Source organism: Microtus oregoni, unplaced genomic scaffold (genome assembly GCF_018167655.1).
Source record: "Microtus oregoni isolate MIOR12 unplaced genomic scaffold, Mior012 000003F_ref0000135, whole genome shotgun sequence".
Taxonomy (NCBI): Eukaryota; Metazoa; Chordata; class Mammalia; order Rodentia; family Cricetidae; genus Microtus; species Microtus oregoni.
In genome coordinates this window covers 60,574,028-60,646,116 of record NW_024543062.1, presented here as the reverse complement: position 1 = coordinate 60,646,116, position 72,089 = coordinate 60,574,028, and the positions used below count along the sequence as shown (strand labels likewise).

The window sequence follows — 72,089 nt, the reverse complement described above, 5'->3', positions numbered from 1 at the left end:
AATAAACAGGGCTTACATCCTAGTGGGCTAAGGCCTTGGCTGCTCCTTTTGGGGGACTTTTAGGGATCAGTGTCATCTCATTGTGAGAAAGTGGTAGATAAGAATCAACAGTGTTTGTAAAGGAGAACGCCGATGTTTATCTATTTTAACTGAAACACTATGGACATTATTGGTTTTAGTGGAATGGTGACCGGAATCACGTGACTTCTTCCATTACACACCCAGCTCACCATCATTTCTAAAGGAAGTTTCACTTATGCCAAATCCTCCTGTAGAGGGATCTTGAGTCTCATGAGTTTAAGGCTCTACTTGAGCATTTTATTTCTCTTATTGCAAGGTCAGGACTCAAAACAACTTATATTAAATATCTCTATTAAATCAAAAATTTTTCTATGAGGTCCTCTTATTAACCACATCTCCTTTATTTACCTCACTACTTTTTGTTCCATATTATTTATGCAATTACTAAAGAAGAGCAGGAGACAAATGGACTATACCTCTTCTCCTGGGGAGCAGCTATTTTGAAACAGGAGCTGTATTTCTACAACACTGGACACAGTTCTTTGTATAAAGTATTTCGTACATGGTGGTGGCTTAGTTTATTTGAAAATATTTTGTGGAGATTCCTCACATAATTTAAATATTAAGCTTCTAATAAAAAATGAGTGAGGTAAATTCTTATCCAATAAACCATCATCAGAATGTTATGGGGAACTCAGGGGAAAGTCCCAATTGTATTAATCATAGATCAGCAAAATATATACGATGCTTGGATATAAAATCAAGGATATGGTAAAACAGACTTTCCATCAGAATTGAGAGCTGGTATAGTTATTTTTGGAAAACAATAAGGGTATTTTATCAACATACTTTGTTGTAATATTATTGGTATTTGGGTTACCAACATGTAGAAGAATGAAAATAGATCCATATCTATTGTCATACACAAAACTCAAGTCCAAATGGATCAAAGACCTCAACACAGAACCAACCACACTGAAGAAGAGAAGCACCTCATAGAAGAGAAGCACAAAGTACACTTGAACGCACTTCCTAAATATAACGCCAGTACCACAGACACTGAAGGCAACAATTACTAAATGGAACATCCTGAAACTGAGAAGCTTCTGTAAAGCCAAGGACATGGTAAACAATACAAAACTGCAGCCTACAGAATGGGAAGAGATCTTCACTAACCCCACATCAGGCAGAGATCTGATCTCCAAAATATACAAAGAAGTCAAGAAATTGGTCATCAAAAGAACAAATAATCCAATAAAAAAATGGAGTACAGACCTAAACAAAGGAATAAACTAAGATGGCTGAAAGACACTTAAGGAAATGCTCAACATCCTTAGCTATCAGAGAAATGCAAATCCAAACAACTCTGAAACCAGGCGACCATGTTGCTTGCCTTTAATCTCAGCACTCAGACGTAGAAGCAGGCCAATCTCTGTGAGTTCAAGGCCAGCCTGGTCTACAAGAGCTAGTTCCAGGACAGGCACCAAAGCTACGGGGAAACCCTGTCTTGAAAAAAAACAAAGAAATAAAAGATAAATAAATAAAATTAAAAAAACAACTCTGAATTTCCATCTTACACCACCTATAAGAATGGTCAAGATCAAAAGCACTGATGACATCTTATGCTGGAGAGGATGTAGGATAAAGAGAATACTTCTGCATTACTGGTGGGAATGCAAGCTGGTACAACCCCTTTGGATGTCAGTGTGGCAATTTCTCAGGGTGTAGAATGTGGTGATTTGAATACAAATGACCCCCACAGACTCCTCTGTGTGAATAGTTATTTACCAGGAAGTGACACTATTTGAGAAAGATTAGGTGGTGTGGCCTTGTTGGAAGAGTGTCATGGGGGTGGGGTGAGCTTCGAGGTTTCAAAAGCTCCTGCTAAGGCCTAGTCTTCTCTCTCTCTCTCTCTCTCTCTCTCTCCCTCTCCCTACAGATCAGGATACAACTCACAGCTACTTCTCCAGTGCCATACCTGCCCCCATGCTGATAATGAACCAAACCTCTGAAACTGTAAACAAGCTCCAATTAATGCTTTCTTTTATAAGAGATGCTTTGCTCATGGACTCTCTTGACAGCAATAAAACAGTAAAAGATCATTTCCTTTGCTAATTTTTAGCTGCAATATTGAAAGAGCCAGGCAAATATCATCATAGGCCCCTAATAACTCAATTAAAAAAATGCCTCAGTTCCTGCAAGTACTAGTCCTGGGCCAAACACCATCCCCCCAATATGTGATAACCATATAGGACAAAGCCTGGGACTTGACGAGACTTGCGCAGGAATGGAAAAACTATAGCCTTAGCCCACCCTGCTAGCCCTATCTAATTAGAAATGTACTAATATGATTGTATAAGCCAATCCTAAATAGAATGGTTACACTGCTTTTAAAAATTCCTATAGTTAGCTGGGCGCTGGTGGTGCATGCCTTTAATCCCAGTCTTCGGGAGGCAGAAGCAGGCGGATCTCTGTGAATTGGAGGCCAGCCTGGTCTACAAAGCAAGTTTCAGTATAAACTCTGTTATGCCCAAATCCATGTAGTTCCCACAAAAGCCAACAAGTAGACTGAGTTCTGTACATAAAAGCAAAGAGCCTTTATTTTAAGCAAGTTTGCAAACTCAGTCTCTCCATATGTCCAAAGTATTGGAATACACAGAGAGCCCCGAGTTCAATTAGAATAGGGGTGAGGGGTTTCTGAGGTTTTAGGACCCCTGACATTTGTCTAGGGGTGTCCTGGTGAGTGTGTTCCAGACGGTGGTCCTATCTATAGCGGTTGGAATGTTAGGCATTTCCTTGAATGGTCTGTTCTTGGGTGGAGGTTGGGTAATCTCAGCTTGTGGTTCTTCCTGCAACCAGATATTGGTTCAAGGTCAACTACTGAGACTCAGGCCTTCATTTAAATTCATGAATGGCCTGAGTCCTACCCTGGTAGGTGATAATGGTTGGAAGTAAAGAACTTCCTTTGGGTGTCCTGCCCCTACATAGCTTATTATCATGGCTAGCTCCCACAACTCCACAGCTACAAAGAAACCTTGTCACACACACACACACACACACACACACACACACACACACACACACACACAAATCCTGTAGCTGTGCTTAAAAGCAGCTCACAGGTCCCTCCTCAGGGTTGTCACCATTTTGTACAGGTGTGTGACCCCACGTGCATGTGGTCTAATAAATACTCTTGCTGACTGCATCATGACTGGTGGTCTTTTGGGGACTTCTTACAGATGCTAAAAATTATTACTCCATGTTGTGCTCAGTTTACGACCTCCAGAGAGAGATCACCAGAGAGGCCCAAACTGTAATAAGCAAGGTTTAATCAGCATAATATAAACATGTTTGGAACTCATCTCTGACCCCGCAGCAGTGATGTATAGAGGAGTTGTATCTTCTCTGTGGGGTAAGCTTTTAAAGGCATAACTACAAAGAGACTCTTTGAAGCTGCTTTGGCATGGGTGCAAGAACTTTTGTTCCCTCCCATTTTGCCAAGTCAGTTTTTTCCTTGTTCTTTTTAGAGAAAGGCCACTGGTTTTGAGTTAGGCCATCTTTATCAGCCTGTACCAGGTGGCTGGCTGGGCTGAGCTAAGTGACCTTGTGCTCAGAATCTCCTGGGTGGGAGAGAGGAAGGCCACTATCTTCCTGAAGAAACATTCTGCTAGGAAATTTCTTCTAGCCCCTTTGAGAATAAGGGGTGAGGGTCTTATACTCCATGGTTTTGTTTTGCCACATGGATCTTGGGAGTTCCTTCTAGATTTTGGATATGAACATGTCATTAAATAAATGTTTTGCAAATATTAGTTTTCATTTTTTATCTGTCTTTCATTTTTAATGTGCAGATTTTAAGCTTTGGAAGTCTTCCCTGTCCATTCTCTTCTGTTTCTTGTGCTTTTGAAATCATGTCCGAGAAATCATGGTGAAGACCAATGTTGTGGACCTCTCCTCAATGCTCTCTGTTAGGAGCTCTAATGTCTCAGCACTTACTCTCACGCCTACAATCCATTGTGCTGATTTTTTCTCATATATGAGGTAAAATAGGGATCGCACAATTAAATAATTCAAATATTGCAGAAGTGCATCTGACAAGTGTCCCTTCCTCATTTACATTGACAAGCTAGAAATAACCCGACTGCCCAACAAGAGGAGGAGGAATATAAGCTGACCAGTGAGAAATAGACAGTTTCATGACTACGAGTTTTTGTTATAGTCATAGTACAATATTAAGTAAAAATAAAAGGACAAAATGTTGGGAGAAAAGACAACAGAACATTGAATATCAATTAGAAATAACTTTTTTTAAAAAAAATCCCCTATCCATTACATTTTTCAAATTCATTTAATACCAGTAGTATGACATCCAGGTAATTATATAATACATAATTTTGAGTTTCCCCCTACATTTAGATGTCATTCTCATAGAGAATTAGGACAGCATTCAAACTTCTGGAATGCCGAGCACTTGAAGATTACATTTGGTTTTATTTATTTTTATATTCAAGCATCTTGGTTTTGATGACTTGGCTGAAAGAGCAGCACTTTTGGGGCCGCACGAGTAAAAACTCAGTCAGGGGTGAATTCCAAATGGAAGAGTGCAGAAAAGATTTCACAAGATCACATCTTAGCTTTATTAAACATTAATCCCAGCACTCGGGAGGCAAAGGCAGGCGGATCTCTGTGAGTTCGAGACCACCTTGGTCTACAAGAGCTAGTTCCAGGACAGGCTCCAAAGCCAAAGAGAAACCCTGTCTCGAAAAACCAAAAAAAAAAAAAAAAAAGGTTTGTAAAGGAATAATTGCCTACATTCAGGGAATTAGGGGTACTATAAAAGTTAGGACTAGGCTATTAATCAGTTTATATCATGATGGAAACTGTAAGTCATATTTTTTCATATTGAGCTATGAGAAAATGGATCATTTCTCTGCCCAGAAGATATAAAAAGTGGGGGTGGAGAGATGGCTCAGAGGGTAAGAGCACTGGCTGCTCTTCCAGAGGTCCCGAATTCAATTCCCAGCAAGCACATGGTGGCTCACATCCATCTGTAATGTAATGAGACATGGTGCCTTCCTTGCCAGCAGGAATAAACAAACAAACAAACAGATGTAAAATGTGGTCAGTATTTGTGCTGGAGAAAAAGAAAAAAACATCATATAGTAGGAAATGGGGCCTGGGGAGCCCAGATGCAGCGCTGTGTGTGATATGGGGGTCTGGGGTACTCCAGATGCAGTGCAGTGTGTTATGTGGGGTCTGGGGGGCCCAGATGCAGTGATGTGTGATGTGGGAGTCTGGGGGAGTCAGATGCAGTGATTTGTGTGATGTGGGGATCTGAGGGAGCCCACATGCAGTGTTGTGTATGATGTGGTAGAGTTTTGGGATGTCTAGACACGATGCTGTATATGATGCGGTAGAGTCTGGGGGAGCCTATGTGCAGTGCTGTGTATGATGGAGCAGAATTTGGAAAAGCCCAGATGCAGTATACTGTCTGTAATGTGGTAGATTAGTGTTCAGATGCAATGAGGTGTATGAGTCCCCAACACTAACAGTCCATTTGGATCCTGAATGGGCATGAGTACACACTACATTGAACAGAGAACTCTGTGTAGAACAGACAATCACCGGCACCAAACAGCTTAAGGCTCAGGAGGCTCTTGTCCACCAACTCAGAATGTCTGTTCTTTAGGTGTCATTTCTCTCACCCACCAGCTCAGAATGTCTGTTCTTTAAAATGCCATTTCCGGCTGACTCTGCCTTTCCGAACAAGCTGCAGTGTAAAGAAGAGTGGCTCAAAAGGAGTTAAAAATTATAGAAAAACTCGAGAAAGGTATAAACAGTCTTTTCCTAGAGGATTTGACATTTAAAACTGCAGCCACTTCTAATGCCAGGTATCCTTGGTGGCCAGCAACTATGAACTTAGAAGCTGCAGAGAGCTCCCTTCAGGTGCTCCCCAAGGGCAGGGCTTGTAGCTTTCCATTCATTAAGGAATCAAGTCTTGGGAACTGGTCCCCTGCCTGCATTGCCAAGGGAGGGAAGGAAAGAGGGGGGGAGGGGTTGAGGGGAATGGGGGTGGGGGGAGGACACAAGAATGGCTAAGAGGATTTGGAGATATTTGGACAATTTATTGCATCTAAAGCATCTAAGGGACCTAACTTAGAACAGAACAACTTGCCTCTTTGGGGTATCAGCGAGGAGCCAGAGAACATAATTAAGATCAGTAACTAGGGTTGGGAAAGGAACAGAAGATAAAGATGAAATGAAATTTTCTTGTGCTGCACCCTTACAGTGTTAAACACCGTTTCCAGTTTTCTGGGCTTTTTCTGCCATCCCTTCTCTGGCTCTTCCTGTACCCATCTCTGGGGTCTCTTGGGTAAAATTCAGAGGTTACTATTATGAAAAGTATTTCAAAATGACTTCTAACTTAAAGCACATTTCCATGGGAAACAAGAGTTTGGATGCCAGAGAAATGCAAACAGGGTCTCTACTCCATTATTTGCTTCGTGTTTGGACATCTGCTTAACCTCGGGATGAACTCCTGAGGATGCTGAGCATGAGAGCTGATCAGCTGGTATAGAGCAGCCAATACAGCATTTTAGTTATCGCGTACTCAATAAATACGTATGCTTCAGGCTTCCTATTTGCTACTTAGTACAGAACCTTATATACAGCACTGTAATTCAGGAAATAAAGGAAGGAAGACACTCTGTCTCCCTCATCCCATTCCCATCATTGTGTTTGCACACAAAACAAAATTAATTTATTTTGAAATAATTGAAAAATAATATTTTCTTAAATAAATCATTTTTAGAAGAAAGAGTTGTAGTCCAATGAGAAAGTTAAAAAGATCATTGCAGTTTGAGCAGGCATTAAGTTCATGCCAGTGGCTACAGCAAATGAAATCTGGAAGCTAGCTTGCAATATGAATGAGTTCCCAGACAGAGGGCAATCTAGCTTAGAGTCTGTTACATGTATATACAACATATTATTCTTAAGGCTCCAGACCTAATGTCACAAAACAAAGCTTAATACAGAAGGGTAAAAAAAGAGTTTATGCCTATTTTCTGTATTCTGTCTACATTCTCCTATGAATAAATCATTTGCTGTGCCACAGCTCTATGAGTTGCTGTTTCTGATTCCAGTCTCTCCAGTGCACAGATGTGTGCATTACCTGCCCCCCCTGGCAGGACACTCTCAGGCCTCTATTGGCAACTCATTTGATTCTTTGTAATCAAATTTCTCATTATGATAGTTTGGTCTTGCCTTTACTAACAAAAGTTTCCTATTTCCTCCAAACTAGCATGTCTGTTTGTCTTAAGATAAGAAAGTAGCTGGTCTTCTACTTCCATGGGTTTTGAGGAAGAAATGAACATATATGTTTATGAATAAACAATGAGTGGTAAGCTGGGCATGGACTCACACCTGAAATCACAGCACACAGAAATGGCCATGAGGTTGCACCACCTGTAGCTACCTAATGAATTCTAGGCCAGCTTGAGGGGGGTGTGAATGACAAAAGACTGAAGTTGGTTACTAGTGACCCCACTGAAACAGGGCAGGCAGAACCAAGAAGTCAGACGGGATTGGGTTCAAACTGGTTTTGTTCCTCTCTAGCTGTCCAGATGAGCAGCTGTTCTCACTGGTGCAAGAATCGCCAGAAGTAAGAAGGTGATGCCCTCTGCCTTGTGCTGGACACTGAGTCCCCACGGAACTGATACCGGCTTTGCTGGTAGTGATTGATGGTGGCAAAGGGGAGGGCGGAGATGTCAGGAGGGGGCAGCTCTGCACCTCTGCGCTCATCAGCTGAGCACAGGCTATTCCAGATGTGATGATGGAGCAGGGAAGCGATGTGTGTGCATCCAATACGTTTATAACACAGATGATAAATCTCAATCAGAATGTGAGGTTCGTGAACGTTAATCATGGAGAGAAAGATTTGGTGAGAATAACGTTCATATTGGGCATTAAAGCTCTAGCTATATTTTAATTACAGCAGTGACAGGAATCAATTTGAAAAATGTTTTTGCAAGAAGCTTTACCTGCACAGTTTTTTAAAGTTTTGCATTTGTCAAAGTGACTGTCCATTTGTTTTTTTCCTTCCCAGAGTAATCACTGGGTTCTGGACAGAGGATGGAATGCAGCAATCTACGGGATGGAGAAGGGGTGAAAATGCTTTGAGCTACACCGGACACAATCATTGTTGTCCATGTACTGTTGTTATGAACAGAGGTTGAAATAAACTAATTATTCAATGTTAACTGCCCACAGGCACGTTTTTACAATTTGCATCAGTGCCTGCCTGCCGCATCCATAGCAGTATGCGGTGCATTTTCAGAAAGTCTACAGCTGGTCAGATGGTTCAGTAGGGCCGTGCAAGATTCCAGGACCTGATTTTGAGCACAGAATCGGCTCCTAAAATTTGCCTTCTGACCATCGCACATGGTCTGCGACATGCTCACGTGCACGCGCATGCTTTCTCTCTCTCTCTCTCTCTCTCTCTCTCTCTCTCTCTCTCTCTCTCTCACACACACACACACACACACACACACACACACACACACGACATGCAAACGTAATACTCATAGTAAAACAAAAAGAGAATTCTAATGTTTCTGAAACACACCAATCAAACTGTTCACAAATTTCAGGTGAAAAATTGAAAAGAAGGGGTATTTTTAAAAATGATAAGCCAGAAGCAGTGCAGTTGAGTGCTAATGTAAATTACGGGGCACCCTGAGAAGCAATCGGTCCCCATCATCTCTCCAGCTCCCCTTCTCTCCGCCCTCAGCAGAGGAGGTACTGGTATCTTATAAACTCTGGAGGAGTCAGAGTGCAAAGCCAGGCTGAAATGGTGGGCAGCGCCTTCTCTGAAAGCCTGAAGCTTGCAAGTGTGTGCTTCCTTAGTTTTCTAATTTGATTGTGTCTCTTGGAGGGCGTCTCTGAACTCTAGCCCTGCACAGCTGGGACTCCGGATACTGGGCGTGGGCATTTGAGACGCATCTTTGCCAGCTGTGTCTTCATCATCCTGGTGGGCCCAGGGCCCGAAGTATCCGATCGAATCCTCCCACAGGACTCGCAGGTTGGTACTGGCAGATGCTCTTGTGCTGAGCAGTGAGCAGTTTCTCTCTGCCTAGATAGGCACCGCCTAGGTAGGTGCTAGGTTCAGTGAATCTTATGACGTCATCTAGGTTCCATGTGTGAATCTGGTGATGAAATTTAGGTTCAGTATTTGAATCCTGTGATATCCAGGTTCTGTGTGTGAATCTGGAAATACCAGAGATGGCATAAACATGGGTGAGGAACAAGAGAAGCAGACACCCACTTACCTGCAGCCAGGGAACAAGAGAGCAGGCAGGGCTGTGCTGCAGCCTGCAAGACAATGAAGAATGAAGACTGAGGCTGTCCCAGATGCGCTCAGCAAGCTGGCGGGGGCTGCACCCTAGCTGTACACCACAGGCGAAGAGGAGCTGTGCAGTGGTGGCAAGGGTGCCACCAGGGAGAGGCGGTACAGCAGAGATCTATCTTGATCGACTCAGCTGAGGAATTGGGAGGAGACAGAACAGGAGATGGTGCCGAGAGTGTTGGGATCCTGTTTACAGTATGACAAAGTTCAGCTTACACTCCAAGAGAATGGAAAACCATGCAGAATATGTAAAGACTGACTACATGCTCCTGAAATCCCAAGAGCAAATGCTTCACATCTGGCTGATAAATATGAATACCGATTAACCGGGAAGTCCCTAGACCTTATACTACTAACCAGCATCCCCACCCAACACATTCACGTGAATGAGCGTTTAGTGATGTTCAGGGAGGCTTGTGGGAAGATAGTCTGCACGACAAAGTGACAGCATGCAAGCCCGTCCCACCCTGAAGAGTGCAGGGACTGCACTCCCAGCCCATCCAGGGAGTGTGTTCCACAGGCTTTGGACTCTGCCTGCCTCTTGGCTCCAAACCACCTTCCCAGCTGCCAAAAGCAGACCTTGATATGATTTTTATGGTGCACACAGGACCACATAACCGAAGCAAATTCGTCCTGGAGAGTCCTGCAGACACACTGATTTCCAGCAGGGAGTGTTTCGTAGAATCGCATCTTACCAGGAGAATGACATGAACCCCTGGAGGCAGCCCGAATTCTACACCTCAGTACTTGGATGACGAGTGACAGGACCAGAGCTGAAAGAAATCTCTGAGGATGTTCACCGCAAGGTGCAGGAGAGCCTGGCTCAAGGGTTCAGGCACCAGAAGCTCAACAGTCACGGAAAGTCCACCTGAGGCAGTGAAGTCTGAGAATTAAAAGATGGGGACACCCCCTCAGGAAGTGAAGTGAAACAGTCTTTATTAGGGAATATTCCAGTCCAGTGAGGAATGCGGGAAAAGGAGGGGCATGCCCAGAATTTACAGATTTGACACAGAAATCCAGCAGTAGAGTCGCACACAGGGTTCCAAGGGGCTGCCTCCGGGCCCTTGCGAGTGGCTGGCTGTTCATGAGAACTGTGTTTTCCACAGACCAAAGACTGATACCATTTCTCTGGGTTTGGTTAATCCTCCAAGCGCATCTTAGGCCCCACCAGTTGGGGATCCCATCCTCTGTGATCTTCCCCTAGCGCAGTCGGGGAGATGATTACAAACTGCTCTCATGGGCACTCCCACTTAGGGAACTGAGTGATGGGCCTCTCGCCCATGTTGAGATCTGATTGGTCAGCAGTGACTGACCCTGGCTGTTGGCTGTTAGCTCCGCCTGCAGCATTGTGACTCACTGTCCTTTGATGTGTGACTGGTCCAGGACCTTTGCTAGTGTCTTGTTGGCTGTTAATCACATTGTGTTCCGTTTGTTCTTTGTTTATGTACCCAGACCATAGTTTGTTTTATTTATTTATTTATTTATTTTACCGTATTTCACTTTATCGCTGCGCACACCTAGGTCCATCTAGAGGCACAGTTGGAAGCCTTTTAGAACTGAAATTCTCTTCTTCATTGTCCTGCATCTTTAATGAGGGACTCATAAGTCATGGTAAGACCAAAAATATCCGTTAGATGTACTTTAGTCTAGAGTCCCCATTATTAAGCTTTTCATGGCTGTAACATATTTTCTGAATACAATTCATTCAAGACAATAGTTGACAAACATTCCAAAGGTGAAGATATGAATACAATAATATGACTACCTTACATAATATATGTTGTAATAAAACAAAAATCATAAAACAATAATAGAGACAAGATGCAGGCTAAATTATGAACTATGCGTGTATCTGCATCAGGCATGTGAATAGAATGGTGATAGGGGATGTTTGGCCACTGAAGACCCAGCTTTAGGGGTTCAGAGAAATTCCAGCCCCTTGAGGGCCTTCCCTTTTCATTGTCTCCAGGCTACAATTTCTTCCTCCTTTAAAAGGGAAAGATAGTAAAAGAGGAAAGAAGGAAACGCGAAAAAGCGCAGGAATATTATTATTATTATTATTATTTAATAGAAAGGGTTTAGCTGGAATAAAGTCTCAGTCCCAAGACAACAGAGGAAAAAGTCGGTACGGTCCCATAGCGCCATCTACCGGCCATGGGGTAATTCAGGAACGACAATTCCTGATCCCTTTGAGGCTGAATTAGCAGTAAAAGACCATCCTGGTGATGATCTATAAGTGTGCAACCTTGCGTTACAGTTGGGATCTGTGTCGGGGGTGGATGAGCACCCACTGAAGTTTCCAGGTCACTGTGTCCAGATGAAATAATTGTCCCCGAGACACAAATGACAGTTTGTTTGTTTGGTTTGGTTTTCGAGTCAGGGTTTCTCTGTAGCTTTGGAGTAAACGACAGTTTACTAAGAAAGGGGTGGGCTCGTCATTTACACAGCAGCTTCGCTTTTCTTGTGCTCACAAATCGCAGGCTTTCCCAGAACACGCTCTACCTGTTACACGTAATCTGTCAATCATCTTCTTTTACATGGTCACCTGATGTCTCTTCCTCCTCTCCACATCCCTACCCTCCTGCCATGCCCTCCACTTCCACCTGTGACCCCGGAAAGATTTAAGGAGCAGAAATGTGATAATTAATCTTCTGAATCTTCTCCCATGCTAATTAGGGGTACAAGCCCACCTGAGAGGTTCCCCCAAACTCACTCTATTTGGATAGATTGACTGCAGTAGAAGGCTAGATGCCTTTTCCATTAGGAGTTTATTTGGAAACACTGGATACCTTAGAAAACACAATTTTACCAGATTAGAATACAGGGTATAAGAGAGAGTAACATGATTACGCCAACCAATAACTCTAGAGCCGTTGTTGTATCTTGCTCTCCAGGATGTGTCATAGGATTGTTAAGAAACAGTGATGATTATACATTAATTAATATATTAATCTATTAGTTATTATATTAATGATGTAGAAAAACAATTGTAAGGAGGAATCCAATGGAGGAAGAAATGAAAAACAAAACAATACAAGGTTGTAACCATTGAGTACCAGCGATGTTGGGAAAAAATTAGAGAAACAAAAATATGAGCAGGAGACACCCACAGAGAGACCTGGGCAAATCTCTCTGCATTCTTTATGCCGTGGTTGATGACTGTGAGTCTCCTGCCTGCCTTTCCAGCAAGCTATGCTCATGCCTGAATAATGCATTGCTCCTCTTAAAGCCTCGTTCACTTTCTCCTTTCACACTGTTGCTGTTTTCTTTGGGGCTCTACTTTCCTGAGGGTGTTTAAGATGAAGCAGGTGGCCAAAAATAGCCAAGTTCTGTATCATGCTAAAGTCAGTTAGAGAATTTTCTTAGGGACTGAGGAAAAATCCCAGAGGCTCCTTTGTCACTTGTGCTATCTGGTGGGATGGGTCAGGGTGTGGCTGCCACGTGGTTTCCCTCAGAATCACTGTGGGCATTGTTTGTCGAGTTGACGCTGCTCCTCTGTGTTGGTGGGAGCTGAGCAGATCAAGGCTTTCTCAGAAGCACTGATGAAAGGACAAAGAGAACATTAGTTCCCTTGTCCAGGGGAAAACTTGGCAAGGTCTGGCCTGGGGCTGGGGCCAGGACCTCCAAGGTTAGGGTTTGGGTCCTGAAGAGAACTTGGATTCCTTAGCTTTCCCCTAAAGAGGCTGGAGTCGTCAAGCCCAGGATTGCTGTGTGTCTGCCTGTGATGGACTCGAGATATCCTGTTCCCTTTGTGCAGCATGCTTAATTAGCTTACTGCTGACTTTCTCCCATTGGGTGATAGTTTCCTGCTCCCTCTGTCCCATTTTCCCCCTCGAACTATATCTAAGATGCTGTACTTCTCAATGAGCTTGCTCAGCATAAGACAACTTGCCCAAGACCTCCTGCTCACAAACTTTCCCATCTTCTTTATTTTCTGATCCCTGGGTTTCCCCTCTGGATTCTGTCACTGAAGAAGAAACTGCTATGTTAGTCCTGGTCACTCTATAGCAAGTACATTGGTTAGAGTCTAACCTCTGGTGTCTCCCATGTGACCAGAGAGTGCAGAGGTTCCTCCATCTTGTATTTTTGCTGAGACTATTTCAGGTTTAACTAGAATCTGATCTCCTTTGATGGAGCATCCCATGGAAAATTGCCCGACTCTATTCTAGGAACCAAAGGTCAGGCTGTCCCAGCTAACTTTTATCTAAGCCTTTGTCAAAACTGCCTGTGCGGGCAGAACCTCCCCCAGCTTCCAGCTTATCTTAGCTTCTGTTAAAACTGCTTGCTTCAAACTGCTCACTCTGTGAGGTGACCCCTCCCCCTTGCAGCTGCTGAGCAAGATGCCTGGATGAGGTCTCTGCCCTTAAAAACTGCGTTCTGGACACTTGGGGCCACGTTTAGATCCCTGACCTTGGGTGTGGTTCCAACCACTTGGAATAAATAAATAGTTAGTTTCAACTGACTGTACACGGAGTCTGGGAGGTGATCTCTGGTGAGCTCCCAATAACACTCTGGCCTCTTCCAGCAAGAGATCTATTAGAGCCATGCAAAATAGCTCAGGAAAACTATAGGAGGCAGCTAAAAGCAATGGTGGAATCTTGCATTGTTTGGGGCATCTCTTAGAATCCCCCCCTCCCCCAAATAACAACCTGAAAGGCAGTACCCATGCCCAGCACTGAGTGTCTTGTTTAGTCTGCAGGGAACATTGCCCCCAGATTTAGGGTAATTATTTTTTTTAAGTTATGATCTCTTCTTTTTATTTTTTAAAACAATCTTTTCTCATTTTACATGCCAATCCCATTTCCCCTCTCCCTCCACTCCTCCCACTTTCCCCACCTCCCACCCTCCCCACCCTTATCCACTCCTCAGAAAGGGTAAAGCTTCCCATGGAAAGTCAACTAAGTCTAGTGTATCACTTTGAGGCAGGACCAAGGCCCTCCCCTCTATATCTAAGCTGATAAAGGCATTGCTCCAAAGAGAATGGGCTCCAAAAAGCCAGTTCAAACACTAGAGATAAATCCTGTTCCCCACAAACTGCCACAGCCACACAACTGTCACCCACATTCAGAGGTCCTAGTTTGGACCTATGCAGGTTCCCCCCCTGTCGGTCCAGAGTCAGTGAGCTCCCACTAACTTGGGTCAACTATTCTGTGGGTATCCTCATTATTATCTTGACCCCTTTGCTTTTACTATCGCTCCTCCCTTTCTTCAACTGGACTCTGGGAGCTCAACCAGTGCTAGCTGTGGGTCTCTGTGTCTGCTTTGTCAGTTGCCAGATGAAGTTTCTATGATGATAATTAAGGTGGCCATCAATCTGATTACAGGGGAAGGCCAGTTCAGGTACCCTCTCCACTATTAGGGTCTTAGCTGGGGTCATCCTTGTGGATTCCCAGGAATTTCTCTAGTGCCAGGTTTCTTGGTAGCCCCATAATGGCTCCCTCAATCAAGATATCTCTTTCCTTGCTCTCCCTCTCTGTCCTTCTTTCTTCTTAAGTATCCCATTGTAGTGGCATTTCATTTTCACTTTAATAAATAAAGATTTCCTGTAGATAGAAAAGCAAAATAGCCACACTGTTATAGACCAGTGTTATAGACCAGTGTTATAGACCAGTGTTACAGACCAGGCAGCTATGACACACACCTTTAAGCCCAGTAGCCACACTAACTTGCCATAGAAACCAGGCAGGGTTGGGCGGTGGTGGCATGTGCCTTTAACCCCTCGAGAGGCAGAGGCAGGTGGATCTCTGTGAGTTCAAGGCCAGCCTGGTTTACAAGAGCTAGTTCCAGGATAGGCTCCAAAGCAACACAGAGAAACCTTGTCTCAAAAAAAAAAAAAAAAAAAAAGAAAAGAAAAAAATAAAGAAAAAGAAACCAGGCGGTATTCCCAGAACTAGAGAGGATTATAAAACAGGAGGAGACAGCTCTCAGTCACAGTTTCATTCTGAGGTTTCCTAGAGGCAAGATCACCATTTTCAGACTGAGGTTAAGGTAAGAGCCAGTGCCTGGCTGTTTTGCTTTTCTGACCTTCAGGTTGAACCCCAATTTCTATCTCTGAGTTTATTAACCGTACCTCATCCCGTTCCCTCATGTTTTCCTCTCATTTCCCTTCTCCTTTCCACCTCCCCTTCTGCCTTCCCTCTTCACCAACTACCAATTTTCTCAGTAGTTTTTGTCTATTTCCCCTTCCCAGGGGATCTGTGTATGTCTCTCTTAGGGTTCTCCTTGTTACCTAACTTCTCTGCAATTGTGGACTGGTTATTATTTATTTTATGTCTAATACCCACTTATGAGTGAGTACATACCATGTTTGTCTTTCTGTATCTGGACTACCTCACTCAAGATGTTTTTTCTAGTTCCATCCATTTGCTTGCAAATTTCAAGATGTCGGGGTTTTTTTGTTTTTTTTTTTTCCCCCACTGAAATGTATCATATATCCTTGATCCATTCTTCAGTTGAGGGGCATCTAGGTTGTTTCCAGGTTCTGGCTACTATGAACAATGCTGCTATGAACATAGTTGAGCAAATGTCCTTGTGGTGTGAGTGTGCATCCTCGGGTGTATGCCCAAAAATGGTATTTCTGGATCTTGATTAATTCTCAGTTTTCTGAGAAACCACCATACTGATTTCCAAAGTGACTGTACAAGTTTGAACTTCCACCAGCAATGAAGGAGTGTTCCCTTTACTCTGCATCCTCTCCAGTATAAGCTATCATCAGTGTTTTTGATCTTAACCACTCTGTCTTGTGTAAGATGGTATCTCAGAGTCATTTTGATTTGCATTTCCCTGATGGCTAAGAATGTTGGGCAATTCCTTAAGTATCTTTCAGCTATTTGAGATTTTTGGAGTTCGATGTGGAATTGGTGAAGATCTTTTCCCATTCTGTAGGCAGCCATTTTGTCTTATTGACTGTGTCCTTTGCCTTACAAAAACTTCTCAGTTTTAGGAGTCCCATTTATTTATTGTTTCTCTCAGTGTCTGTGCTACTGGTATTATATTCAGAAAGTAGGGAAAATATAATTAAAGTTTACTTAGGTTACATCTTTTAGAATACATATACATTAGCAGACTTGCCTGTGACTTTTTCAAACATTTCAAATGTTATTTAACCCTTCCTAAAGTTGCACCTGCTTTACCCTCCCATTTGTCTCCCCACTTTAACCTCTTGTTTGTTGGACCCTAGAGTCCAATCACTGAGGAGGAGGAGTCGCCCCCCCCACCCCCAGAGATGTTTTCTCACTTCCACGGCTGATGTAAAAGCATGCTGATTTTATTAATTCTGTTATGACAGGGTCTTCCAGCATTCAGGAGGCTAGGAAAGACCCTGAATGGCTGGTACAGGCTATTTTTAAAGGGAAACACCACAGAAGGAGGGGGTGTCTGGAGGTTGTTCTTTAACTATTATGATTCGCTTATTCAAAAGGGCTATTATCAATAATTGGCTGGAGAGTGGTTGGCAGATCAGATGAGGCAAGGGTAAACATCTGAGGGTCACTTTGCCCCTTTCCCAGGGCCTAAGTCAAAACATCAGTCAGTGAGTCAACACCTAAGGGTTATCTTGCCCCTATTCAGTAACTGAGTTCTATTTGGAGAACATTCACAAGGACTCAGGGAGATGATTGAAAGTTCTCAACATTTCAGTATGTGTATGGGCAATTGTTAGGTCCTTGGTTCCCAGCGGGGAAGTGGGGAGCATTACTGCTGAGACTGAGTGTTGTCAGAAATGGCTTCAGAGGTCCACATGTTTTCCCACCTTCATTTTACCTTGGCGCTGCTATCCTTCTCTTAAGATCACTGTGCTCTCTCTCAGTGGTCTATTTCTGGTCCTGGTTTCTTTTTTTTTTTTTTTGGTTTTTCGAGACAGGGTTTCTCTGTGGCTTTGGAGCCTGTCCTGGAACTAGCTCTGTAGACCAGGCTGGTCTCGAACTCACAGAGATCCGCCTGCCTCTGCCTCCCGAGTGCTGGGATTAAAGGCGTGCGCCACCAACGCCCGGCCTGGTCCTGGTTTCTACAGCTACTACAAGTTTTGTTATGCCCAGACCCTTGAGCCCCAGAGAGACCACCAGAGTCCGAGACTTGGATGCAAGAGCAAGGTTTATTCCAAAGCACAATACGAGTCAGGCACAGAATTCATCCAGCACTCTCAATGCAGAGAGGGCAGGAGGAGCTTCCCTCCAAGGGTTGCAGGGACTTTCATTGGCAAAACTCAGAGGACCTCTACTTTTCACCTAATTTGCATACTCGGACCTAATTAAGAACAGCAATGGGTTACAAAAAAGGTACCAAAATCAAAAAGAATGATGTCATCATGCAAATGAAGTATGGATATGAGCATGGCTTTGATTGGCTTGTTACAGTCTGTCCTTGGGGTATGTAAATGAAGCATAATATAAACATGTGTTTCTGATTGGTCAGTTTCTGGCTACTCCTGTGGCAACAGTATTCCAGGTGTGATCAGTCTCTACCAGATAGCCCTTGTTATGTGTTCTGTTTTTTCCTTGAAGTGTTTTTCATTTTAGCCTAAGCAGTAAGGTCAATTTAAGCCAAGACAATAAGTCATTTTGACCTCTTTTTTTTTATTTCTCTCAGTTCCATACACAAATCTAATGATACAGGGCTAGGATCCATATATTAGACAACATGAGGCATTTGTCATTTACGGTGTGGGTGGGTGTGACCTCCATGTGTTATTTTCTGGCTCAGTTCATTAACTGCAATTGTAATTCATTTTTTCACAGTTGAGTAAATAAATGTCCAATGTATATATGTACACATTTTCACTATCCATTCATTAGTTGATGGACAGCTTACTGGTTTCCATTTTCTGTTGTGAAGAGCAGCAAGAAGCAAGAGTGAACAAGTATCTCTTTAGTAGGATACAGAAACCTTTGGTTATGTATCCAAAAGATGTGTACCTGATCATATGGTGTGGTGGTTTGAAAATGAAGGGCGCCACAGGCTCATATATTTGAGTGCTTGGTCATTAAGGAATGGCACTGCTTGAGAGGAATTCGGAGGTGTGGCCTTGTCTTTTTGCTTGTGATGGGCTTGTTCTAGTTGTTGATATTTTCTTGGTTAAACTTCTGTGCTTTGCACAGAAAATCTAGATTTAGGTTTTTAAATAAAATTTCAATTCTTGCTAAATATAGTAGCTTACACCACTTGTCCTAGCTCTTGGGTGGTAGAACTGGGATTACTGAGAGTTCAAAGCCAGTCCTGACTACATAGTGGGTATTGGGCAGCCTTGGCTGCTAAGTGAGAACCTATCTCAAAACAAAAATAATTGTTGAATTAATGCAGGGCTATCTATCTAGGGTTTGTATTGATTATTGGACAAGGATTAAGAATCTGTGCCTTTTCATGAATTTGTGCACTAAATACATTAAAGTTGCTAACCATACTATCTTTACCTCTAGGCTTTACCTTAGAGTGCCATCTTCTTCCACACCACTGATACTGATTATTTTGTCTTCATTATGTGTCTGAGTTTTAGTTCACCCCTCCCCAATCTAGCTTTGGGGTTTCAGGATTTCTTCATTCCTGCTTCATTCCTCCATTCCCCCAACCTACTTTCATAGAAAAAGAAAAACGTTCTCATGTACCCAGTTTTGCCTCATACTATGTAACTGATGACCTCAAACTTCTAATGCCCCTGCCTCCACCTCCTGAGTTTATGTACCACTGCTCCTAATTCATATGGTATTGAGCACTAAACCAAAGACTTCATGCTTGGTAGACAAGAACTCTACCTGTTGGGGGCTGGACAGTAGTGGAGACTGCCCAGAGGCCCTGATGATGAATGTGGGCATTTTGCTCCTCTCCTAGCCAGGATCATACCACACAAGGTCAGTTGTGTACTGGTGCCAGTGGCCAAGCTAGGGTGCTGTAGTCTACAAACTAGTACTTGACATTCCCTGTGTATGTGTGTGTCAATGTTTTGTTTGCCAACCCAGAATGTACCTCACTAAAGGGGAACTTGAGCTATCTCGAGTTCCTGTGTTTCTACTATCTGATGCTTTACTGGTTTGTTTTCTGCATCCCCATTTGAGGGGTGTAAAAAGTGCCATTAATAAATTTGCTCGCCTGGCTCATCAGATTTTGCAGCCCTCCTGTCCCTAGCTTTTGATTCTTTTCCTCCTTTCATTATCTATTTCTTTTCCATCCCTGGTCCTCCCCCTTTGGACCCTGTCCAGAATGTTGGACAGGGCAACTACCATCTGGGCCACATCCCAGCCCCTTTTCTTTTTTAATTAACTTATTTTAACTCTTCTATCACATTGGGAAAATGCAGGTCAAATATTTTGTAGACTGCCCCCAAGTCCTTTTTTTTTCCTGACGCTTCCTCAGAATTTGAATCTGTTATTTGTGTAATTTCTTTCACTTTTGAATTTTTGACAATAGCATAGGAAAGAAGCCAAGGTCTTATTTGACATATTCAAAAGCCCTGTTACCTTACCCACTTCTAATGGCACAATGATCCCCTGGCTAAAAGAATAATTATCAAGTTTTTATATTGGAAACTTCTTGCAAGTAGAAGTGTCATGTGTAAGACTTAAGTCCTCTGGGATAAAAAATTAAAACTACAGAAGGATCTGATGTCGCATCTGATTTTCACTGGTAACTCTAGCATCCATGGATGATTCTTGCCTGAAATCATCATTGCTGTGATTCTGCCCTTGCTTATTTTTCTAAATCTTTAACTCCTTTGTACACTAGCTAGAATTCTGCTGAGAGTCACATCTTTACTTGTTCATTTATATGCACACTCAAACTATTCTTTAATTCCGTAAGCTATCATCTGTTACCAATATATTGGCTTGAAGCATCTCAAATTTGATTGGCAGGGGCTTGTCCATGCTGGGTCTTGAGTCTTTTGAACGTGTCACTGTTATTTTAAAGTACATATTTTCCAAAAACCCTTCATTTCTGATACTTGGGAGGATCTCTCGTGCTCACCTATTTTTCCTGCTTTCACTTTGAAAAGAACTATTTCTCCAAGGAATCCTAATTTCGTTCACTGAAAAAAGGCATTTAGAAATAAGAATCTCTAGTGTGTTCAAGGCAGGTGTGCGAGTGTATGTGTGAGTGTGTGTGTATAAGTGATAATCATTAACTTCATATGCAAACTAGTACTCACAAAAAGGGCTTCCCAGAGAGCTAGTAAAACATTATTTCTGGGTGAGTCTTGGAATGTTTCTAGACCATATAAATATTTGAAGTAGTGGTGTAAATAAAGACGATGAACCTCACAATGTGGGCAGCCATCATTAATCCATTGAGCACCCACCCAAACAGGGTGGATGGATGAAGAAAGAGTGGATTCTTGCTCTCTTCTTACACTGGGGCATCCCTCCTCTTCTTTCCTTACAAGTCAGAGCTTCTGCTTGACTTATAAAGGGTCCAAGAGGTTTTGACTATAATTATGCTATTAATCGCTAGAATACCAGCAACAAGTCCTTGAGGGGAAAAATTAGGTAACACAGTTAATAGAAATATTAACAACTTTATATATAGTTCGTTCACAATGGTGATGCATAGTAGTTCTAAGACTAGTTAAAGAAGAAAAATAAGAAAATGGGTTGCATTGTTTATGGTGTCCTCATGCTGTAAGTTCAACAAAACCATGTTCTTTTACAGACTTCTTCAAAGAAACAGCAGTGAAATGCTTGAAGAATTAGTGTTCAAATAAGGTTGTTAGTAATTTTGAGAATAGTGTGAAGTGTTGCAACATAATTATGTTCAATTTTAGTTATTTTGTTCATGGGTATTCAAATATTATGGCTGAAGCCAGATCTAATATTAAATGTAAGTAATCCAAGCATTCAGGGGGCTGTAGCAGGGAGAGCATGACTTTGACAGTGAGATCTTGCCTCAAAAAAAAAAAAATCCAAAAGTTTATTGCCAAAGTTCAGTATTTCTCAATATCTTAACTATTTGTGTTTGTAAACCTACCCCCATTAACGTTCAATTTGATCAGGTAGAACTGCAAAACATGGAATTGAAAATCTTTACTCCTAAAGTTGTAGGCTGGAAACTGTTTGTTCATTCCTGGCTGCCTAGACCACGAAATAATCACTCAGAAACTATATTATTTGCAATACTGTTTGGCCACTAGTTTGAACATATATATATATATATATATATATATATATATATATATATATATGCTTACTCTTATATCTTAAATTAACCCATTTCTATTAATCTGTGTATCGCCATGTGGCTGTGGCTTACCAGGTAAAGTTCCTGAACATCTGTCTCTAGCGGAGGCTACATGGCTTCTCCATGACTCCGCCTACTCTCTCTCTATATCTTTCCCAGCCTGGCTATATTCTGTTAAACCATTGGCCAAAAGCAGCTTCTGTATTTATTAACCACTAAAAGCAACACATGTACAGAAGGACTTTCCAGACCATAAAGTAAGCACACAATGCACTGTAGTCTGCTGCTGAGCCGATCATGCTGTGCCAGCATCCACAGTTCAGCCATGATGACCTTGATGTGACATTCCCCTCAGTGTGCTGGGACTATGTTTGGTTAATGAATAAAGAAGCTGCTTGGGTCTATCACAGCGTATACAGGAGTTAAGGCGGGAATTCCAAGCAGAGATAGGGGAGAAAGTAGGCGGAGTCAGTGAGACACTATGTGGCTCCCCAAGGAGAAAGATGGTGGAACCTTGCCAGTAGAACACAACTTTGTGGTGATGTACAGATTAATAGAAATGGGTTAATTTAAGATATAAGAGCTAGCTAGAAAGATGCCTAAGCAACTAGGCCAAGCAGTATTGCAATTAACATAGTTTCTGTGTGATTATTTTGGTCCTGGATGGCCAGGAATGAATGAGCAGCCTCCACCTACAACCTGACTTATCTCTCACTCAGAATCGGACCATGAATCCTTCCTTCCCCACCACCAATCCATTTCAAAGCTGCAGCTGAAGTATTCTATTCTGCACAGACGTAGTAAAACTGCCATCTATATTCTTACTCTGTAAGTATACAATCCTTCACTGTGAAACTTCAAGTGGCTTGAGCACAGACATTACGCTGTGCTTACATCGACAGCCTCAGCATTAGTGTAAGATAGTGTGTGCACATGGGTGCTCGGAGAAGTGTCTGCACAACCCAATTGCTGTAGCTTCTGCTACTCTAGGAAATACCAGGCAAACATAACATATGCAGGTATAAGTGGACATGAGCTTAGTCTCATTACTTTCAGGACAGCTTAAAGAATACCCCACCACCAGAAACCAATTCTGATGATGGTACCTTGATAGAAACATACACCTTTTGCTCCAATGCATGTTCAAGTCTTTGCATATGGAACTTGCTTTAAAGTATTTCAACATCAAGACAAAGAATACAGGCGAAACAATGGATTCATAATTGTTTTTAGCCTCACTGCATGTATATTACAGAACAGCCTACGAATAAAATACAACTGAAGATGATAAGATTATATTCAAAGCCTATATGTTAGTGTAGTCACCTTTAGGTGAATCAATAACAGAAAAAATATTAGAGGACAATGTGCCCAAGAAAGTACAATTTCAAAGGAGCTAAAAATAATTCACACGAGGATAATCAAAAGACAACATCCTTACTACTTAAGAAGATGAAAAGGAATCTCTTAGAAATCAAAAAAAATCACATTTAAGAAAGAAATTTCAAATATTACATGAGACAAAAGTGTGATTATTTATTTATTTCTATTTTAAAGAAAATATTTTTTATTACATATTTTGATATACATTTAAAACCAAGATGTTCACGAATATAAATAAGTATAAATAGATTTATCTTAATATTACAAAAGAATAAGATTCACAATTTGGCTATGAACATATCACTGCAAAATTACAGAATCTTTTCATGTAGCGGTTATGACTGCTCTGGACACTATTTATGACCAGTCAGTGAGGACACCTTCCTAAGGCTTTTTCACAGGAGAAAACAAAACAAGAAAGGATTTCCCTGAGAACAAAACTGCAGCTTATTCTTCAAAGTAATGACTCATATCTGTACGTTTGAAAGGAGATTAGTCTTCAACCAGCCCCTCTTCCTATGCTATCAACTTAGTCAAAAGGCTCAATGTTCTATCATCCATCCAAAGGCTCAATGTTCGTTCATTCTATCTATCTATCTATCTATCTATCTATCTATCTATCTATCTATCTATCATCCATCTATCTATTGATGATGTTTGTTTGTTGAGACAGAATCTCAGGTATCCCAGACTGGCCTGAAACTCACTAGGTAAACAAGAATGACCTTGAATTATGATCCTCTGGCCTTCTCCTCCCCTGTACTGGGATTATAGACGTGCCCTGAGGAAGGAACCCAGACAATTATGCATGGTAGGCAAGCTCTCTACCAAGTGAGCTACATTCCCCATCCCACTGCTGGTTTGTTAGGATGCTCTTCCTTAATAACATCTTGTCAACTCATATTCATGGAAAGTCCAAATGAAAACACCTTCAGGTAAAGGGTTAAACTAAGATGTTCCACGACTGTGGCAATTTTGCTTAGAAGAAAGAAGATTTAGGTTAGGGTCTTTATTCTACTTTTGCAGTCTCATTAGTATGTCTAGCTTTCTGTTTTCATTGTAAGCTGGAATAATATGATAGATCGAGCAAAAGAAGTGATTTCCCTTTCTCCAAACTCCCATTCTAAACATGAAAAACTCCACATTTTTTCATACCTTTAGAAAAGTAACTATTCAGTGTTATGAATTTTCTAGTTTTGAAATAAATTCGAGATACTTATGTGTATCAAGAATACCAGCCCAAGCAAACTCCTTTCTTCTTGGTTTGTTCACGTACCTAACACAGCTTAAAGACAGTGATAGCATGCCAAACAAAGAACACTATTCAATTTATTGTATCCATTCATCCTGGACATTCTAACAAACTAGAAGTACTCTCTCTGGTTGTATATTTTTTCTTCTTGACTCTTCTTTGGCTTAGCCAACTAGCCAATGAGTAATAGCATCATCGCATGCAAAACTGTCAAGGTTATTAAACATGTACGCCCTGAAAGTTAAAGGAAAAAAATTAAAATCAAAATGATTTTAAGTACTGATGATAAACATTAATTTTGGGGGTTGCTATGTGATAAAACACTAAAAGAATTGGCTATTAAGAACTCAAAAACAAAGGTTAACATGATGAAGTCAAAGGGAATAGAGAGCCTTCAGTTTACTTCAGTATGCCTCAGCAATTATGGAAACAAAGTACGACCACTCTTGGTTTTTTAGCAGCCAAGCTAGAGACAATGAAGGCACTCTGAGATTAAAGAGTCAATGAAAGTCCCCTGAACACTACATGTGAGGGAGAGGAAAGTTTCAAGAGGTTAAGACACCCAATAACATTTACATTAAGCTATTTTCAAATAAAAACATAATCTACAATCTATAAATAGTCATGTATCTTAACATGGATGTTTCTGGAACACCGAAAAGTCTCAAAGTCACCAAGCAAATAGAGAAAACACAAGATAAGCCAACCCATTTATGGTGGAAACTGCCGTAACAAAACCATTTTTACTAAGCCCTAAGTATCACCATTCCCTCTCTCAAATATTTCTGGTATTATGATAACCTAAAAATTGTAATATATGAGTACAAACAAGATGAAATGATATATCAGAAATTGATGCAAGGTAGGTGGTGGGAGGGCAAGGTAGAGGAGGGGCTTAAACCCACATGGAAACCTACTATTTATTGTGGAGGCTTCTAAAATATATACATATACAAAATGAGTTCAGATGGGTTTACCGTTAACTATTTCCAGGATAAATATTTAATTTACCCTATAACTACTGGGGGCATAGCAGGCTATCAAACAAAAAGCCCGGTTCTGGGTGTGGATAAACTGCTGCCATTCTACAGATGGATAGTTTATAATCAGATTACTCGGCAACAATAAAAACAGAAAGCCAGGGCAAATGCAGACAGTACGAGGGGCAGGTGAGTGACTCTTGTCGGAGACTTTGGCCGAGGCGTCTGCACCAGCAGCTTTATTTTTCATGTGATTGCATCCATTATTGCTATGCTCTGAATCACACTCTCAAATGCTCTGTGAAAGTTATGTCTTAATGCATTTGCTACTGTAGAATATAGAATATTTAACTGGTATTAAATGCCTGTGAAAACTACTTGCCTTTCTCAGCTCGCCCCGCAATATCCCAAGACCTAATAATGAGATATTTTTAACAAAAGATGGACTCCTCTAGTGGTTTAAATAATATTCATACACTTTATATACATTGTTGTGGAAGAATAGAAAATACTGCTCCTTTAAAAGCAGCCATCTCTTGGCATCTGCTATGATGTGAGAGACTGGTTCGAGGAAACCCCAATGATTCTAAAAATCTGCAGATGCCTAAGCTCATTCTATGAACTTGTATAGTAATTACAGATAAATCAGAATCTGTAAACCTTTAATAAAAGTATGCACACAGACTGGAGATGAAGCAGTTAAGGCCACTAGCTTCTTTTCCAGAGGATCTGGGCTTAATACCCAGCAAAGATAGTTCACAACCATTTGTAACTCTCGTCCCTGGGAACTTGATGGCCTCTTCTGGTCTCTGCGGGCACTGATGGCATGAAGTTTACAGACATACATGCAGTACAAACACCCATACGCGTAAAACAAAACAAAAAAGAAAGCATGGATACTGTTCTTAGATTAATGAGAACAAAAAGAGATATAGAGGGGGAAAAGAAAAATAGTCTGAGGTAATCATTAAAATGGGCAATTTAGTAACAGCATTATATAGTAGTTACTCTAATTAGTTAACTGATTAAAATAGGCAGGAATTAAGTCAGTTTAGAAGTAACTCAAGTGTACATAAATTATTTGATTTCTGAGTAGTTAAACCTCCAAAATAAAATAGGATGAATTTAAATTACTGCACTTGACCACAGGATATGAGAGCCCATGACATTCACAGTTAGTATGTACATTCAAAGCACATCAGATATTTCAAATAAAACTGGCTTTTCCTCTGTTGCTGTCTAACATTTGGATGTTTGCCGTATGTTTTCTTTTATTCTCTTTGCAGGTGATCATCCTCAGTCAAACCCATCAGGTAGATATGCATTTTTACCATCTTAAAGATGAAAAGGTCAAACGACTCCAAGCCCCAGCCCGTAAACAGATCACTTGGGATTCAGGCAGGCAGCCAGAATTCAGAACTGGTCTGGTTGGCTACACTTCATGCCTACATACTGTGTGGAAATCTGCTTAATCACAGGCAATTTCAACATGTAATGAGACACTTTTTCCTGGATTTCTTCACTTCTGTACAATGCACAGATATTACCATTAATTAAATTGAGTAGGACAAAAAAGGAGCAAATCGCTCATGTATCGTGAAGAGAGACTTTGACCTTACAGTCATTTTTCTTTGAAATGTCATTGCTATCCTTAAATATACTTGGGGACCAGGCAGGGCTGTCCCTTCAGGGCAGTAATTATAAGGAAAAGACAGCATCCAAAAAAAGAATCGAGCTAAGGCAGCTATTTACTGACACAATATTCAAACCTAGCTGGGAAAAAAAAAAAAACTAAGAATAAATTTTTTAAATCATCAAAATTTCTTCTCACCCTAATTTTTCATAGTGCTAAAAATGACTAGCATTGGGATATAAATTACAACATCAGCAGCAACAAATCCTTGAGAAGGGAACTCTGGTAACACAGAAGTACCAGCAATGACCTACCCTGGAGTTTTAGGATGATAACACACAGCAGTGAGAAGGCCAGGTCAGAAATAAACAGGAGAAATGAATTGCATTTTTCATGTGGTTTCCTTATGCCAGAGACCCAGTAATAAATACTGCACGTCACTCACTTGTCTTCTTGGAAGGAGAAACGAGTAAATTACTTGACCCGTCCCAGTGCCTCAGTAGTAGGGCCTCATGTCAATGGGAGCAATGGGCAGTGTGTCCACATACCTTTGCTCCAATTTATGCACTCTGCTTATCAGTCAGTGGAAGGTGCTGACAAAAGATGCAAATTTAGATCTAGAAGGTTCCTGGGAATTCCCTCACATTTGGTAGGTAAATATTTTGAACCTCAGGGAAAAGCTATATACGTTTTATAAAGAGGCTGTTTGTGGTGCCCATAATCAAAACATGGTGTCCCCATGGGGAAGATGCTTGGGGGACTACAGAGCAAACAGCATTGACTTTGCCTACAGCGTATGCTTGTCAGGGCTCTGCCACTGCGCGCACAATCCCATCTAGGTTCGGGATTTACCTTACTACAAGAGCCCTTTGGGGGGAACAACAGCAGAGGGAATTTGGTAAGCACCCCACTACTTTCATAGCCTGGTTTGCTGCTGTTTGCTTAGTTCTGGTCAGGGTATGGAAGGCAGGGTCTTGCACACAGTGGGCAAATGCTCCACCTGCTGTCCCCTTGCATCAGCCTTTCCTCCCTTTCCTTTCTGCCCTGCTCTCTGTCCCTAGACTCCACTCGTTTGATGTGTACTCCAAAGGGAACTGCAGAGAACAAGAGAATAGCAAGCAAAGCTGACACTCAGAGACGGATGTGTCACAACTTAAGAATCAGAGATTCCCACAACAGGGGGACTTTCACAGCGTCTCACCTACTGTTTCTTTAACTGATCCCCCAGCCCCACACTATTAGTTGAGAAAGACAATTAAATCCGGATTGCTCAAAAGTTTTGAGTTTCCCTTCCTCTCACAAGTTCTTATTAATCTCATCATTTCAATGTCTAACTTAGAATTTGAAGAAAAAAATGAAGATAGAAAATATAAACATGAATCTGAATGTCAGGGTGGCAGAAATAAAAAGCTATTTCTAAAGCATGAATCAACACGTGTATGCTCAAATCATCAAGATTTTTGTTTATTATTGTTGTGCATTGCAACAATAAAAACCTTACTTTTAACCCAAAGTTCAGGCCACAATTTTGATGGCTCATAACATTTGGATGAAATATTAGATATGCTGGAGAGACGGCTCAGAAGTGGAGAGCAAGCAGTCCTCTTGTGGAGGAGCTAAGTTCAATCCCCAACACCCATGAGTGGCTCACTACAGCTCCAGTGGATCCAACACTCCTGCATTTATGTGCGCAAACCTACACACACATAATAATAATAATAATAATATATGCATGATTCTTAAAATATGTGGAATTATTCAAAAAACTGTATATCAGGTGAGGTTCTAATTAATATACAGACTATCATTTCCTGGCTAAAAATCAGTCAGACATGTTTCTGCCAACTGATGTTCCTTAATTGGTGCTTGTCACATCGTGTGGGCTTGCCCCATCTTTTCACAACGTCTCACTTGTGAATCTAGCAGCATGAGATGTGATCCATCACGAACAACTGAGACTTCAGAGTTTAGATTTGGAAAAAACAATTTTTATATATGTAAAAGTACAGGAAAAATATTTTTATATGCAAAAAGTACAGGCATATAGATAGAATAAACTGATTTACAGTGTGTGGGTGGAATTAGTATTTCATGTGTGGTGATAAATCAGGGGGAAAATGCCTGAACAGATTCTTAGCAGAGGAAGACAAGACAGAGATGGGGAAGGGACTGACCCTGGCAGAGCCAGTGTCAGAACCTTTAAAATCCACACCAGTGGCAATTCTAAGCCAAATTAAAGAGATCTAATGATTTCTACATTCACTTAGAGGAATTAAGTGGGGAAAATTGCAAATTTTCTAGTATATTACCATATAACCTGCAAAAGCATTTTCCCAGGGATAAAGTGTAATGATATATACACATAAAAACTTCCCAGGGACACTCACTTCTCTGTACACCCACTACAAATTAAGTGAAAAACTCTTCCAATTGTCTATAAAGAAAAAGAATGAAGGAATAACCATCCTCTCTGCAGTGCGGGAGGTAATGACCTGATTCAAAGGTAAATCTATGAAGTAACACTTTTGCCAGCTATCTGACTGCAGGAATGAGTTGTCAAAACACAGGTAGATCCCAACACATCCTAAAGAAAGTTTTCTGAAAAGAAGTGCACACACTTGAAGAATTCCAAATGTGAACAAGAGATGAGGGGTGCCATTCATCAGTAGAGCTTTTGCCTGATATGTGCAAGGCCTGAATTGCTTTATATTAATTACATTTATCTAAAAACATATGAAATAATAAGTATTTCAAATCTCCACAAAGACAACGGAGTAAGTAACAGAAACTCAGGCACTGAACTCACCACTTCTACAAAGCATTAAATAAGAAGATTTTTTGTTAGTTTAGAATATATTTATTTCTCTATAAAATATAAAATGAACACAAGCAATCCCACCCGCTGAGCTACTTCTAATGAACACAGACCAAGTGTGGCAAACACTGGTAAAAGTAACAATAGAAACCACGTCTCCACTTTCAGGTTCATGTCCCTTAGCTGACACATTCATGTATGAAATAGGGGCATCACTGGTAAGCACACAATTTAAAAATAAACAGCTTTTCATAAGCGGGTATTTTCAGTTGCACATTACTTCAGGATGCTACTTTGCTATATTGCTACTTAACAATTTTTCTTACCATTTTGTTCAGGGGTTTGTTGACCTTGTTAATAAATAGCAGTAAACAAAACTGTACAAAGAAAAAACCTGAACAAATGCTAGGGAAATTCAACACAGATGTTTTTACCCTCATTGACTATATCAGCATTAAGAACATATATTTGGTTTTGTTTGGTTTTGTTGTGTTTCAAGACAGGGTTTCTCTGTGTAGCCCTGGCTGTCCTGGAACTAGCTCTTGTAGACCAGGCTGGCCTTGAACTCAGAGATCCGCCTGCCTCTGCCTCCTGATTGCTAGGTTTAAGGGCGTGCGCCACCACCCAGGACAGAATATATTTTAAGAGAACTTTGCTGAAAACGATTATCAGAGGTGGAAGGAGCTGGCGTCAAGATTGAGCCCTGTCACATCTGGACTATAACAGATCTAAAACTGGAGTTTAGATCAAAAGTTTAAACAAGAGCTGGTTAATTATAAAGCTCTTGGGATAGAAACTGCACTGACAGCTGCTCTTATGCTTCTTCTGTCCCTAAGACAACATAGTGACACATTGGGCGGTCAGGGCTACCCGACTGACTGGCCAAAGGATCTGAAGCTGTCCTACGGCTTCCTTAGAACAAGAACACTGTTGGGAATATGACGGAGCATACCGGGTGCCTAAAGGTGTCCACAAAACACGCTGGTAACATGTGTTTACCCAACTTCCCTTCGGTGCCCATAAACACCGCATCTTTATAGTTTTCCTCAGACAGTTAAAAGATAAAATTCTCTTCCACAGATACTGATTAGGCCTCCCACAGTGATGGCAATTTCTTTTAATTCCCTGGGAGTCAAACTTACCATATATAAGATGGTCACCACCTAAAAAATAAAAGGGGAGAGGAATACAGTTATAAAAGTAAACATTTTCACCTTTCATTCATTTGCTCACAACTTAATAGATGTATATATTAGTCAGCTATATACAAACTTTCATAAGTTAAAAAACCAATCATATATATATATAATAAACACAATTATACATTGTTTACTTCAGCATAAGCACTAATATATGAATCTATTGCCAATGTCGATATAAGCCATGACAATTCTAGAATGCCAAAACAAATATTTACATTTATTGTTATGTGACTTGATGACAAGAAACAAGTTTGAAAAGCTTGAATAGAAAATAAATGGCAATATAATCTATGATCAAGAACTACCAAACCAAGAATGGAGGCACAGGCCTGTAATGGCAGCATTTGGGAAGCAGACAGTGGGTATCAAGAGTTCAAGATCATCCTGGGATACATGATAAGACTGTCTCAAAAAACAAGAATAAAAACCCATAACAAAAACTGTCAGACACTCAAGTCCCTTTCCACAGATCCTAACAAAACTCAAAACTACCATATTAACATCTTTATTATATTGTGTAGTGACGTCTACCATATCAACATCTTTATTATATTGTGTAATGACGTCAAAGCACGACTAGGGACATTGTAACCATAATTAGTTGGAGACTATGGAACCCTGAAGTCTTAAATTCCCACCACAAAACATTAGACCTGCACACAGGAAATGTGAACAAAATCAGCTCACCTGAGGTAGACCTTTCTTTCTCTTTAGTTGTTCTTATTGGATGATGTGTGGTTGTCTTGGTAGCAGGTGCACGCTGTGTTGCTGTAATACGAGCAGAAGTGAATCTTTGTGTAACAATCTGGAGACCCTTGGTGTGAAATGGGGGCTTTCGTGTGGCTGGAGGATTCTGTGTGAATGAAGATTTTGCTGTGGCAGATCTCTGGGTTGTTTGTGCAGTCTGTACAGCAGAAGAGTTAGCTGTGGTAGGATTCTGAGCTATTGGTGGGCTCTTCACAGATACAGAATTTGATAAGTGGGGTATCTGAGCTGTTGCTGTTTTTGTGGCTGAACCTTTTGCTGTGATGGATTTCTGTAGAGTTAGTGAGATGTCTGTAGCTGGGACAACTGTTGTATTAGTTTTCTGAGGTGTTGGTGGGATTTCTGTAGCTGGGACATTTGCTATGTTGGGTTTCTGAGGTGTCGATGGGTCTTCTGTAACTAGGACATTTATTGTATTGGGTTTTTGTGGGGTTGAAGAGATTTCTGTTGCTAGAACATTTGCTGTGTTGGGTTTCTGAGGTATCAGTTGGTCTTCTGTTGCTAGAACATTTGCTGTGTTGGGTTCCTGAGGTATCGGTGGGTGTTCTGTAGCTAGAACATTTGCTGGGTTGAGTTTCTGAGGTGTCAGTGGGTCTTCTGTAGCTAGAACACTTGCTGTATTGGGTTTCTGAGGTGTCAGTGGGTCTTCTGTAGCTAGAACACTTGCTGTATTGGGTTTCTGAGGTGTCAGTGGGTCTTCTGTTGCTAGAACACTTGCTGTATTGGGTTTCTGAGGTGTCAGTGGGTCTTCTGTTGCTAGAACACTTGCTGTGTTGGGTTTCTGAGGTGTCAGTGGGTCTTCTGTAGATAGGATATTTGCTTTGGTAGGTTTTTGAGGTTTGGGTGGAACTCTTGTACCTTGAACATTAACTGGGGTGGGTTTCTGAGATGATGGTGGACCTCTTGTACCTGGAACATTAACTGTGGTTGCTTTCTGAGTTGTTTGTGGACCTCTTGTACCTGGAACATTAACTGTGGTTGGTTTCTGAGATGTTTGTGGACCTCTTGTATCTGGAACAGTAACTGTGGTTGGTTTCTGAGTTGTTTGTGGACCTCTTGCACCTGGAACATTAACTGTGGTTTGTTTCTGAGATGTTTGTGGACCTCTAGTGCCTGAAACATTAACTGTGGTTGGTTTGTGAGATGATGGTGGAACTCTTGTGCCTGGAACATTAACTATGGTTGGTTTCTGAGATGATGGTGGACCTCTTGTATCTGTAACATTAACTATGGTTGGTTTCTGAGATGATGGTGGACCTCTTGTATCTGTAACATTAACTGTGGTGGGTTTTTGAGATGATGGTGGACCTCTTATACCTGTAACATTAACTGTGGTGGGTTTCTGAGATGATGGTGGACCTCTTGTACCTGTGGTTGGTTTCGCAGATGTTAATGGAACTTTTGTAGTTGGAACATTAACTGTTGTTGATTTCGGAGTTGTTGATGGGATCTTGGATTTCTCTGTAAGAAAACAATGCTAAGTTAAAAAGTAGCTAAATACTGTTGACCAAGTAAAGCTTTCCTAGTCATTCCTTGCTCAATGACTATTCTTTGTCTCCACCCACAAACCCCTAGGCAAGACTTTTAGGATATCAGTCCTTATTATGTCCCTCACAATGCTGTGTCATTTTTATTAGTGCATATTACTGAACATAGCAATGAGTTTCATAACAATAATCTGACAAATATGACCTGTGTTCTGATAATACTCCCCACCCCCTCAATCTCCCACTGGTCCTGTGCATTCCCACTCACAGCCTCACTTTACATGAGACAACTGAAACCAGTATACTAGGTAAAATAAGTCAGACCCTGAAAGACGAATATTTCAAGATTTCTCTCAATTAGTGAGTCCTAGATTTTATAAAACTGCCTAAAAGTCCTATATGTAAGAAATGAAATTAGAAGCTACATCAGTTTTTCTTGGATTAATTATACCAATATATGACTAAAGAGATTTACACCAATACAATATTGCAGGTTTTAAGCTTTTCTTCTGTATTGAGAAAAACCACAGAGTTGGAATAACATCTTACCATGTGACAGATAACACATTTCTCCATTTTCTCCTCAAAGTTATCTTCCTCTACTTACATCAAGACCAAAGAATGCTTTTCTATAAAAGCGATGCCATTAGCTACTCTGTCCACTGTCTTCAGAATGTGTTAGTAAATGCATAGAATTGTTCCTCCCTGCTTGCCTTTGGGGAGCTTTCACCCAGCCCCTTCCAGGAAGCACTAAGTAGGGCTGGACTGGGCAAAATCTTTGACCTCTCTTAGATTTGTCAGCCTCAGCTAAACAATGGGGGTACAAACAGGCAGGCAAACTGGATCAATATACTACATATTCTCCCTAAATCATCAGAATATCCCCTAAAGTGGTATAAATATGTGTCAACTTTAATACACTAACAAAAAAATGTAAAATAATAAAATTCCAGGCAGATTATATGCCATCACCATGGAGGACGGTCTAAGTAAGTTACTGTACACTTGCATGCCTGTCCCTGAAGCAACTGATTATATCTACCATGATGTCCTGCCCACTAGACACAAGGTTCTAAGGTTCAGGTGGTATATGCATTTTTCATTGCTTTTATTTTTTTTTAAATCTATGTCACACGCTGCTCAAAATCCCTGCCACATAGCACAGAATCTCCCAGGCCATCACACAGTGATGGTGAGATTGGAATAAGTTGCCTTTCTGTAGCAGCTATTTTGTTTTAAGGCCCTCATACATACGTATAAATTATCCTTTGTTTCACTAAATTATTATTTCAAATAAAAAGTATTTATAAACTCCCACTGAGTTTACAGTTTCCGGGAACTTCCTAATCAGCATTTTGTAACTGATGCCCAATCTAATTCCGCTGTGGTCAGAAAGAAGGCTATGAATAAGGCACCAGGGCTGAGGCCAGCAGATGGTCAGTTTTGGTAACTGTGTCCTGGAAAGGACTGATCATCTTTCATTATGGGGTTTAACTCTTCCATGAAATCTGCTTGACCTTAATCACTGGGGCTCACTCTCCTCTCTTCTTAGTGATCTTTTCCTTTTTTTCTTCCTTTTTATATTTTAGTTATAGGAATAGGTATGTGGAATTCTCCAATGATGACTATATATTATTCTGCTTTTTCTTTCTGTCCATTCAATATTTTTGGTACTAATATTAATCTTCTAAACAAGAGACGAGAAGCAGGAGGTCATTCAAAGGAAATACCTTCATGGTAAAGTGTCTAAGGGTTCGGCATTGATTATTCAACAAAGCCTTGACCCTTCTCTGCATGGTGCCTTGGGTACATTGAAAGGAATTCAGTTTTCTATACCCAAAGTTCTGAATGAGTGGCAGCCAGTTTTTGCACTCAGATTCAGGTTCAGCATCAATTGAGATAGAGTGACTGAGATAGCAAAGCACAGGTTTTAAGACAACAGGCCAATGTCACTATACATCAGGAACCTGGGCCGCACTCTGACTTTCTGCAGAGACCCCACTACTCTGTTAGTCTTCCGTGCATGCTTAGTCTTCCTGGGCTTGGTAGAAGAGGCAGCTTGGCTCATGGTCTCTGATGTTAGGAATAGGGCAACACCCAGGTGAGTGACTGACGCTCTACTCTAGGTGGTCCTTTACCCCAAAGCTCCACAAGAGACAACAAAAAGAACACTGAAAATGGATCAAAGCCCAACTGAGGAGCCTACAGCCCAGGGCATCTGGTAAATATTAATTACAAGTGTGTCTCAAAGAGTACAGGATGTTGAATTCTGACAATCATTTGGAGGAAAGAGACATTTTTACCTTTTTTCCAAGACAAGGTTTCTCTGTATAGCCCTGGTTGTCCTGGAACTCACTCCATAGACCAGGCTTCTGCCTCCCAGGTGCTGGGATTAAAGGTGTGCATCCCCCCGCCTCCCCGCCTTACATTTCTATCTTTTACCAGAAATCTTTTTAGTTGATTGGTTGGTGTAGGAGTTCCTTCTGACTATGTGTTGCTTTCCTTGGTTGAATAAAGAAATTGCCTTGGCCTTTTGATAGAGCAGATTTAGATAGGTGGAGTAGACACAACAGAATGCTGGGAAGAAGGGCAGTGTGGCAGACGCCATGAACTTCCTGCCTGAGACGGACATAGGTTAGACTTGCCGGTAAGCCACAATCACGTGGTGATAAACAGATTTAATAGGAATGAGTTAATCAAGATGTGAGAGTTAACCAAGAAGAGGCTAGAGCTAATGGGCCAGGCAGTAATTTAATTAATACAATTTCTGTGTGATTATTTCAGGTATAAGCTATCCGGGCAGCCGGAACAAGGGGCCCTACTCATACAATTGGTGAGTTAAATAACACATGATTTTACTTGTTTTAAAAACCATCCAAACAGTAAGTATGCATAAATATACACTAAGTGAGAAAGTGTGTATACAAAGACGAATATAGCACGTTACCTATGCACTGTGGTGCTGGGCCACTCCATTCTCCTTGATCACCATTCAAGGTACAATAAATGGAACTGTTTCCAACCAGGATGAAGCCTTTGGCACATGTATAGGTGACAGAATGTCTATAGACGTAAATTTCACTTTCTCCTCGCATTTCTCCATTCTTAATTTGTGGTGGATCTAGACAATGAATTTCTTTAAAGAAATAGAAATATCTTTTTAAATAAAGAAAAAAACTGTTTTTATAAATGAGACTAAAAGATGCTAACATTTTTGAAAAATTAAAATCAACTTTTTTTTTTTTTTTCTGAGCTCAGCTTTAGCACAGAAGGGACGCTGACAAATGCCTATTAGAATTGTTCTCAACCTGTGGGCGGCAGCACAAGGGCTACATTCTTACATCTAGGGTAAGGGATTTTAATCTGAGACCTTACACAGGGCAGAATTACAACCAGTTCAATTAAAAATAATAAATAAATAAATAAAGTGCAAGCTATGCTGTAATGGTTATACTGTAGAAAGATCCCTTTCTGATAGTTATCCTAATAGCAAGACCAATGGGTTTCGTGTTCTTTAGCATCAGTAAGTGAATCAAGAAAACAATATATTTCCGTGTGCACATCAAATTAAACTGCCTTAAATGTACTTAAGCGGGCATAGGATACTAGCAAATTCATGATACATTTTAAACTAAGCAAGAACCACCCACTGGATCAGTCCAAGCATGCTAGGAGAAACTAACACATAGCACTGTCCTTTGAGACCAGCTTGGGCTACAGTTAGATCCTGACTCAGCAAAGTAAATATGGAAAAACCTAAGTGCCAAAAAGCAGGCAGATAGTGTTTGTCTTCAACGCCACTAGGAGCTTAGATCTCTAAGTGCTCAGACATTCTGATAAGCTTGAAGAAGGAAAAGACAGGGAACATCTGTGTTTCAGAAGCATCACCCTGGGCAGACTATGAATGAAGTAGTAATGAGGTACAAGGAAAGCCCATTCTCTAAACCCTGGGATTCTACCTACTGAGGTTCCTCCACAGACCCCTCATTTAAAAGGTGTGCGCTGCCCTACTGTGGCTTTCTTGTACTAACTGAAGTATCTATTAGGACTAGTGAATGTGTCCAGTGACAGCCTGTCCTACCACCAATTCCTGCAGTATAGGACATACTCAAACGTCAAGAATCCCCTGTGCCAGTTCCTCCTCCTGGGTTCTTTCTGCTAGCTCATATTCTTGAGGGCAGTCTTTGTTGGTAGTGTGCTCATTTCTAATGCAAAGGACAAGAAGTCAGCATTAAGTTCATGGTAGACGCGGCTCGAATGTATAAAATTTGCTGCATTCTTATGTGTGCCAGAGGATCCATGAGCCTCACAACTGTAGCTTTGGGGCTATGGGTCATTTTTAATATTCAAACGTTGGTCTTAATAATGTTAGGAGTAGTTCTCAGTACAAGAGTCCAGATGGAGAGAAGGAACACAGAAGGGAGTAAGACACAGTAAGTGCTTCCACATATTGTGGAAGTAGTAAAGAAAAATACCTTAAAGAAGCTAAAACAAAGAGAACAGTCTGGGAAGACAGTCATAGTAGAGAAGCATTGATCAAAGGTGAGCAGGTACCATCAGTCAACTGAAATTAATCCAAAAGAAAGAAATAAAGTAACAACAGTGAGAGAGGAAAAAGAGAGAGGAAAAGAGTGAGGCTTCATTCAGTCAAGACTGCCCCCTACCCATGCCGTGTTGGCATTTAACTCAAGACGATCCTTGAATGTGCCCATCACTGCTCAAGTCATTTTCCTCTGACCAGACTCACACTGGAGACCGGGAACCCTGAGCCATCTAAGTACCAAGGCTGCACAGTTGAACTGTCACCACCTAACAATTCACCTCCAGTCAACTGTGATGAGCTACGCTTCAGAGGACTCCGTCTTCTCTAAGGGGCTGGCCATGCGCCAGCAAGTACATGAGCAACACAAATTGGACCGGGTGTTGTTTTTTTGAGGGGGAGGGCTGTATGGGTGGGAGGTTAGATCTGGGAGGAATGGGAAGTGAATGTTATTGGGGTGCATTGTATGAAATTTCCAAGTAAGTAATAAAAATACTATGTTTGTGGAAAAATAAGAATATACTTTCCAGTTTTTCTTTAGGTGATGTCAAAACAAAATTTTAAAAAAGTAATTTAATGTGGAAATCAAAAATAGATTCTCACACTTGGGGTTACAGGAATAGGCAATAACACTGGCTTGCCCAGGTAAAGGGATTTTCCAGGGGAATGTGGCTATCAGTAGCTGCCGATGGGGAGGTGGCAGAGAGTCAAGAAAACAAGGGTGTTCACCAGAAAGAGCAAAAAGAAAACAGGCTGTTGCTTAGGTGCACACAAACAGGAAGTGGGCTTTCTGCAAACATGTCTGTACTAGGGTACATTCCTGACGGGCACTTTTCTGTGGTCCTATGGCAGCATCTACTCACAAAAATACTGGCTTCAGCCTCTGAACCTCCTACCCAGGCTTTAGGCCAGGTTGTCTGGGCCAACAAGCTATGTATTCCAGCTCCTCCTCGGCCTCATCTTTTAGTGTCGTTACAAGGGCGTTTACTATGAGTGGGAAATAACAATGGTAGTGAGTGGAAATGACATGGTGGGTTAGCAGGGTGGGCCACGATGGGTGTGACGGGAGTGGGCTCCTTGACAGCAGGCTTCCTATGAGCTGTTTCATGGCAACTGATTCCAACAGAGTGTCAGTCCACAAAGGACTGTCTGTTCAACTTTCCTCCTCCTAGTAACACCACACACACACACACACACACACACACACACACACACACACATTTTAGAAGCCATTTGAAGAAGGTGAATGATGTAGGAGGGTCATCTATCTATCTGTTAATAAAGAAAACTGCTTGGCCTGATAGGTCAGAACATAGGTAGGTGGGGAGGACAGAACAGAATGCTGGGAGAAAGACAGTAGAGTCAGGCATCGCCATGAAGCTCCGGTCCGAGATGGATGAGGGTTAGAATCTTCCTGGTAAGCCACGACCCCAGGGTGATACACAGATTACTAGATATAGGTTAAAGCAAGATATGAGAGTTAGCCAAGAAGAAGCTAGATATAATGGGCCAGGTGGTGTTTAAATGAATACAATATGTGTGTTGTTATTTCAGGTGGAAAGCTAGCCCTGTGTGAGCCAGGCAGGACGAAAAGCAGGCCGGTTTGCCTCATCACTACAGGTGTAAGTTAAGTATCAAAGGAATGAAGTCTACATTTATTTAAAAATGTCTGGGGCTTAGTGGGATTTAGTGGCCTCAGCATACCTGAGGACCAGAAACCTAGCCCTCAAACAAATGAACAAACTGCAAGCATTTCCCTTCTCTCAGTTTTTAAAGAAAGCCATGTCTCTAATGGACCTACCTACAGGTGACTGGATATATTCCTTTATGATATTATTTCTACACTTTGAGAATTCTCGAGGGTAGGAATGGTTTCTTTATTACACAATCTTATTCCTCTAATGATAAAAACGTCCTATTTAAAACCTTCTAGAAAATTATCTCAGCTGACAACCAACTCTAAAAAGATTCAGGTAGGCAACACTGGGTCTTACAGGAGGAACATTTGTGGTAAAAGACCTAGATTAAATGCCTTGAAGTGACACACTTTTGAGAGATGGAACCATGGGGACTCTGAGGGGCATTTCCTTCTATGAAACTGGGAGCTCTCCTGCTTCTCTGATTATTAGAAGGAATGGTTAGATAGCAAATGACCAAGTATAATATAAACCAAAGTCAGTTCTTAAATTCTTAATGAAATTATCCTGTAGTTAAGGATATTAATGCTAAGAGCTAGCTTTAGGAGGACTCCAATAGCTGATAAATTAAGAAGTCTGTCATTAGTAGAGACACTGAAAAGTTGGGGTGCCACAAATATAGACTGTGAATAATTCTTAAATGAAAAATAATTGATTTCTTTAATCCTTTGGCCCCACAATGTGAGGACTCGGGCTTTTAAAAAGGGAACATACCTGCGCATTCTGGGAGTGGGTCACTCCATTCGACAGTATTTCCCATAATGTAACAGAAGGCAGAGTCTACACCAATTAGCTTGTACCTAAAGGAGAAGGGAAGGCTGCTATATTCAGACACTTAAGTCTGATTTTTTTCATTCTCCAGAACATCATTTTAAAAGATTGAGTATACCAGAAGATGGAGAAAAAAATGACAGTTGATAAACATATCCATTAAAATTTAAAAGAAAACTGTTTAGTTCACGGAAATGATATTGAAATGGCAAGACTTCCAGACATGCAAAATGCTCTGTTAGCTTACTGTATAGAAAATACTTACATGAAAAAAACCTTCTAAAATCATGTTTGATGAAACCCTTTATTCTAAATTCTAAAAGAACAGGCTTCATGAATAACAGAGTGCATTTATATTTAAAGGGTTCATGGCGCAGCATGGCCAAGGGCTTACACTACGGTAAACTCCTGACCCCATTGAACCTCTGTTTAATAAAGGCAGTGGCAAAGCGCTACTACCTCTTTCCCTGTCTTAAAGTTGGAAATGCATTTGCTTCGTTTTTAAGAAGACGTTCTGAGAACTTTACACATGATTGTAAGGAGTTTTGATCAGCCCCAAAGGCACTTCCTCCCGCTTCCAACCCCTCCTCTAGTCCACTAGGCCCCCTTCTCCCCTAATTCCATGTGCTCCTCGGGACCCACTAAACTCAGTGCTGCCTCCACCTGATATAAAGTGGGGAAGGAGGGCGGCGACCCAGCTTGGAGACACAGAAATGAATTGAAGTTTCCCACTGCCTGAGACCCTGATGGCATTAGTTAAAGAACTTCCTTGTTCTACCTGCAGATCTAAAAAAGCCTTAGCGACCTTCTCTAAGGAGGGCGTCTTCACACTCAGCATTTAAGCCCATGACCTAACAGTGTGTCTGCATACAGAAAACTCAGATGCAAATTAACATTTAAGTCAGTTTAAAATTGGCTTGATTTTGAACACTTTAAGGATTGTTAATTTTGTATCATCGACAAATTTCAATCGTTTCTTCACTAATCATATTTAGAATTACATACGTATTGGAATCTAATAATCTAGAGACGTTAGAAGTATAAAAATCTTTTCCAGGTCCACATTACTAATACTAAATTTACAAATAGTTTGTGGCAAGGGTTCTTTGGGAGAGGCATTATGTCTTTCCACTTCTTTTCCATAGCTTTCATCTGGCATTACATGTGTGTACATCGCTATGAGCATTTACATGCATGTGCATCGCTATGCGCATTTACACGCGTGTGCACTGCTATGCGCATTTACATGTGTGTGCACTGCTATGCGCATTTACATGCGTGTGCATCGCTATGCGCATTTACATGCATGTGCATCGCTATGCGCATTTACACGCGTGCGCATTACTATGAGCATTTACATGTGTGTGCATCGCTATGCGCATTTACACGCGTGTGCATTGCTATGCGCATTTACATGCGTGTGCATCGCTATGCACTGTTCATATCACCCCACTCTCATCTGGGGGATTATTTTGCTACCAACTAGTGAACAGGTCACAAATCTATCAGTGTCTACTGAACTCCTAATTTGTTGTCACTAATTAAACACAAAGCTTTAGTGTGATGAAACTTACCCTGTATTGCATGAGAAGTATATTTCTGAACCAAATAATATGTCCGTTCTTATGTCGATATTACCATTTTGCAATTCTCCAGGATTAGGACATGATCTTTCTAAAAAGAAAAAGAACATTTTTTTTTCCATTCAATTACTAGACATAAGTAAAACACAAGTCTAACTGTACTGAATATGTTAATGGAGTAAGTGGTAATAGTAATCATATATATGTGTACACACACACAATGCTAACAGTGAGTGGGGAAGACACGGTCTTAAGGGAGCAGTGATGAGGAAAAGGAAAGATCTACATGGAATGTGACAGCAGAAGGACAGGAGACCCGGGATCAGGAACCAGCAGGAAGGTGAGACAGTGAGAGCAGAATAAGACAAAGTAAAATGAACCAATGTATGAAAATACCACAGAGAAACAAATGAGTTCCATTAGAACTTAAACAAAATTTAAATGGGGGAGGAAGTAGAGAGAAGGCTGGGCTGGTAATGTTCTTTCCATTTAAGGGCGAGCACCTGACGTTGATCGACGGGACACACATAAAAAGCTGGCCATGGTATCAAGCACTTGGCAGGCAGAGACAGACGGAGCCCTGAGGTTCACTGTGCAGCCAGTCAGGCTTCTGTGGGAAGCCCCAGGCCAATGACAGATCCTGTCTAGATATAAGGTGAACAGTACCTGAAGAATTTCACCCAAGGTTGTCCTTTGGTATAAAAGTGTACACACACACACACACACACACACACATACACACACACACACGCAAGCAAAAAGAAACCTGTACACACATAGAAGCAGATACAAAAGAAAATTAAGGGCCTGGGGAAATGTCTCAGCAAATGAAGTGCTTGCTTATTGTTTGTGTCACCAGAATCCACGTAAACAGCTGGACACAGTGACACACCCTGTATTCTCAGGGATGATAAGAGGGAGACAGAACCCTTTTAAAAGACAGCGGGGAGGGAGGGAGAGGACAGCATGGGCTATGCAGCGAAGTTCCAGGCCAAAGTACCTCAGGACTGACACCTAGGGCTGTCCTCTGACGACAAACACATATACCATAAACATGTACAGTCATACCTACTTATGGGCACATACATGCATGCATGAAAAACATACACACACAAATAATAATATTTTTATGAAATAATCTGCACCTTGAATTTACATGATTTTTACTTTCTAAATATAACATAGGACAGCGGGAAAAAAGAAATATGAGACCCATACCCAAAATCATTCTTTAAGCCACTGATAATTCTAACCCTTACATTTTTTAAATTTTACATTCATTTTTTTGTTGCTTCAAAAAAGCAACATACTTAGAGTGTATCATCATTTTAGGTAACCTTAAGTAAACACGAAATCTTTGCGTAAGTATTCCTATTATGTAAACAGTTGTCTAATTAAAAAAACCACTCAGCTGGGCAGTGGTGGTGCACACCTTTAATCTCAGCACTCTGGAGGCAGAGACAGGCAAATCTCTGAGTTCAAGGCCAGTCTGGTCAGACACAGAGAAAGTTTCAGGACAGCCAAAACTACACAGAGAAACCCTATCTTAAAAACAAACAAAAAAAATCATAATTATTTGAAGAATCATTTATATATAAATAATATATATGTGTGTGTGTGTATTTCCAGCACAAACATACAATATGTATGTGTATATATGTGAATATATGCACCTGTGTACATATAGGTATACATATATATGTACACATATGTATACACACATATTTCCAGCATAAATAGAAGAGATATTTCCACAAACACAGATGATTGGGATTAGTTATTCAAATTATACTCACTTTTACAAAATTCAGCAACTGTGGACCATTCTAAATTATCAAGACAAGTTGAATTGCCTGACAGTGAAGTTACTTTTCGATATCCTGGCCGACACTCATATTCCACAGTGCTACCAATTGGGAAATAATTCAAATTCATATAATCCGTTTTGAGGGATGCAAAAGTCACTCTTGTTGGAGCATTACAGCTTTCTAAAAGGATTAACAAAGTGTCAGAAAAAGGAACAACACAGATTGTAAAATAATCGACATCTCAAAATATCTGGCAGTTAAACCACCCCCGTTTCATTTAGCTATTTACTTATTTTTTGGTATGGATCCTTACCTCTTTATATATTCATTTTTAAATAAATATCACTGTGGTATTTGCAGTATATCAAGTGTTTTCACATGATGCCTTCATTTCCCGGCTACTAAGTATCTGTTTCCCCATTAATTGTTAATAATAATAGGAATAAAAATATCTTGTATTTATTGAATATTCCTAAGTGATTTACACACACTTACTCATTTACTCTTACAGCAGCCCTTGGTAACGATGATGAACCAGCTGTACATCAAGTGTGCACCAAGTGTAAACAGCTGGAGCAATGAGCTCTAGCAAGGCAAGGAGTAGAGTAAGAAACCGTGGCTCAGTAGTCCCGAGGCCCAAGCTTGAAGCCTGGCTTTTTGGCATAAGAGATTCTGGTCTTGTGCATATTATTTACCTTCTGGTAGAAGATTTCCTCAACTTTGAAACTGAGAAAAGTCCCCACATCCATAATTCATGGGGTGACTTGAAGGTTTAGGTGAAGCAATACTGAGGAAGAGTTACAAACTCTAAGGCGTGGTAAGGGCTGATGGCTTTCTTGCCCTCAATAGCGGCTGAAAAGACAACTGCAAAGTCTCTTTCACATATGGGTTCAAGAGTTCGTTTTGAATGATTCTGAATTTACTGTAGCTTCTCCCAATTCAGGTCGCTCAAAGGCAGCAATCCAGTCTTTTATCTTTACTTTTCTGAGGCCACAGAATGATATTCTGATCCATGATGGGCCACATACATAAATGTGGTTCCTGCAGGTATGTAATGGAGCGAACTATTCCTGTTGCCTAGCAACACTGCAGCCATCCTAATGTAATTTCTTACTAACATGTTTGCACTGGTGCTGGGGACAGCAACCGGGGTCCATGAAATTAATGAGGGTGGAGCACATCCAAACACCCAGGGTAGATAACGTTTGGTAGGAAGTGTGTAGGTTCAAAGTCCTGTTCTTATCAGACTATACTTTTATTTTTATTGTTATTTTAGAGTGTAAAAAGATGAAAGGGGGGATGCCAGGTAGGTTATAATTACAGACACTTGAGAGGCTGAGACAGGAGGATTTTGAGAGTCCATGAGTTCAGGTCAGCCTGAGCAAAATACAGTCAAACAAAAAATAAAAAAAAATACGGTTAAAAAAAACTAATGCTAGTGGATTACTTTGTAAAGAAAATTAGCACAGTCTCGATGTACAATGTCTGTAAAGACTAAGTAGTGGGCACTAATGCCTTAAGCCCTGAGGGCCACTCCTCTCTCCCTGACAATTGAGCTACAAATGCCAATGCAATTAGCAGAGGAACACAGGCTTAGAGTGACAGGACAGGCAGCAGGCAACACCAGGGAACCCGGGTGGGCAGACACCACTCAGTTCTGAATCCCTGTACTGTGTTCAGATACGCCAGAATCACCTACAAACTGTATCTTAAAGCTAACACAAGGCTATATATGTACAACAGATCTTTTTAGAGTAAGATCTTAAAATGTCTCCCAAGACTTGTACTCTCTACTTAACAAAATGAAGTTGAAGAAGGCAGATCACCTGGGTGTGTGTCTCAAGGTACTTGCCAAATATATTCACATATAATTTACTCCCTGAACAGGACCTATCGTTTATTTTCTCTATTAGCCCGTGCCATAGAAAGAAAAACTCTTAATGAAGAAGCAGGACCTGCTATAGGAAGTACCGCCTTCAATTAGCTGGAGTGTGAACTGCCAACACGTATACTCTGGGGGTTAATAATGCTAGAAAACTATCAATTACCAGTCACTCCAAAGAGGAGTAAAAATAACCTCAACGAGATACACAGTCCATCACATTTCTACAAAGAAATGAAGAACTTACTATTACAGAATGTGTCCGGACTCGACCATTGACCATTTTCAAGACAGAACACTGTGTCTTGCTTGTTTGGAATTTTTTGATAGTCTTTATTACATGAATATACCACAAAACTTTCTTTGGGAAAACTGGTTTTTCCATCCACCTCTGGCGTGGCGTTAGGTATTTCTGGAGGTGGGCCGCAGTCACCTAGGATGATGAGAGCAGAGGTAAAGTAGATAACTCCCCCCCCCCCCAGGATTTTCTTTCCCCACACCTGGAATAAGGAAAGCAGCAATGACTCTTTACTTCCTCCCCTTGCTCAACCTTCCCAACAGAAACTTGCAATGCCTAGGCGCTCTTCAACACAACACAAAATTAAGTGAAGAGTAAATATTCCATCCCCCTAAAGAAGAGGTTCAGAATGTCCTCAAAATCCACGCGGATACCGCGGCTAGCAAGTTCAGACACCGGAGTGTGTGTTGCCAGACGCTGCTCGCCGCTGGACTCTCAGGGGCAAAGATGGTCCGCCATCTGCCCTCCACCTTAAGAATTAAAGAACCCGAAACAGGGCTGGAGATTCGCACACAGCTCTCTCTTTTAATTTTCTCCCGGTCTCGGGTAGCGGGATCCAGTCTCAGCCCTGACAGTCCAGCACTCCCGCCTGCCAAGGGCACCTGCTCGCGGGGTCCCCCAGTTACGGGGAACAATGCCTGATGAGCATGCGCGCGCCTGGCCGGCCAATGCTCAGTCTTAGCCGGTGGCGCCCAGCTCTGGGCCACTCACCCAGCACGGTCGGGGACAGCAGCAGCAGCAGCAGCGGCAGTGGCAGCAGGGACAGCAGCAGCGGTGACGGCGGCAGTGGCGAGGACCGAGTCCCTGAGCCCATTGCCCCAGGTAAGAGTGAGAGAGAGTCCGGCTGCGGCTGGACCCGTTTCGCGCCGCGGTTAATTGAGTGACTGCGGCGGGGCTGGGCGGGGCTCTTGTGACCATGGGTGGGGCGGGCCTCGTGCAGAGGGCGTTCCCTCCGTGGCGTGGGCGGGCCGGGACTTGAGCGTCACCCTGGAGACCCAGCCTTGGGGTGGACCTGCTATGAGTTATGTCTGGAGAGGGACTATGTGCCTTCTAAAGCAGGGGTAGGCGCGGTGGAATTTCTGGGCTGGTGGGAGCGGAGAAACAGGGCACACCCAGGTCCTCTGTGGCTTCAGCTGCAAGATGTCAGATGAAGGGTGGGAACCAGTGAAACAAGTATGTTGTCTTCTTGGTCTCTCCATGGTGTCAAAAGGAAAGTAGGAGATGAGCCAAGAAGACAAGACTAGACTAAAAGAGATCTGTAGGCCAGCCTGGCAGAGCCCTCTCAAACAACAGAGTTAGGGAGCCTGACTGATCGCTTTTAGATCTTGTTTGGGTGAGGAGTTGCTTTCTTAGTCCTTAGTCAGGTTATGTACCAAGGACCCGTTTTGAATTCTAACTTTAGGATTTAGTCCTGCTATAAAGTGAAATTCAGAAATATGTAGTAGACCCTAAGGCAAAGATTTGTTTCGTGCTGTGCAAAATAGCCAATGATACCCAAAGTGAGCCGCACATTGGAATCACCTGAAGTCATTAAAAATAATAACAATAATCCAGGGGGTGAAGCTGTGGCCAGGACAAGCTGAACATCTTTGAGAACAGCTCTAGGAATTAGGATTATTTAAGGTGTGTTACTGTGCAACCTGGTTTGTGAAGCCCCTGATCCAGGTGATACCTTTAGACCAATCATGTACCCCAGGGTGATGCTGATGGGGGGGTGGGCACGGAGGACAGAGAGAGAGGGAAAGGCAAGTTGCAGTTCCTCAAGTGAAGAGCTCTGAAGTTTAATTGTGTCTGGGTCTGGTTAGCAGAGTCCTGGCCTGAACTATCTGCTCCCATAGCTGCTGTACCTGGCTGGTGAAGCCCCTCACCTAAAATTCTGTCTTTGATGCGGGCCAGCTGTGAGAGTGTTTGTTACACCCTATGCTGATAGTTTTTCCTGAAGTTTGCTCATGGTTCCTTATAGGGCAGTGTGAGCTTCTGAAGAGGAATCTTGTTTTCCACAACTGTTTGATTTGTTGAAAATCCTTTGCTTGATGCTTACTTAGTTCACCAAACACCATGTTGCCCAATGCAGAGTTTATAGGAAAGGGTCTCCTATAGGCGCTTGTAGAACTCTAACAGTATTTAAACGTTCTGGAGTTGACATCATTCTGTAGTGACTCACGCCTGTAAACTTGGAAGGTTGAGCAAGAGGTTTAGGGCTCAAGGCTAGCCCAACATGGCCGGTATAATGGGATCATTTCTCAAAAACAAAAACATCCTATAATTTAAAAATCTTACAAAGGTGGAGAGTTTTAAAGCCATCAAGTGTGTTTCTCATACTCTATGGCAAAACTGTACCATTCCTTAAGTATGTAAGGGCCCAGCAGAGACTGAGAAGCAGTATCAGTGGGGCCTTCATGTTTTCCCGCAGAGCTTTCTGTGACATCATTCCACACTTTTCTTCTGCCAGGCCATAGTGTTGAGGACCGGCCTTGACAAAATCACCTCTTGCCAGGGTCAGGGCATGGGAATTGAAGAAATATAAGTAAAGAATATGAAGACACATAAAAATAATAAGAGAGAAAACACAGAATAATACCAGGAGGGTATTCCAGGGATTACTGAAATCACCCATGTTTATTTTTTCACAGCTTTTATGCCCAACTAAAGGGAGAGGAGGCAACAAAAGACTTTATTAACATGATACTAAGGTTAACTCACACAGTCAAATCCATTATCCCTCTGACACATCAAATCATTAGTATTGTGTTGTCTAGGTAGCAAAACTGCTATAGGTCATGTATTCTGAAGACTGCGCTTCCCTAGGTGACCTCATAGTCACAAAAGAAGGAGCAGAAGTATCCTGCCCACCTGTCAGGATGGCTTCAAGCTGTCTTAATTTCAAAAGAACCAAGCAGTCACATCCTGAGTTGGGACTGGAAACTCTGCTTGTCAATCTCCAAACTCCCTGACCATCAGACAAGGTGGACATACCTGCAGTTTTTGGCCTCCACATCATAGGTAGATTGAATCAAAACCAAGTAGGGAGCTCTGGGAAATCTTTGCAAGAGTTTTCTAAATGTGTGTTAAATGAACATCGTAGCTTTCTTTCTAGATAGAACAATGGACTCAGAGTGTTAAAAACTATCTTCATCACTCAGCTTAGAGCAACACCGATTACTCTAAGCATTCACTTTCTAAAGTAGGTTGTTCTCAGGAATGAGTTCTTTTGAAAGGAGCAAGTAGAAGAAATAATGGCTGGACCCTTAAGTAATGCGTGTCAACACTCAAATAATTACAATTCTCTGGGGGAAAGAATTAAGAGTACCGCATGATTCACTTAATTCAAAAAAGACACGCACTAAAATGTAAGCATGACTACGAAAAGAACAAAACCTTCAAATTTATAACTTAGTGAGAGTATTTTATTTTAAATGCTGGCCCCGGTTTGCTGTATTCCTGTTGCTTTATGTGTGTACTGTTTCACCAGCACAGCTTCAGAAAGTGGAAATGCTATCAATATTTCACAGATGAAAGAACAAAATGGTTATTTCTACCAAAATCTGTACAGTTAAGAATTGACTGTTAGGAAAAATCTTAAGATGAGCCTCTCCGCTGACACATAATCACTTCAATCAGACCAGATTAGACCAAATCAAGGATGCCCCCGTTTAATAAATGCAGCCCTCCCGGGTGGTAGAAAGCATGAGAGAGATGGGGGAGTTCGATATATGGAGAGAGACCATGCAAAACCCAACCACATGTTCCTTTTTCAGGCAGGAGCATAAATAGCCTGCGGGAGTGGTCCTGGCCCTTCCGGGCGAGGGGTCAGCGTTTGGTGGGATTTTCTGGAGGTGGAGTCCGGCCCAAGGCAATGCCCAAGCCAGGGACTGGGGTGACACTTCCAACTTGATATTACAGTGACCAGATTCTGCTAGGAAATTTCTTCTCAACCCCTTGAGAAAAGGGCATGAGAGTCCTACAATCTGCTCATGTGAGGGCCGCACTGATTGTACCAAACAGGACCAGCTAGCAGAAAGGGCAGGACTGAGAGTAAGGCTAGAAGATCTGAGGAGCTCGTGTGTACAAGCTGCTCATGAGAGTTAGCAGACTGTTGAGCTATTGCAGGGAAGCACTGGGTAATTGGAAGTTTTGCACGGATTCTGGAAATGGAGCAACTCCAACAGCACCATAGTTGAGAGGTCAACACCAGGGAACAGAAATGTCTTCATTTCAGATTTTTAAATGACGAATCTATATTAAAGAAGTAAGCCCGATATTCTTAAAAAAGAAAACCTCACATTATTATTACAAACCCTTGGGCTTCCGTTCTTGTTTAGACCAAAGGCATTTTGAAGGAGGAGTCCACAGAATTTGACAACTGAACAGAAGCTAAACAATCTTAAAGGTGACTCTAAAATTCGAGCATGTGTAAGGTGAAGAGGCAGCTGTAAAAGGACCCTTATTCCCAACCCGGGAGGCAACTGAGGGATGAAATCACCAGTTTGGCTTTCTGCTGGTTAAGTTATAAAAAGTGTCAGCAGCATGAGTTGAGTGTAGGAGACATTGCTGGAGCTAGAGAGACCCATCCTAGGGGGTGGTGTTGGGGGGTATCCAGGGAGAGGGCAAACAGAAACTCAGAGGGAAGTCTTGAAGTCACACCTTAGAATCAACAGTGCCGGGAGCAGGTGTAAAACGGAAGAGGATATTACAATTTCCTGAAAGACAAGGCTGCCTTACGGTCAGCTGGATTCCTTCAGTCTTGTAGGTGAGGGAGGCCACTGGCATTCAAAGGTGTTGCGAAATTTAAACCACTTAAACAGCTGAAGGTCTCAGGACATTCCACCTCTCTCCTCTCTCTTCCAGGAAGTCTCCCAGGTCAAAGGTCACAATGGAGTACTTTGCTGCTTTCTGTCCTACACACACACACACACACACACACACACACACATCACCCAGTCCCTCTTCCTAGGAACCTTCTCTGTGCCTTCCTAGTGGCCTTCAGTATTCCCTCATGAATCTGAGAGCACCCAACAAAAACAAGACCTTTGGGCTGAGGTTTTCTTTTTTCTTTTTGTCACACAGCTGCAATTCTAGGCTGCTCTGCACTGCAAATTAAGTGAGGTATGTTTTCTAGAAGTTAATAGAAACAGATGAGCACACCTGCTTCTTGTTTATTGAAGAAACATTCCATATATCTGATCGTGGATTCCCCACCCTCCCCAACCACCCGACTCCACACCCTCTCTTCTTACAGAAAACCAACAGGAAAACAAACAAAAACAACAGCAACAACCAAAATAAAAAGGAAGAAAAAAAAAAAAACAAGAAACAGACACATACACCCACCCCCAAAAAACCCACAAAGTTGGAATTCATAATATACAAGCAAAAGATGGTAAGACGAAGAGAGGAGTTTTTATTGTTGTAATTATTTTTTAAATTTTCATGCAATATATTTTGGTCATGTTCTTTTCCTTTCCCCAACTCCTCTAGAACCCTCCACTTATATCCTCATTTCATAGTGTTTCTCTTTTCTAAAAAAGAAAGAAAAGAAAACAAATGTATGTGTGTGTGTGTGTGTGTGTGTGTGTGTATGCAAAGGACCCATTCACAAAAGTTCCATATCAGATATCCTGCATATCAGATATTTACATTACAATTTATAACAGTAGCAAAATTGCAATTATGAAGAAGCAACAGAAATAATTTTATGGTTGGGAGCATCACCACAACATGAGGAACTGTACTTAAGGGGTCGCAGCATTAGGGAGGTTGAGAACCATTGATTTAGCAGAATAATTATAGTAGGTGTTCCCTTGTCCAGTCTCCGGTTCTTGGCCTCATTCTCCCATAACATTTGTGCCACTATTGGCTTTAGGCAGGTTGCTATTGTAGCTCAAAGGAGGTTCATAGTTGGATGGGATCAATGATTGTGTTTTCTTCTACAGTAGCGTGTATTGTACCTTTCAACACTATGAATGCTAATCAGTAGGGGTGATGCTCAATGTCTCCATGAATGTGGTATCTTCAGGAGTCAGGTCCTAATCTCAGGTTGTGGAGGGCAACCTAATAGCATCGGCAATGGCCTGTGAATTTGAAGGACTCTATAGGACTCCTTTGTCTAACAACTCAAAAGATGTAAACCCAGTCCTGGCAGTGGGAGTTTTATTAGGTATCATAGGATGTCCAGTTGAAGCATTGTCTCTCCCATCATATGGTAACTCCATTTAAATTATATGTGTGTGTGTTTGTATGTGATATATATATTATATAGTGTATATATAATATATATATATTATTTTAAGGTGTGCAAGTTTTGTTTATGCTATGGAACATTTGTTTAATAATGTAAAGATTGTTGCTTTTGTTTATGCTGCATTTGTTTAACCCCGTAAAGCTGTGATTCTTTGCTTGTGTAGAACTCATGATGGTCTAATAAAGAGATGGATGACCAATAGCAAGGCAAAAGCAAGGACAGGTGGGGCTGGCAGGCAGAATAAATAGAAATAGAAAACAAGGAGTGTGTGTGTGGGGGGGGGGAATCAAGAGAACAAAAAAGGTGGGGCTTAGCCACCCAATCACAGTGAGAAGGAAGTGAGATATATAGACATAAGTAAAGGAAAAATCCCAAAGGCAAAAGGCATTTGAGATAATATAAGTTAGAAAAGCTGGCAAAAATAAGCCAAGCTAAGGCCGGGCATTCTTAACTAAGAATAAGCCTCCGTGAGTGATTTATTTGGGAGCTGGGTGGTGGACCCCTTAAAAAGCCAAAGAGTAAAGATGGCACAAGGGGAACTTCTACAGTAGTAGGTTTCCATCTTTCCATCTGGCTTTTCAAAAGGCCTTTAGTGTGGGTTGTCCCTCCCCACATTCCCTCCTTTACCTACACACACACACACACACACACACACACACACCATTTAATCCTACTATTCTGATTTTCTGTTTATCCCTTTAAAACACTCTATTTCCCCTTTCTTGGAAAACCCCTTCTTCCTTCCTGGTCCCTTATTAGCTACCTAACCCCTGCGAATATTCTAAATAAAACACACATTGCTAACACTAACATGTTCATTTAAGAGAAATATAGTGTTTGTCTTTCAGGCTCTGGGTTACCTCACTTGGGGACTGTTTATAACTTCATCCATTTTCCTGTGAATTTCATAATTATGTTTTCCTTAACAGCTGACTAATATATCATTGCATAAATAATATGTCATTTCAGTATCCAAATTCATCAGCTAATAGACATCTAGGCTGCTTTTAGTTTTCTTTACCAAGAATTCACTAATTAAGGTGTGAGCGTGCTACAGAAGTTCGGGGCTGATTTGTTTATTTTTCACTAGGTTCAGGTTCAGCACTATTTGGTTAGCACAGCCAATAAGATGTAACATGTCCACCTGGCAGAACCACTTCAGCTTGCTTCTGGTATGCTTGGAGAGAGAGTCTCCAGGCGAGTGGGAGGGTAATGTTGACTTGCATGAGCAAATGCTTCTTCAATGGGCCCTGGTTTTATGAGACTCCAGTGGATTGCCACTGCCAAAGCAGAGACAGAGAAAGGGCAAGAAAATTCGTGCCTGTGGGGGCAGGGGGAGTGTGTGTGTGTGTGTGTGTGTGTGTGAGAGAGAGAGAGAGAGAGAGAGAGAGAGAGAGGGAGAGAGATGAGGGGGTGAATGAGTGTGTGTGTGTGAAAGGGAGTAGGGAATAAGTATGAGTGTGAGTGTGTGTCAGAGAGTGTGTATGTGCATGTATGTGCACACACACACACACACACCCAAGATAAAAGGCAATGCAGCACAGGGCAGAGTTCTGAGATTCAGAAAAGCACAGGCTCTAACACTGACACTTCCTTTGCCTTCTGTGTAGCCCACTGTCAGCCACTCTGGGTATAAAATAGGCAGGAGCATAGTCCCGATCTCACAGTGTTGTGAGGAACAAAAGAAATAAGAGGTATCAAGCATCTGGTTCTTTGCTTAACTTAGAGTAAATACTCCATAATTCATAGGCAGTCATCACTGGCAGTGTCTGACATAAACATTTCAGATACCAAGTGGGACCTGCCCATGGTCCCATGATCTGTCAAGACATAGACCGAATAAACCTGTTAAAACTCAGATTTTCCAAAGGGAGGCAAATGGTGCTGACGTAATCCATTTGTCCTCATTCTTTCTCCACCCCAGTAGAATTTATTCTCTGGCAAAGATTATTATTTGGGTCATTTGTGCAAATATTCAGAACTGTTGAATCGCTGGGCTCGTTCTCGATGTCCCAGCCAGCCCAGCTGTAGTGTATTTGCCCTAATTTCTGCTCTTGGAATCCAAGAAGCAGACCTCCCTGCTGTCTCAAGAGGACAGGAAGTGAGAAACACTGGTAAGGGCGCCATGTGCCCTTCTAGTTTGGGACCTTGAGAAACACTGGTAAGGGCGCCGTGTGCCCTTCTAGCTTGGGACCTTGAGAAACACTGGTAAGGGCGCCGTGTGCCCTTCTAGCTTGGGAGCTTGCCTGGTTAGCCATCACAGCGCTGCAGTCTTTGTACACAGATTTTACAATTGCGGTATCATTCTGGCAGGAGCGGCACCACCAAAACCAATTTCCCCCGCTTCCTAACTTAGCACCTCAGCTTGGGTAATGCTGACCCTGTATTGTGGTTTGGGTGTCATTCGCATGCCCCTCCTGGACTCGGGTTTCCTATGTTAGGCTTGTTCCCAGGGAGACGATATCCGGAGGTGCTGGAGCCTCTGTGACTACCACCCTCATCTCCTGACTCCTTATGCTTCTCCTGCACGACTGTCCTAAAAGGAACAGGTGTGGCCCTGCACAGCCCCTGGTTGGAGATGCAGTCATTTACATTTGTCCTTAGAATATATAAAATGTCTTATCTTACCTCTGATTAATTATATCTTTCGGTAGTGGGGTGTTATCTTTCCTTTCTGTGTCATCTATTTTCTGAGTTCCTTTGGGTCTGCAGTTGTTAGCGTGGCCCTTTGTTTTCAAGCTGGACCTTCCCCAGGTGTCTAACACTCCATGATTTGTTGTCTATGAAAGAGTGACTATTCAGAAAGCTGGTGGGAAGTGCTGGCTACGTGGTTAAGACTGGCTTCCTGATGAGCCGAAGTGCAGGGCTATTAGGACCGGAAATCTGACTGTGTATATAATCATCTAAAAGCATTTTACCTCAGACTCACTTCTCTAGAAACAGAATTCCCAAAGTCCTGTCTAAGTGAACAGAGAAGTAAGTATATGCCGAACATTCTGGATCCTAAGCCCAAAGAATCAAAGACCTTGGCATTCATCATCCACCACTTCTATTTCTTTTCTTTTCCCCTCTGTTTTCCAGTTTCAGTGTTTCTGAGTCTTTTTTCCCCTTTCATGTTCCCTACCCCGTTGAGACAGAAAGGTCACTCACACACTGCATTGGAGGAGGGTCCTTTGGATCTGTGCACTCTGAATACACTTTCAGGTGACCCTAGTTTCGGTTGCATCCCTTATCCTCTTTGCAGAGGTTCCTGGGGCCTTAACATCCTGCACCATCAGTGGTTGGTTGCAGACTGTAACATTTCAGCTTTCCCTTCTGCCCTAACTCAGTACGCCCTTCAAGACCTGGCTGGCATCTCCTCTCCTTTCATGCCTTTAAGACGCCCCTTTACTGTCATTTAGTGAGAGGCATTTTTTAAAGGAACACAAATATGTATAAACAATCATTTAACCATTTTAAGCTAGAAGCAGATGTGTTTATTGCTTCACCATTGCATAGAAGACTCTGGATTGTCACCTTGACTACAGAGTCCTTCATCAGTCACTATTTATTTAGCATCTGACTAGAGATTTTGACAAAACTGGTTATATCAATGAAAACTTAAAAAAATGAAGTCATAGGTTGTAGAATAGTATTTTAAGATGTGTTACATTTGTTTATGCTATGGAACATTTGTTTTAATGATGCAAAGATGTGTTGCATTGGTTTTTGTTGCATTTCTTTAACTCTGAAACTGTGTTACTTTGCCTGTCTAAAACACCTGATTGGTCTAATAAAGAGCTGAACAGCTGATAAGTGGGCAGAGAAAGGATAGGCAGGGCTGGCAGGCAGAATAAATAGGAGAAGAAATCTGGGAGACCAAGGAGCAAGAAAAGGAGAAGGAGAGGAGGACATCAGGGACCAGCCTTCCAGCTACACAACCGGCAGTGGAGTAAGACAAAAGATATACAGAAATAGAGGAAGGTCGAAGCCCAGCGGAAAATGATAGACAGGATAATTTATGACAAGCTGTCTAGAAATAAGCCAAGCTAAGGCCAGGCATTCATAAGAAAGAGTAAATCTGAACTGAGTGGTGGGCCCCCAAAGAGCCAAAGAACAAAGAGGGGGAAAAACAGTCATAACTTGGAAAAGAATCTCCTGTCCTTATGATGGGAGTGCACAGAATGCAAAGCAAATGATGACTCAGCTCTCTTGTGTTATACAGCAGGGGAGAGGGCTCTTTGGAGAGCCAGTTAACTTGTGAAGTATAAAGGAAAATACACAGGAGCTACCTGTTTCTTAATGAACTGGAAAATGCTAACTCAAGTCTAGGCCTTGATGGGGATGGTAATGGCCCTGATAAAAATAATTGTTTTTGTTAATCTAGTCACCATTGATCATGCCTGTACTTTGTACCTGAAGAAGGTCCCTAGGCTGTGTGACTAGCTTTTCTCATAGGTAAAGTAGGAAGATTATGGGATCAAGGTATCTTTCTTTCCTTCTTCAATGAGTATGGCCAGTTTGCTATGAGTGCCATCCACACCCCCGCAATTAGGATGGTCACACATGAGATTTGCCTTTTGAAAATTCTCAGTTCATTCCTTTCAATACCACACTATTATAAGAGCTATAGGAATCTTAGGTAATCAGACATCTCACCAAGAGGGGAATGATTTTTAGGCAGATAATACTAAATGTTCCATTGGGGAATCCTCTCTGGTAAGATTGGTTCAGGAGCTTACAGTCTCGACCCACATCCACCACGAGGTCCTTCAGCCTTCACCTGTGGCAGGCAAGGACGATGGCACTGTGGGAGGTCCCAGAAGCTACTTGAGAGGGTCAGCCAGAGGCTAGCGCTGACAGTGGGCATGCGTAAGCAAGGCAATGTACCAGAAATGCATGATCGCTGAAGCCAGTGCCACAGGTGGCCAGTCTCAAAGTCCCCTGTAGATGAATATCATCTTAGAGGCTTAAGGTGCCAGCCATACCTTGCTCTTCTAGGGTCTCCTGCAAATGTCCAATTTTTGTTTTATTCTATTGGGCCTGTAAGTTTTGTGCCGTCAGTGTTCAGTTAAGGCTGGTTCAATAACATCAGTGCCCTGTGCCACATGGAGTTGGTTCATTACCATATCAAAGCCTGCCTTAGGCTTGGTTCCAGTTGGAGCTGGCTTGTGGTTAGCTCCTGTCTCACAAGCTTTACATTATTCCAACTCACATAAAAGAGTTTGCCAAAGTGGGGATACAGGTGTGCCACCTGCCTGAGAGGGGTGGCCCCAGAGGCCAGGTCTGACTAGCTCAATTTACCCGCCAGGCTCCCATTCAGGGCCTTGGGTTGACCCACCCTAGCATCTTACCCCATCTGTGACCTACGCGAGCATGTGTAGGGACTGGTCCTCAGATGTTACCTGCAGGATCACCAGACATCCTTTCTTACAGCATCAAATGCTTTGAATTTTCAGGACATATGTTTGGTCTGGACCACTTTTGTAAATGCATAGGACTGGTTGCTTAAATGACAACTCTTTTTGGAGATCCGAAAGAGGTTTTAAAGCTGGGGAGGGGAAAAAGAAGAAAAAGGATTCTTTTACCATTTCTTGGCACACCTGTATCCCCACTTTGGCGAATGGCAATCCATTCTCCATCCAGTTTTGGTCAAGCTCCCTGCAGTCATCTTTCCTGCCTACCTCAGTTTGTCTTATACTCCATCTAGAAATCTAACAAATATTCTACTGTCCTCCCTACCTTTAAATTACAGCTCGAGTTTGACAGGCTTCCCCTTTCTCATTCGGCAGTCTTATGTAAGCAGCCTTCCTTTCTTGCCTGGGCCACTGCAGAGACCCTTTGGGAAGTGTCTGCCCCTCCCCTTACTCTTAAATTCTGAGGACAGGTTACTCTGCAGCTCCTAATGTGTCCTGACTTCCTTGCTTCCCATGACACAAACTTGGACCCAATCACTGACCAGCTCCTTGTGGTCCCATTCTCCCTTTCTTCTTGGCCCTCATCTCCCCAGACTCCCTGCCCATGATTAACCCTTTCCCTCTCTTGGCCTTTGAGCTCACTGAACAGAGTCCCAGGCTGAGCAAAGTCCCACTCAGAGACAGTGAACCTGAAAACAGGTGTCTATGTGGCTCTCTTTACATCCCCCAAGGCCTTTTATTTAAATGCTTTGGTAAGGCCCATTTATGCCATTTTGTTTGATATAGAAATAATTTCCAAAATTATAAATCAAATGCCCCCCTGTATTCCTTCAGTGCTTGCTTCAATACAAAACTTTTTCTCATTTGTTGTTTGTGCTCAGCAATTGAGTGTGAACTTCATCCACAGAAAGTCTTTTTGTCTTTTGTATCAAATGCAAAATCCTAAACTCCTAGATTAGTGTCTTATACGTAGTTTGTGCTCAATAAATATTATTGACTTATTAAATCCATATACAAAGATTTTATAACCAGAAAGGTTTCTGTCAGACAATATGCTTATATTTCCTCCTAAAATATCAGAAAATTTGGCAACACTGGGGGATAGCTTCCCGGGGTAGCAGTCATCTGGGCAGGCTGAGGGGCTGTTTCCACCTGATGCTCTCCATCACTTCCTGTTGTTCTCTCCATGCTGACTGTACTTGACTCAACTCTGCATGACTTCCAGTCTGGTTCTGTTTCTGTTGATAAGGAAACAACACCTACTCCTTCCCACGAAGGTAACAAACTCTTTTATTTTTTAAAATCGCTTTATTATACTGAGGTCAACAATAAAATCATCATGCAGCTGGGTTGAGAAAGTCACTCGAGCCAACCCTTGTACATTCCGGAACTCTGCCATCTTCCATGAACTTCTGTTGGGATCGCCATCTGAAGCTTCACACTGGATCGTCTCCTCTCACTATAAGTTCCGTTTATATGTACTTAGCCTTGCCCCACACAGAAGCCAAATGCTATGATACAATTGAAACCAGAAAGACAATTACTTTATATCTTCTTGTGACGCGTGTGTCCTTTTGCTTGCATTCTGTCCCCCTTTTTACCTAATGTCACCCTTTCTTGGTCTCCTTCCTAAATATTATACTATATACACATACAGATGTTTTTATATATAACATTTATATAGCATATATATGTATTTTTTTGAGTTTGGGTGACATTGCTTAATATAATCCTAAATTCATCACTATTTTACTTTTTTCTTTTCTTTTTTTAATAAAGAAAACACCCAATCTTTTTTTCATTTTCCATACCAGTCCACTCTCTCCACTCCACTCATTCCCTCCACCCTCACTCCAACCCAACCCAACATCCACTCCCCAGAAAGGGCAAGACACATTGCGTCAAGGAAGGACCAAGGCCTCCTTGCTACTATATCTAGGCTGAGCAAGGTATCCGAATATCCAAAGAGAATGGATAAAAAGCCAGTAAAAGCAGCAGGGGCAAATCCTGGTGCCATTGCCAGTGGCCCCGCAGTCTTCCCCAGCCATACAACTGTGACCCACATTCAGAGAGTCTAGCTTGGTCCCATACTGGTTCCTTCCATGTACAGCTGGAGTTGGTGAGCTCCCATTAGCTCAGGTAAGCTATTTCAGTGGGTGTCCCCATCATGGTCTTGACCTCTTTGCTAGTATTCTCACTTCTGCCACTGGTCAATACTCCACTGTGGGTCTCTGCCCCTGTCTCCATCAGTTGCTGGATGAAGGTTCTATGGTGACATTTAAGGTAGTCATCAATCTGACTACAGGGCATGGCTAGTTCGGGCACTATCTCCACTATTGCTTAGGGTCTTGACTGGAATCATTCTTGTGGATTATTGTGAATTTCTCTAGTGCCTGATTTCTTGCTAGCTCCATAATGGCTCCTTCAATCAAAATATCTCTTTCCTTGCTCTCTGTCCCTGTCCTTCCTCCATCTCAACTATCCAAAGCATGTTCAATCATACTACAAAGACATTTGTTTAACTATGTTCATAGCAACATTATTTGTAATAGCCAGAACCTGGAAACAACCTAAATGCCCCTCAACCAAAGAATAGATGAAGGAAATGTAGTACATTTACACAATGGAGTACTAGTCCATGGTAATTTACATGCAAGTGTATGGATCTAGAAAAAAAACATCCTGAGTGAGGTGACCCAGAAAGATGAACATGGTATGCACTCACTCATAAGTGGATACTAGCTGTAAAGCAAAAGATAATGAGTCTACAGCCCATGATCCTAGAGAAGCTAAGTAACAAGGTGAACCCTAAGGGAAACATTTATAGATTCCCCCTGGGAAGGGGAAATAGACAAGATTTCCTGGCAAAATTGGGATCACAGGGGTTGGGGGAGAAGGGAGGGCGAAATGGGAGGAGACGGGGAGAGGGGAGGAGAACTTGAAGGAATTGGATATTTTACTTTTCTTTACAATAATAATTCTGTTTTGCATATGTGCTGTACTATGCCTGCTTTTGTGCTAGGACCATGCTGTTTTTATTACTCCAATGCTATAATAAAGCTTGAAATCTCTTGGTAATCCCCCAGCTTTGTTCCTTTTGCTCAGGGTTGCTTTGGCTATCCGGGATCTTTGGTGCTTCACTGTGGATTTTAAGATTTTTTTTCTATTTCCATGAAGAATGTCATAGATATTTTGATTGGAATTACATTGAATTTTCGTGGAATTTACAAATTGCTTAGTAGGAAGATCATGTTGACAATATTAATTCTGTCCATGGGCTTGGGAGTCCTTTCCATTTTCTAATGTCTTCTTCACTTTCTTTCTTCAGAGATGTGAAGTTTTCACTGTAGAGGTCTTCCACTTCCTTGGGTAGGTGTATTCCCAGATACTTTACCTTTATTGAGGCCATAATTGTGAAAAGGAGTGTTCGTTGTTGGTTTACAGAAGTATTTTATGAGTTAATTTTGTATCCTTCTACTTTGCTGAAAGTGTTGACCATTTAGAAGACATATGGTAGATTTTTGGGAGCCCTCTTAAATATGATACTATATCATCTTCAAAGAGGGATAATTTTACGTTTTTCATACATGGATTTCTTTAATTTCCTTCTCTTGCCCCAATGCTCTGTCTAGGGCTCCACACACTATGTTGACAAGGTTTGGGGATATTGAACAGTCCTGTCTTGTTCTTGATTTTAATGGGATTGCTCTGAAATTTTTCTCCACTTAGAATCTTGTTGGCTGTGGCTTTGTCATATACACCCTTATTATGTTGAGTTGTTTTCCTCTAATCCTATTCTGTCTAGAACTTTTATCAGTTGGATAAAAGGCATGTTGGATTTTATCAAAGACCATTATGGATCTATTGAAATGATCATGTGATTTTTGTCTTTAAGTCCATATATATATTATATTTATTGACTAGCATATAATGTACCATCCCTATATCTATGTCTAATGCCATTTTTATCATGGTAGGTGATCCTTCTGGTATGTGCCTATATTTAATTAGCAAGTATTTTATTGAGAATTTTTGCATCTATTTGCATCAGGGATGTTGTTTTCTTGTGTTTCCCTACTTTTTGTTTTAGAGTAATGATGACTTTGTAGAATGGCATTGGAAATAGACCTTCTATTTCTTTTTCTTTGTTTTTGAATAATTTTAGAAGTGTTGATTGTTGTTCTTTGAAAGTCTGGTAGAATTCTACTGTGAATCTTTCAGGGCCTTGATCTTTTTAGGCAGAAGATTTGTGACTGCTGTTTCAGTCTTTGTTGTTGTTTTAGGTGTGTTTAGGTCACTGAAATCTCCTTGGCTGGATTTGGTGACTTGATCACTCCGGAAATTCACCCATTTCTTTTAGATTTTCTAACTTAATGGAGTATAGGTTTTTAAGATATTTCATGCCGGGCGGTGGTGGCGCATGCCTTTAATCCCAGCACTCGGGAGGCAGAGGCAGGAGGATCTCTGTGAGTTTGAGGCCAGCCTGGTCTAGAAAAGCTAGTTCCAGGACAGGAACCAAAAGCTACGGAGAAACCCTGTCTCGAAAATTAAAAAAAAAAAAAAGATATTTCATTAGGACATTCTGAATTTCTTTGGTATCTATTACGGTGTTTCTCTCTTCATCTCTAATTTATTTATTATTTGGATTGCCTCGTTCTTTCTCTGGGTTAACTCAGCTTTGTTGAACTTGGCTATCTTTTCTAAAGACCAACTATCAGATTTGTTGATTCTTTATACTGTTTGTTTGCTTCTGTTTTGTTAGTTTCTGCCCTGGCTTTTATGGTTTCTTCTCATCTCCTGGACTTTGGATTAGTTTGTTGTTCTCTCCTAAGAACTTTAGCTGCACCATTAAGTCACTCACTTGTAGTCTTCCTAATGTTCTAATGTATGCACTCAGAGCTATCAATGTCTGTCTTATGACTGCCACTAATGTTTCCCAAAGGTTTGCTATGTTGGGTCTTTATCTTCCGTTATTTCCAGGAAGGTTTAGATCCATTTTGATTTCTTCTGGACTAATTCACCTTGCAGTAGTCTGCTATTTAATCTCCACAAGTTTATATAAGTCCTAGAGATTCTTTTCTGTTTATTTGAGACTTTATTGGATTGTGGTCAGATAAGATATTCAGTTGTATAAATTGTTATTTATTCTTTGAGATTTGTTTTGTGTCTGAGTAAATGCTCTGTTTTACAGTATTACATGGGCTTCTCTTATTTTTTATTTTGAAGGCATACTTTAACTTTATTATCTCAGATTGGAAAGGTAAAATTAAGGTACCTAACACGCCTAGTAGGAATTAACTGATTTTATTTTTAAAAATAGGAAGCAGCCATTATGCTCCTCTTTTGTTAACTAAAATAAAAGTGAATTGTCTAACTTATATGTTAACCACAGTTGGTGTGGTTTTGGTGAAATAGTATGAGAAACAATAAAATCTATTTCTTTGAATTAGTTTTCTTACTGACTGAACATTATTTCATTTTCTTTTTCTCTCCTTTATTAGAAATAGATTGTTTTCTCATACAGTCTAACCTAATTACAGTTTCCCTTCCCTCTACTCCTCCCAATTCCACCCCACCTCTCTTTCTATCCAGATTCACTCCCTTTTCTATCTTTCATTAGAACAGAACAGGTTTCTAGGATTTCAACCAAATATTATAAAATAAAATCAAAGTTGTATAAGGTAAACCAACAGAAGGAAAAGAGCCCTAAGAAAGTCACAAGAACTAGAGATCCACTCATTCACACATTCAGGAGTGCCATAAAAATACTAAACTGAAAGTCATAACATATACACAGAGGACCTGGTGCAGAGCCATGATGGCCCTGTGTTTGCTGCTTCAGTCTCTGGTGAGTTCTATGAGCTTTGCCTAGTTGATTTAGAGGGCTTTGTTCTACTGGTGTCTTCCATCCCCCCTGGCTCTTACACTCTTTCTGCCTCCTCTTCCAAGGGGTTCCCTAAGCTCTAAGGGGAGGGATTTGATTACAAGAACCCATTTAGATTATCTCTCCACATAATGTCTGACTGTGGCCTCTGCCTCTGTTTCCATCTGCTGCTGGAACCTTCTCTGATGATGGCTGAATAAGACACTGCTCTATGAGTAGAGTGGAAAACCATTACGAGTCCTTTTAGTGACCTCTCCCCTTTTTTGTCCAGTAGTGTCTCGTTTTCCCTTAGATCCCTGGACTATCGAGTCTCTGGTTCTTGGACATCCAAGCAGTGTCAGATATACGTTCCATCAAATCAAATATTGGTTGGTTATGCTCCCAAGCTTTGTGCCACCATTGGCCTAGCACATTTTGTAGACAGGACAGACTGCAGATCAATGGTTTTGTGGCTGGGTTGGTGTTTATGTTTCTCTTTTGGTAGCCTGCAGAGTACCTTCCTATACCAAAGTCACTAAAATGTAGGGGTCAAGGTTCTATGTAGGCACCAGCTCACCCTCTCCATGTTCAGTGAGTTGTGTGGAGTTGTCTTTAGCAATGGACCTTCCCAGTTTGGGAAGAGCAACCCATTGTCTTGGTAGCAGCCTCTCATTTACATGGGCTTCTAAGAAGAATATGTATTCTTTGATGTTTGGGTGGAATGTTACATAGATACTGGTTGGGATCATTTGATGTGTGATGTCATTTAATTTTAATGTTTCTCTCTTTATTACTTTTTTTGTTGAGATGGCCTGTTTATTGGAGGAAGTAGGGTATTGGAATCACCTACTATTACTGAGTTGGAGATAATATGTGTTTTGAAGTCTTATAGCATGATTTTAATGAAATTGAGTGTTCAAGAGTTTAGTGTATTTATGTTCAGGATTGTAATATCTTCTTGGTTAATCATTCCCTTTATTGTAATGAAGTGTTCTTCTTTATTTCTTCTGACTGATTTTAGTCTGAGATCTATTTTGTCAGATATATGGATAGCAACACTTGCTTTCTGGTCCCATTTGGTTCTAAACTTTTTTCTATCCTTTCACTTTAATGTAGTGTCTATCTTTGAAGGTAAGATGAGTTTCTTGTAGATAACAAAAAGATGGATGTTGTTTCTTACTCCGTTCAGCTAGCCTGACCCATTTGGTTGGGGACTTGAGGCCATTAATATTTACAGTTGCTATTGAAAGGCTTGTGTACATTGTTGTCATTTTCTTTTTCTTTTCTGTTTGTGTGCTTGTTTCTCTTTTGTGTCTTAGTAATTATAATTTCATTTGTTTTCTTTTTATAGTTTCTTGGTTATGCTCATGCCTTTCTTTAGTTTGAAGCCTTGCTTCCAATGTTCTTAGCAGAGATGGTTTAGTAGACATGAATTTCTTTAGCCTGTTTATGTCACAAAAAGTTTTCCTTTTTCCTTGAATTGCCATGTATAGTTTTGCTGGGAGTAGTATAGGTTTTTATGTTCATAGGGATTTTAGGATGGTCTCTTCGAATACAGATAGCATTAGTCTAAGCCAGTGGATCTCAACCTGTGGGTCACAATCCCTTTGGGTGTTGAACGATCCTTTCCCAGGGGTTGCCTAAGACCATTAGAAAACACATATATTTACATTATGACTCAAAGCAGTAGCAATATTGTAGTTATGAAGTAGCAATAAAAATAATTTTATGTTTGGGGGTCACCATAATATGAGAAACTGTATTAAAGGGTCACAGCATTCGGAAGGTTGGGGACCATTGCTAAGCTCTTCTGGCTTATAAAGTTTCCTTTAAGAGGTAAATTGTTATTTTTATGCATTTTCTTTATATGTAACTTGTGATTTTCCCCTCTTATAGCTTTCAACAAAGTCTATTTATTCTGTATATTTAGTGTTTTAATTATAACATGTCTTTGGAGTGTTCTGTTCTTGTCTGTTTGGTGCTGTGTGCCTTTTGTGTTTGTATAGGCAAGTCATCCTTTAAGTTGGGGAGAGACTTCCTCTTTGATGGTATTTAAGATATGGTCTATACAATTTACCTGCACGTCACCTGCTTCTATGCCTATAATTCATAGATTTGAATTTTTCATAGTGTCTCAGAGTTCCTGTATTTTCCTTTTGTGTTTTTCTTTTAATTATGCTACTCTTTAATTGAGTGGTTCAATCTCTGATTTTCTATCTTCTACTTGATCCATTCTATAAGTAAGATTTTCCTTTGTGTTTTTAAATTGGGTTAGAGTTTTTCATTTCCATCTTCATTCCTATTTGGATTTTGTTCAGTACTTCTATCTCTTTATTGAATTTACTTTTGAAATCCTGAATTACCTTTGGCATTCCGTCCAGCCTCATATTGGTGTTTTCTTGAACTGCACTCGGGAATTAATTCTTATTATCATTAAGGTGTTTGCTGCTTGTGTTCTCTTTAAACCCCTTGAATTCTGTGATCATCTTGGTGATTATTCTTTCAAGTTCTGTGTCCTGGATTCGTCTAAACAATTCTCATTTGAGAACATCTCTGTGGTTTGGGAGGGGGACATATTGCCTTGACTGTTGATATTGTTGGTGTTTGGGAATGTGACCTGGGCAGGTGAACTCAGTCAGTTCTTCAGAGAACATTTTCATTTTTATTGGAGAGATGGAGGTAATTTTAATTCAGTGGTTACTGAGAAAGCATGCCAAAGTGACTCCTAGTTGGATCAATGTAGGCAAGTCATGTGATCCAAGCTAGGCCTGAGAGTGTGGGGATGGCGCAGGTGGGCAGAGACCCCTTCAACCTATTTTCCGTCAGCAGTCCTATATTTTACCTTCTAAACACCTCCTTTTTCTCTCAACACCAGTGTTGTTCTTTCTCAGTCTCTAAAATCATCATTGGAGTAAACTCCTGATCTTAAAATCTCCCTGCCTTCACCTAAGTCCATTACAATCCATGTCATTAACATTACAGTTTTAAAAAAAAATTCTATCTTATGTAGATTTAACTCTTATGTTAGAATCTAAACCCTTGTTGTTATGTCTTCAGATCCACTCCCTGTCTGCTTTCTCATGTGTCCCCCACTTCTTCCTTCCACATACCCTGCTCCGTGGCACTTCTCTTCTTTATTCTGTCCACCCACCCCCTTTACCTGTTAGATGCCTCTCTAACACATATCTGCCTGACTTCTCTTATTTCAGGAAGCAAATTAGCCATTGGCATCTCTGGGAAGTCTTCTGTCCTAGTTGCTGTAATAAGACACTGAACAAAAGCCACTTGGGAGATGAAGGGTTTGCTTTAGCTTATACGTTACATCTCATCATTGAGAGCAGCCACAACAATAGCTCCCAGAGCCGAGAGAGAGGAGCCAAAGCAAAGACCATAGAGGAACAGGGCTTACTGGCTTCCTTCCAACCTCATGGTCAATTGTCTTTCTACTACAGTCCTAGCCCACCTTACCAGGGATAGGACCACCCAGACCACCTATGGTGTACTGGGACCTCCTTCATCAATTAAAATTAATTGATGTGCCCACAAACCAGTCTGATGGAGGCCATTTCTCAACCGAGATTCTCTCTTCCCAGATATGTCTAGGTTTGTGCCAAGTTGACTAAAGCCAACAATGACTCCTTCTGTGGCTTTTATACAATAGGCAGTGTTCTGTTACAGCAATGATATGTACTTTATGTTATCATCAGACCATAGCCTTTCAAGAACAAAGATTAGAGTTTAATCTTTTTTTTTAAATCTTGACAGCTAATACAATGTGTGACATATAAGATATGCTCAATAAACACAAGAATGAATGGGTAAAAGCTACCTGGATAGAGAGATATTTAGCTTAATCTGAGGCTCTTTCATTGCCTGTCTTGACCTTAGGGATATGTACTCATGGCTCTATAAAAATGAAACCAGAAAATTAAAAAAAAATCACAGAACTTTATTTTTCACTATTTCATACACCCTTTTAAAATCATATTCTTTCCCCCATCCCTATTACTCCCAGATCCTCTCCCATACCCATGTACCAAAGTCTATGAATTAATAGATATCTCACAGATATGCCCACAGACCAATCTGATGGGGTCCCTTTGGGATTGGCTACCTATTGTCGGGCATGGGGCCGGAGTCACTCCATTGAAGAAAACTGATTTCCTCTCCTGCTAGCTCTCAAGTGGAAACAGCTTATTTTTTGGCTAGGGGTAGGACTTTGTGCCTACTTCCCCTTCTCAGTGCTGGAATTTTGTCTAGTTTAAACCTGTGTAGGTTGTGCCTGCTGTCACAGTTTTTGTGAGTTCACATGTGGATCAGTCCTATTGTGTCTAGGGAATGTTATTTCCTTAGTCATGCACCACTTAGATTTACAGTCTTTCTGCTTCCTGGTATGTGTTGGTCCTTGAGCGAGGACTCTTGAGGGAACAGTTTGATAAAGGCGGCTCATTTAAGGCTGACTGCTCCAAAGGCTCTGTACTTTGTCCCGTTATGGGCATCAATCATATAGCTTGAAGTCAGTAATTAAATGTCCCTCAGTTTTCCTAGGAACTATGAGTCACAAGATCTGGGTGTTGTATATGATGTATCATAATAGTAAATATATTATGTAGGCTATACAAACACAAAGAAGAACTGAAAGCATAAAACTCGTAGAAAATCAAGGGCAGAAAGCATGGCTTAAAGAAAACATGTAAAGTGAGAGAAAATATACTTACCATTTATATAAGATGCAAACTCATTTCCCATTTAAAATTATATTTAAAAAGAATAACAACCCAGCTCCACTAATTCTGTGGTTCTATCAGTGCATAACAACTTAATGTTTGTTCCCTATAAATTTAAAGCCATCCTCCTCCACCCTCTCATTGAAGCATTTCTAGAAAGAGTTACATTAAGCACTAACATTCTACAACTTTGGATTGCTGCCAGCGGCTGATCTCTGTACCAGGGCTATTCCCTGACCCTGAAGGAATGTGGCACCCCCACAGCACTCCTTTCTATCCACCGAAGTCTCCAGAACGACGTCATCCATGCTTGATGATTTAGACTCCTTTCCTTGTCTGAGTCACCACCCTTGGAAATGTTTCATAGCTCCTTCCCTGTACTCACTCCCGCTGCTGGCACACCCTGGAATCTGTTATCATCTGAAGTGGTTTCATACGTGAAAACTCCGTTTCAGACACAAGACTCTGGGATAACCTTTAACCAATTACTCTAGTTTGTCATCAGTTGTCGTCACTAAGACCCGCAGTTCGAGGTCGCCTACTTTAGATCTCCCTCTCTTCCTGTGTGCCTTCTTTCCTTCCTCTTTTGATTGACATCTGTGGTGCTCTGCTTCTCCTTCCTTGTTCTTAATGCCCTTAACTGCCCCGTTCTTCTCTTCCATTGTACCTCCTGACAGCACACAACACTGAGCCTCGTGGTTTCCACTTTAAAATCTTCAGAGAAAAGGGGATGATCAAATAGATGCTCCACCATCCTCCCAAATATACTTTCCTTGACCCTCAGTGGGAGATTTTCTCTACTGATTATTGGGTATAAGGCAAGCATCAGCTCCTCCACTCAACACACACACACACACACACACACACACACACACACACACACACACACTTTGATGGTACTGAAGGTTTAGTTCCCTGCTATTTTTAGAGAAGAAAGTATTGTCCCTCTGCACCCTTGTTTCTCATCACCTTCCTTAGCTCCAGTGAGGCCACACCCTCCGCTGACCCCTCCTCCTCACAAAGACACTGCCTTCTCAAGGAGCTTTTAGCAGAGGAGTAAATATAAGGAAGACCACACATTTAAGGGGGAATGCTATCTTGTAAATCTGTCCCGATACATCAGAACCCCATCTTTTTGAAATCTATACAATGTAAATATTCACTTCAATTTGAGAAAACCCCATCCCACCTTTATGGGTTGGTCTGGCCATGTGACAATGTGCCCAGTTCCCAGGTGACACCGGCATGAAAATGACAAGAAGGGAGGATGGCCAATGATAGAGAAGGGAGGCGAGGAAAAGGGAGCGACAGAACATGGTGATGAGGTTCTGTAGAGAACAGGGCCTGTTTAACCTGCTCTTGTTTCTGGCTCAACATCTAGTACAAAGTTTGAAGAATCGTGAAATTTGAGAGTTACTTGAGACAATATAGAGATGAAATGGAGACAGCCTCAGTGTGAATACTTCTGTCTGTGCTGTGGATCAAATGTGTTCATATTTCCTACTGACAAGAGCAGACAATTCTTGACTTCCTCTCCTTTCTTTAGCTAATTGTCTATTCCTTATGGGGTTCAGGAAAGACTTCTACAATGTCCATTGATCTTGGTCCTGAAGTTCTTGGACCACCGATGACCTGAAAATTCCCTCCAGAGTGCTGTGCTCTTTGACCATATGTCTTCAACTTCACATTTAATGTCAAATTAATATACATCTCAATCACAGGAACCAAACTGATGTTGACATCCTCATTCTGTACATGCTGCCAGCACACAAACCCACCCTGTTACAGAGGCTTGGCGTTGTTGAGAGACAATTCTTTTCCATGTCTAGTAAGAAGAGAAAGGAGTCAACAGGAGCATCACATGAGGTAAGAGTCCCCAGAGCTGTTGACCTTAACTCTTCACTCTAACTTTAAGATCGGAAACTGCCACCGTGTCCTCCTAAAACCTTTGTGAAATAAATCAGCACAGAGCTGCTAGTTGGAAGGATTGACTTAAGCCCACCTCTGTTTAAGAGACAGGCATGGAATCTCTATGAAGAGAGATTTCTGTTCAGGAACACACAAGGGCCTGTGTCCTTTTATTAACACCAGTTTATTCATTCCTATCAACGAGCCTGGAGCCTTCCAGATGCCTTAAAGTATCTCATTGGGATTCACTTTCCATCCCCGCCAAGTCTACTCCGCACTTCCATGAGCTGGTTGTAGCTTGCTTTACCTTGGGCAGAACTTGGTGTTCTCTGTTTTCTTTTCATTATTCTTTGACACCTTTGTGCTCCAAGAAACTCACCTGGTCGTTCCTCTCCATGCTTTCAGCAATCCAGCCAGGTCAGTTTTAACCATCTTCAGACACATGGAGCATCTAGCACATGGCACTTCCTGTTAATGGCATATTCGTGTGCAGTTATACTTGGCCATTCCAATAAGTGTTCACAGCGCTTCTGCTGAGTCATGGTTTCCATACCTGACATAGGAAGTTACAGTTGCTCTGGTCAAGTGTTAATGTTTTCATTGAGAAGAACCAGCTCCCACACATCTCCAAAGCTTGCAATTTTTCATTTTCCTGGACCCATTATAGTTTATATTGTTCCTATCATCTAGAGGATATAGCATTCCTTCTTTATAAAATTATATCTTGGGTGTCAAATGAGAGCAATATGAATAAGCTGTGCATAGCACATGTTTATAATAAAATATATTTAGCTTTTAAGTTTTAAGCAATGAGTTTTCTATCCTAGAAGCAATGATTTTACTTTGGGCCCGAATATAATCTATCTAGGACTTTGAAAAGGAGGTCAAATAGATCCTTCTTCTTACTCACATAATAGACATACTGCATGTATTTGATTTATAAAATAAGAATGCTCAGAATCAAATTACAGATACACTAGGTACTTTCAAATTCAGTGCCTGCTAGACCTTGCTGGCCTCTGTGGAAGTCCTTGTAACCAAGCAAACATGTTATTGCTATGGTATTGGCTCCTGGAACAAAATAAGGCCCTCAGGTCTTTGGGGAGCTGGGCCACTTTGGACTTCAGCTCAAACTGGAGCCTAAGGAATTTAACCATAGATCTCACACTCATGTACCCACAAATATAGAAAACTTGGCACCCACCTTCCCTGTTCTGCATGTGAATTTGCTCTTCTTCTAGGCTGTCTAATTCGTCATTTGATAAAAGATGGAGTGCCAAGTTTAAATATGTATCTTTTAAATAAAGCTGTATTTTGTTTTAAAAATAAACAACTAAAAGAAAATAGCAAGAGTTGGAACTGTGTACAGGAATGTCAAAGTGGAAGAACTTGGATGTGTGAAAGTGGGGTTCAGTAAGACATGAGTGTACCCTATTCTAAGTACTGCCCAGAGTGGGGCATTGAGATTATGTGGGAAAGGAGGGAGAGGGTATGTACAACTGAAATGTGCATTTTCCTTTGACGTTTCTCCTTCATTCTAGGTACTAGCCCACTACAAAGGCCTTGCAGAATCAAGGAATCAAAGTTGTAGAGTTGGGTATCATAATTTTCACTAGCCTATTTATTTTATTTTGCTTTCTCGAGACAGGGTTTCTCTGTGTAACCTTGGCTGTCCTAGAACTTGCTCTGTAGACCAGGTGGCCTCAAACTCACAGAGATCTGCCTATCTCTACCTTCTAAGTGCTGGGATTAAAGGGATGCGCCTCCACCACCACCACCCAGCTAACCAGAAGTTTCTTAATCCCATCATTGCATAATGCCACCACAGAAACCAACTGGACTTGGGACTTTCCAGTCTGTGCCTCCATCACAGAACTGTGATGGGCATGGCATGAGGGAGATAGAGTGTCTTCCTTCTGTGGCCACTTTATTTCCTGAATTACAATGCTGTTTATCACTATTTCTGTTCGTCTCTGATTGGCTCTTGAATAGCCCACATTTCCCTGTTTGACTCTAGTTCTGGCTTTGGTCTTCTATTGATTGTGAAGATAAGGCTCTGTACTAAGTAGCAAATAGAAAGCCTGAAGCATACGTATTTATTGAGTATGCGATAACTAAAATGCTGTATTGGCTGCGCTATACCAGCTGCTCAGCTCTCTTGCTCAGCATCCTCAGGAGTGCTGGTTCATGCCGAGGTTAAGCAGATGTCCAAACACGAAACAAATGATGGAGTAGATTCCACGTTTGCATTTCTCTGGCATCCAAACTCTTGTTTCCC

The 72,089-nt window shown here is 41.4% G+C and overlaps 1 protein-coding gene across 2 annotated transcripts; it reads right to left on the bottom strand.

Annotated features, from left to right (window-relative positions):
- Positions 1–23,104: 23,104 nt before the first annotated feature.
- Cd55 (CD55 molecule (Cromer blood group)) lies at positions 23,105–46,548 on the bottom strand. 2 transcript variants are annotated; one of them, XM_041649085.1, is made up of 10 exons: positions 46,388–46,548; positions 45,626–45,811; positions 43,485–43,676; positions 41,680–41,779; positions 40,049–40,134; positions 36,045–36,233; positions 32,928–33,071; positions 31,533–31,613; positions 30,786–30,806; positions 23,105–24,449 (listed from the first exon to the last, which is right to left on the bottom strand). In XM_041649085.1, the coding sequence occupies exons 1-10, from the start codon at positions 46,488–46,490 to the stop codon at positions 24,388–24,390; spliced, it is 1,164 nt and encodes a 387-aa protein (XP_041505019.1). In that variant the 5' UTR covers positions 46,491–46,548; the 3' UTR covers positions 23,105–24,387. The 2 variants fall into 2 exon arrangements, with proteins under 2 accessions (XP_041505019.1, XP_041505020.1); XM_041649086.1 differs by having other exon boundaries at positions 32,979–33,071.
- Between the last annotated feature and the right edge of the window lie 25,541 nt (positions 46,549–72,089).

Excerpts from the sequence above, each read along its gene's own strand:
- Cd55 (XM_041649085.1), bottom strand. The coding sequence starts at position 46,490 with ATGGGCTCAGGGACTCGGTCCTCGCCACTGCCGCCGTCACCGCTGCTG. Across the intron at positions 30,807-31,532 it reads GAAAGAAAGGTCTACCTCAG|GTGGTGACCATCTTATATAT; the intron begins GTGAGCTGATTT and ends TTTATTTTTTAG. Across the intron at positions 24,450-30,785 it reads TGGTGACCATCTTATATATG|GGCGTACATGTTTAATAACC; the intron begins GTAAGTTTGACT and ends TTTAACTTTCAG.